The sequence below is a fragment of the Pseudophryne corroboree genome, unplaced genomic scaffold, assembly GCF_028390025.1.
Source record: "Pseudophryne corroboree isolate aPseCor3 unplaced genomic scaffold, aPseCor3.hap2 scaffold_1174, whole genome shotgun sequence".
Taxonomy (NCBI): domain Eukaryota; kingdom Metazoa; phylum Chordata; class Amphibia; order Anura; family Myobatrachidae; genus Pseudophryne; species Pseudophryne corroboree.
The window spans coordinates 20,927-93,015 of NW_026967799.1; the positions used below are offsets into that span (position 1 = coordinate 20,927).

The following is a 72,089-nucleotide window of genomic DNA, read 5'->3' on the forward strand; positions in this document are numbered from 1 at the left end:
GACTTGGCTTTGTGGACACTTTTCAGAGAACAAATTTGTTAGCATAAAAATAAAGCCAGAAAATGAAGAGCTGTTTAATCACTCAATTGGATTTTTTTGCCAGCATATTTCTTTTTCTCTGCAACCCACTGCTAAATTGTGCTTCCTAGCTGTTTTTATAAAATCACTGAATCAAATCTAACTCTGATTACATCAGAGAAGGCAAGGTACCCTACACCATAAGAGGGGATTTGAAATTTTGACTTGTCTACTTAAAGATCACCAAAATCTGATAACAAGGTCAATTACGTCCCTGGGTGGGATTGAACCACCAACCTTTTGGTTAGTAGCCGGACACACTAACCGATTGCGCCACAGAGACACTTTGCAAAAAGTACATACTGACAAAGACTAATAAGCATTCATCTAAAATGTTTCCTAGAAAAACTTTAAAAAGTCAATAATCTGGAGAGTTTTTGTAAGATGTTTCTTCCATCCACCAACGAAGAAACACATTGGTACTTTCCCATGATGAGTGAGTGCTTCAGGATCTCTTGCACTTACATGTGCAGCAGAGTACTGCAATGGAAGCATGCTGGGCCCATAACCCAGAGGTAGGCAGATTAAAACTATCCTCTGCTATATGCATTTTTTTTGTTAATTAAAGTAATCCAAAACTGGGATTGATATTTTTGCTCTTTTATTTTTCATTAAAGTACAATAACTTTTACCATTTTAATTTGTTTTAATAGTATATTGAAAGTATTGTTTTCTTTTAAAAATCCACTTAATTTTCTTTACCCTATTATTAAAATGGTAATTGACAAAAACAAACTACATTGTCAGCAGAAGAGCAATACAAAATGTACAAGTGATATATTAAAATCATCTTTCCAGCTTGAATTTCAATGATGCATTGGGGCAACGATTTTGTGAGAAACATTTTCACCCTTAAATAAAGATTTTCTTAATTCCTTACCTGTGTGCTAATTAGATATCACCTTGTTTTCACATTAAATAGACTTTTACATGAGAAAGCAGCAAGGATGCAGTGGCGTTAATGTTTCCTGGTGTCAACCTGTATTATTTCAGTAGACATTGAAATGAGGATGCATCTTGCTGCCTTTCCAATGAAGCAAGTTTAATTTAGTAATAGGTGAAAAACCATCCTTACAAAGGTGTTAATCAGAGACTTGGCTTTGTGGACACTTTTCAGAGAACAAATTTGTTAGCATAAAAATAAAGCCAGAAAATGAAGAGCTGTTTAATCACTCTATTGGATTTTTTTGCCAGCATATTTCTTTTTCTCTGCAACCCACTGCTAAATTGTGCTTCCTAGCTGTTTTTATAAAATCACTGAATCAAATCTAACTCTGATTACATCAGAGAAGGCCAGGTACCCTACACCATAAGAGGGGATTTGAAATTTTGACTTGTCTACTTAAAGATCACCAAAATCTGATAACAAGGTCAATTACGTCCCTGGGTGGGATTGAACCACCAACCTTTTGGTTAATAGCCATACACACTAACTGATTGCGCCACAGAGACACTTTGCAAAAGTCCATACTGACAAAGGCTAATAAGCATTCATCTAAAACGTTTCCTAGAAAAACTTTAAAAAGTCAATAATCTGGAGAGTTTTTGTAAGATGTTTCTTCCATCAACCAACGAAGAAACACATTGGTACTTTCCCATGATGAGTGAGTGCTTCAGGATCTATTGCACTTACATGTGCAGCAGAGTACAGCAATGGAAGCATGCTGAGCACATAACCCAGAGGTAGGCAGATTGAAACTATCCTCTGCTATATGCATTTGTTTTTGTTAATTAAAGTATTCCAAAACTGGGATTGATATGTTGGCTCTTTTATTTTTACTTACAGTACAATAACTTTTACCATTTTAATTTGTTTTAATAGTATATTGACAGTATTGTTTTCTTTCAAAAATCCACTTAATTTTCTTTACCCTATTATTAAAATGGTAATTGACAAAAACAAACTACATTGTCACCAGAAGAGCAATACAAAATGTACAAGTGATATATTAAAATCATATTTCCAGCTTGAATTTCAATGATGCATTGGGGCAACGATTTTGTGAGAAACATTTTCACCCTTAAATAAAGATTTTCTTAATTCCTTACCTGTGTGCTAATTAGATATCACCTTGTTTTCACATTAAACAGACTTCCACATGAGAAAGCAGCAAGGATGCAGTGGCGTTAATGTTTCCTGGTGTCAACCTGTATTATTTCAGTAGACATTGAAATGAGGATGCATCTTGCTGCCTTTCCAATGAAGCAAGTTTAATTTAGTAATAGGTTAAAAACCATCCTTACAAAGGTGTTAATCAGAGACTTGGCTTTGTGGACACTTTTCAGAGAACAAATTTGTTAGCATAAAAATAAAGCCAGAAAATTAAGAGCTGTTTAATCACTCAATTGGATTTTTTTTGCCAGCATATTTCTTTTTCTCTGCAACCCACTGCTAAATTGTGCTTCCTAGCTGATTTTATAAAATCACTGAATCAAATCTAACTCTGATTACATCAGAGAAGGCCAGGTACCCTACACCAGAACAGGGGGATTTGAAATTTTGACTTGTCTACTTAAAGATCACCAAAATCTGATAACAAGGTCAATTACGTCCCTGGGTGGGATTGAACCATCAACCTTTTGGTTAGTAGCCAGACTCACTAACCGATTGCGTCACAGAGACACTTTGCAAAAAGTACATACTGACAAAGGCTAATAAGCATACATCTAGAACGTTTCCTAGAAAAACTTTAAAAAGTCAATAATCTGGAGAGTTTTTGTAAGATGTTTCTTCCATCAACCAACGAAGAAACACATTGGTACTTTCCCATGATGAGTGAGTGCTTCAGGATCTCTTGCACTTACATGTGCAGCAGAGTACTGCAATGGAAGCATGCTGGGCCCATAACCCAGAGGTAGGCAGATTGAAACTATCCTTTGCTATATGCATTTTTTTTGTTAATTTAAGTAATCAAAACTGGGATTGATATTTTTGCTCTTTTATTTTTACTTAAAGTACAATAACTTTTACCATTTTAATTTGTTTTAATAGTATATTGACAGTATAGTTTTCTTTAAAAAATCCACTTAATTTTCTTTACCCTATTATTAAAAGGGTAATTGACAAAAACAAACTACATTGTCACCAGAAGAGCAATACAAAATGTACAAGTGATATATTAAAATCATCTTTCCAGCTTGAATTTCAATGATGCATTGGGGCAACAATTTTGTGAGAAACATCTTCACCCTTAAATAAAGATTTTCTTAATTCCTAACCTGTGTGCTAATTAGATATCACCTTGTTTTCACATTAAACAGACTTCTACATGAGAAAGCAGCAAGGATGCAGTGGCATTAATGTTTCCTGGTGTCAACCTGTATTATTTCAGTAGACATTGAAATGAGGATGCATCTTGCTGCCTTTCCAATGAAGCAAGTTTAATTTAGTAATAGGTGAAAAACCATCCCTACAAAGGTGTTAATCAGAGACTTGGCTTTGTGGACACTTTTCAAAGAACAAATTTGTTAGCATAAAATTAAAGCCAGAAAATGAAGAGCTGTTTAATCACTCAATTGATTTTTTCTGCCAGCATATTTCTTTTTCTCTGCAAACCACTGCTAAATTGTGCTTCCTATCTGTTTTTATAAAATCACTGAATCAAATCTAACTCTGATTACATCAGAGAAGGCCAGGTACCCTACACCAGAACAGGGGGATTTGAAATTTTGACTTGTCTACTTAAAGATCACCAAAATCTGATAACAAGGTCAATTACGTCCCTGGGTGGGATTGAACCACCAACCTTTTGGTTAATAGCCGTGCACACTAACTGATTGCGCCACAGAGACACTTTGCAAAAGTCCATACTGACAAAGGCTAATAAGCATTCATCTAAAATGTTTCCTAGAAAAACTTTAAAAAGTCAATAATCTGGAGAGTTTTTGTAAGATGTTTCTTCCATCAACCAACGAAGAAACACATTGGTACTTTCCCATGATGAGTGAGTGCTTCAGGATCTCTTGCACTTACATGTGCAGCAGAGTACAGCAATGGAAGCATGCTGGGCCCATAACCCAGCGGTAGGCAGATTGAAACTATCCTCTGCTATATGCATTTTTTTTTGTTAATTAAAGTAATCCAAAACTGGGATTGATATTTTGGCTCTTTTATTTTTACTTAAAGTACAATAACTTTTACCATTATAATTTGTTTTAATAGTATATTGACAGTATAGTTTTCTTTAAAAAAATCCACTTAATTTTCTTTACCCTATTATTAAAAGGGTAATTGACAAAAACAAACTACATTGTCACCAGAAGAGCAATACAAAATGTACAAGTGATATATTAAAATCATCTTTCCAGCTTGAATTTCAATTATGCATTGGGGCAACGATTTTGTGAGAAACATTTTCACCCTTAAATAAAGATTTTCTTAATTCCTTACCTGTGTGCTAATTAGATATCACCTTGTTTTCACATTAAACAGACTTCCACATGAGAAAGCAGCAAGGATGCAGTGGCGTTAATGTTTCCTGGTGTCAACCTGTATTATTTCAGTAGACATTGAAATGAGGATGCATCTTGCTGCCTTTCCAATGAAGCAAGTTTAATTTAGTAATAGGTGAAAAACCATCCTTACAAAGGTGTTAATCAGAGACTTGGCTTTGTGGACACTTTTCTGAGAACAAATTTGTTAGCATAAAAATAAAGCCAGAAAATGAAGAGCTGTTTAATCACTCAATTGGATTTTTTTGCCAGCATATTTCTTTTTCTCTGCAACCCACTGCTAAATTGTGCTTCCTAGCTGTTTTTATAAAATCACTGAATCAAATCTAACTCTGATTACATCAGAGAAGGCCAGGTACCCTACACCATAAGAGGGGGTTTGAAATTTTGACTTGTCTACTTAAAGATCACCAAAATCTGATAACAAGGTCAATTACGTCCCTGGGTGGGATTGAACCACCAACCTTTTGGTTAATAGCCATACACACTAACTGATTGCGCCACAGAGACACTTTGCAAAAGTACATACTGACAAAGGCTAATAAGCATTCATCTAAAACGTTTCCTAGAAAAACTTTAAAAAGTCAATAATCTGGAGAGTTTTTGTAAGATGTTTCTTCCATCCACCAACGAAGAAACACATTGGTACTTTCCCATGATGAGTGAGTGCTTCAGGATCTCTTGCACTTACATGTGCAGCAGAGTACTGCAATGGAAGCATGCTGGGCCCATAACCCAGAGGTAGGCAGATTAAAACTATCCTCTGCTATATGCATTTTTTTTGTTAATTAAAGTAATCCAAAACTGTGATTGATATTTTTGCTCTTTTATTTTTCATTAAAGTACAATAACTTTTACCATTTTAATTTGTTTTAATAGTATATTGAAAGTATTGTTTTCTTTAAAAAATCCACTTAATTTTCTTTACCCTATTATTAAAATGGTAATTGACAAAAACAAACTACATTGTCACCAGAAGAGCAATACAAAATGTACAAGTGATATATTAAAATCATCTTTCCAGCTTGAATTTCAATTATGCATTTGGGCAACGATTTTGTGAGAAACATCTTCACCCTTAAATAAAGATTTACTTAATTCCTTACCTGTGTGCTAATTAGATATCACCTTGTTTTCACAATAAACAGACTTCTACATGAGAAAGCAGCAAGGATGCAGTGGCGTTAATGTTTCCTGGTGTCAACCTGTATTATTTCAGTAGACATTGAAATGAGGATGCATCTTGCTGCCTTTCCAATGAAGCAAGTTTAATTTAGTAATAGGTGAAAAACCATCCCTACAAAGGTGTTAATCAGAGACTTGGCTTTGTGGACACTTTTCAGAGAACAAATTTGTTAGCATAAAAATAAAGCCAGAAAATGAAGAGCTGTTTAATCACTCAATTGGATTTTTTTTGCCAGCATATTTCTTTTTCTCTGCAACCCACTGCTAAATTGTGCTTCCTAGCTGTTTTTATTAAATCACTGAATCAAATCTAACTCTGATTACATCAGAAAAGGCCAGGTACCCTACACCATAACAGGGGGTTTGAAATTTTGACTTGTCTACTTAAAGATCACCAAAATCTGATAACAAGGTCAATTACGTCCCTGGGTGGGATTGAACCACCAACCTTTTGGTTAGTAGCCGGATACACTAACCGATTGCGCCACAGAGACACTTCGCTAAAAATACATTCTGACAAAGGCTAATAAGCATACATCTAGAACGTTTCCTAGAAAAACTTTAAAAAGTCAATAATCTGGAGAGTTTTTGTAAAATGTTTCTTCCATCAACCAACGAAGAAACACATTGGTACTTTCCCATGATGAGTGAGTGCTTCAGGATCTCTTGCACTTACATGTGCAGCAGAGTACTGCAATGGAAGCATGCTGGGCCCATAACCCAGAGGTAGGCAGATTGAAACTATCCTTTGCTATATGCATTTTTTTTTGTTAATTTAAGTAATCAAAACTGGGATTGATATTTTTGCTCTTTTATTTTTACTTGAAGTACAATAACTTTTACCATTTTAATTTGTTTGAATAGTATATTGACAGTATAGTTTTCTTTAAAAAATCCACTTAATTTTCTTTACCCTATTATTAAAAGGGTAATTGACAAAAACAAACTACATTGTCACCAGAAGAGCAATACAAAATGTACAAGTGATATATTAAAATCATCTTTCCAGCTTGAATTTCAATGATGCATTGGGGCAACGATTTTGTGAGAAACATCTTCACCCTTAAATAAAGATTTTCTTAATTCCTTACCTGTGTGCTAATTAGATATCACCTTGTTTTCACATTAAACAGACTTCCACATGAGAAAGCAGCAAGGATGCAGTGGCGTTAATGTTTCCTGGTGTCAACCTGTATTATTTCAGTAGAAATTGAAATGAGGATGCATCTTGCTGCCTTTCCAATGAAGCAAGTTTAATTTAGTAATAGGTGAAAAACCATCCCTACAAAGGTGTTAATCAGAGACTTGGCTTTGTGGACACTTTTCAGAGAACAAATTTGTTAGCATAAAAATAAAGCCAGAAAATGAAGAGCTGCTTCATCACTCAATTGGATTTTTTTTGCCAGCATATTTCTTTTTCTCTGCAACCCACTGCTAAATTGTGCTTCCTAGCTGTTTTTATAAAATCAATGAATCAAATCTAACTCTGATTACATCAGAGAAGGCCAGGTACCCTACACCATAACAGGGGGTTTGAAATTTTGACTTGTCTACTTAAAGATCACCAAAATCTGATAACAAGGTCAATTACATCCCTGGGTGGGATTGAACCATCAACCTTTTGGTTAGTAGCCAGACTCACTAACCGATTGCGCCACAGAGACACTTTGCAAAAAGTACATACTGACAAAGGCTAATAAGCATACATCTAGAACGTTTCCTAGAAAAACTTTAAAAAGTCAATAATCTGGAGAGTTTTTGTAAGATGTTTCTTCCATCAACCAACGAAGAAACACATTGGTACTTTCCCATGATGAGTGAGTGCTTCAGGATCTCTTGCACTTACATGTGCAGCAGAGTACTGCAATGGAAGCATGCTGGGCCCATAACCCAGAGGTAGGCAGATTGAAACTATCCTTTGCTATATGCATTTTTTTTGTTAATTTAAGTAATCAAAACTGGGATTGATATTTTTGCTCTTTTATTTTTACTTAAAGTACAATAACTTTTACCATTTTAATTTGTTTTAATAGTATATTGACAGTATAGTTTTCTTTAAAAAATCCACTTAATTTTCTTTACCCTATTATTAAAAGGGTAATTGACAAAAACAAACTACATTGTCACCAGAAGAGCAATACAAAATGTACAAGTGATATATTAAAATCATCTTTCCAGCTTGAATTTCAATGATGCATTGGGGCAACAATTTTGTGAGAAACATCTTCACCCTTAAATAAAGATTTTCTTAATTCCTAACCTGTGTGCTAATTAGATATCACCTTGTTTTCACATTAAACAGACTTCTACATGAGAAAGCAGCAAGGATGCAGTGGCGTTAATGTTTCCTGGTGTCAACCTGTATTATTTCAGTAGACATTGAAATGAGGAGGCATCTTGCTGCCTTTCCAATGAAGCAAGTTTAATTTAGTAATAGGTGAAAAACCATCCCTACAAAGGTGTTAATCAGAGACTTGGCTTTGTGGACACTTTTCAAAGAACAAATTTGTTAGCATAAAAATAAAGCCAGAAAATGAAGAGCTGTTTAATCACTCAATTGATTTTTTCTGCCAGCATATTTCTTTTTCTCTGCAAACCACTGCTAAATTGTGCTTCCTATCTGTTTTTATAAAATCACTGAATCAAATCTAACTCTGATTACATCAGAGAAGGCCAGGTACCCTACACCAGAACAGGGGGTTTGAAATTTTGACTTGTCTACTTAAAGATCACCAAAATCTGATAACAAGGTCAATTACGTCCCTGGGTGGGATTGAACCACCAACCTTTTGGTTTATAGCCGTACACACTAAATGATTGCGCCACAGAGACACTTTGCAAAAGTACATACTGACAAAGGCTAATAAGCATTCATCTAAAACGTTTCCTAGAAAAACTTTAAAAAGTCAATAATCTGGAGAGTTTTTGTAAGATGTTTCTTCCATCCACCAACGAAGAAACACATTGGTACTTTCCCATGATGAGTGAGTGCTTCAGGATCTCTTGCACTTACATGTGCAGCAGAGTACTGCAATGGAAGCATGCTGGGCCCATAACCCAGAGGTAGGCAGATTAAAACTATCCTCTGCTATATGCATTTTTTTTGTTAATTAAAGTAATCCAAAACTGTGATTGATATTTTTGCTCTTTTATTTTTCATTAAAGTACAATAACTTTTACCATTTTAATTTGTTTTAATAGTATATTGAAAGTATTGTTTTCTTTTAAAAATCCACTTAATTTTCTTTACCCTATTATTAAAATGGTAATTGACAAAAACAAACTACATTGTCACCAGAAGAGCAATACAAAATGTACAAGTGATATATTAAAATCATCTTTCCAGCTTGAATTTCAATGATGCATTGGGGCAACGATTTTGTGAGAAACATTTTCACCCTTAAATAAAGATTTTCTTAATTCCTTACCTGTGTGCTAATTAGATATCACCTTGTTTTCACATTAAACAGACTTCCACATGAGAAAGCAGCAAGGATGCAGTGGCGTTAATGTTTCCTGGTGTCAACCTGTATTATTTCAGTAGACATTGAAATGAGGATGCATCTTGCTGCCTTTCCAATGAAGCAAGTTTAATTTAGTAATAGGTGAAAAACCATCCTTACAAAGGTGTTAATCAGAGACTTGGCTTTGTGGACACTTTTCAGAGAACAAATTTGTTAGCATAAAAATAAAGCCAGAAAATGAAGAGCTGTTTAATCACTCAATTGGATTTTTTTTGCCAGCATATTTCTTTTTCTCTGCAACCCACTGCTAAATTGTGCTTCCTAGCTGTTTTTATAAAATCACTTAATCAAATCTAACTCTGATTACATCAGAGAAGGCCAGGTACCCTACACCATAAGAGTGGGTTTGAAATTTTGACTTGTCTACTTAAAGATCACCAAAATCTGATAGCAAGGTCAATTACGTCCCTGGGTGGGATTGAACCACCAACCTTTTGGTTAATAGCCATACACACTAACTGATTGCGCCACAGAGACACTTTGCAAAAGTACATACTGACAAAGGCTAATAAGCATTCATCTTAAACGTTTCCTAGAAAAACTTTAAAAAGTCAATAATCTGGAGAGTTTTTGTAAGATGTTTCTTCCATCAACCAACGAAGAAACACATTGGTACTTTCCCATGATGAGTGAGTGCTTCAGGATCTATTGCACTTACATGTGCAGCAGAGTACAGCAATGGAAGCATGCTGGGCACATAACCCAGAGGTAGGCAGATTGAAACTATCCTCTGCTATATGCATTTTTTTTTTAGATTTATTAAAGTAATCCAAAACTGGGATTGATATGTTGGCTCTTTTATTTTTACTTACAGTACAATAACTTTTACCATATTAATTTGTTTTAATAGTATATTAAAAGTATTGTTTTCTTTCAAAAATCCACTTAATTTTCTTTACCCTATTATTAAAATGGTAATTGACAAAAACAAACTACATTGTCACCAGAAGAGTAATACAAAATGTACAAGTGATATATTAAAATCATCTTTCCAGCTTGAATTTCAATGATGCATTGGGGCAACGATTTTGTGAGAAACATTTTCACCCTTAAATAAAGATTTTCTTAATTCCTTACCTGTGTGCTAATTAGATATCACCTTGTTTTCACATTAAACAGACTTCCACATGAGAAAGCCGCAAGGATGCAGTGGCGTTAATGTTTCCTGGTGTCAACCTGTATTATTTCAGTAGACATTGAAATGAGGATGCATCTTGCTGCCTTTCCAATGAAGCAAGTTTAATTTAGTAATAGGTGAAAAACCATCCTTACAAAGGTGTTAATCAGAGACTTGGCTTTGTGGACACTTTTCAGAGAACAAATTTGTTAGCATAAAAATAAAGCCAGAAAATGAAGAGCTGTTTAATCACTCAATTGGATTTTTTTTGCCAGCATATTTCTTTTTCTCTGCAACCCACTGCTAAATTGTGCTTCCTAGCTGTTTTTATAAAATCACTGAATCAAATATAACTCTGATTACATCAGAGAAGGCCAGGTACCCTACACCAGAACAGGGGGTTTGAAATTTTGACTTGTCTACTTAAAGATCACCAAAATCTGATAACAAGGTCAATTACGTCCCTGGGTGGGATTGAACCACCAACCTTTTGGTTAATAGACATGCACACTAACTGATTGCGCCACAGAGACACTTTGCAAAAGTCCATACTGACAAAGGCTAATAAGCATTCATATAAAACTTTTCCTAGAAAAACTTTAAAAAGTCAATAATCTGGAGAGTTTTTGTAAGATGTTTCTTCCATCAACCAACGAAGAAACACATTGGTACTTTCCCATGATGAGTGAGTGCTTCAGGATCTCTTGCACTTACATGTGCAGCAGAGTACTGCAATGGAAGCATGCTGGGCCCATAACCCAGAGGTAGGCAGATTGAAACTATCCTTTGCTATATGCATTTTTTTTTGTTAATTTAAGTAATCAAAACTGGGATTGATGTTTTTGCTCTTTTATTTTTACTTAAAGTACAATAACTTTTACCATTTTAATTTGTTTTAATAGTATATTGTAGAAAAGGGAATTGGTCCCTCCAAAGAAATGGGGAACCAAAGAGAAAAAGCCTCTTTGTGGGTGCACTCTTTCAAAAACAATATATATATATGTTATCTTTCAATATTTATTGTGTAAAAAATTATACTTTATTTCGACAATTAAAAATGATGTGTATAGAAAAAAGGGCAAAAATACCTATTGGTATACCCTATAGAACAGATAAATAAGGTACAAAGGTGATTATGTCTCATATAATAAGCTCCTCCAAAATAACAATGTATCTCAAAAGATTCTTTGTAATAGTTTGTAGCAACCCCTGTATATAGTGGTGTGTTTTAGAGTGAGGGCAATAATACCAAAACTCTTAACACGGGATGCGATTTAATAAAATCTGAAATGGAGGAGAGTTGATTAATTACATGCTAGGCGAAAATTTATATGCTGATAACTTAAGTTGGCAAAAAAGGATTATATAGCACTAATATGCTTATTACTGTACTTGTAAAGTATTACACAGTGATATTAAATGTTACACAATAAATGTCAGAAGTAACAAGTCCCACAGTAGGAAGCCGTAACTGACAATCGTTGAATTACCCGGCTAGGGTGAAACGTACGTCCGCTTCTCAAACACTCTGACGTCATTCTGACGTCTTTCCGGGAATCCCGTGTAACGTTCACGGACCCGGATTCGTAGGTAAAACTCCTTACACGCTTCTCAAGCAAGGATATCCACGGGGGCTACAACAGCAGGACCCTCTCTTAATCAGAGGTATTTCGGCGCGCACTCATTGCGGGACGGGAGTGGGTTTCTTCCTGCAATGACAATATTGTTATCAGGATAACCCCTCTCCGTTTCCCGACAACAGCAAGTAACGCCACTGTCTTTCTTCATACCCGCTCCGGCCGCTGACTCTCTCACCTCCCATTCACTGTGACACCTTTTTCACACATGGGAAGGCAGCAGAAGTCAGTGGATCAACGGCACGGGTACTTTCCAATACTCACCTTTATTATTACAAGGTCAATGTTAACCAATTAATATACCAGTTCTGGTTTTTTAGCATAATCATCCTTGCAGTGAAAATCAATATTTGTTACACCTGTTTTAGCAGACAGTATTCGTTGTACGCATTAGCGAGACAAATTGATACAAATATAGTATCTAATTCAACGATTGTCAGTTACGGCTTCCTACTGTGGGACTTGTTACTTCTGACATTTATTGTGTAACATTTAATATCACTGTGTAATACTTTACAAGTACAGTAATAAGCATATTAGTGCTATATAATCCTTTTTTGCCTACTTAAGTTATCAGCATATAAATTTTCGCCTAGCATGTAATTAATCAACTCTCCTCCATTTCAGATTTTATTAAATCGCATCCCGTGTTAAGAGTTTTGGTATTATTGCCCTCACTCTAAAACACACCACTATATACAGGGGTTGCTACAAACTATTACAAAGAATCTTTTGAGATACATTGTTATTTTGGAGGAGCTTATTATATGAGACATAATCACCTTTGTACCTTATTTATCTGTTCTATAGGGTATACCAATAGGTATTTTTGCCCTTTTTTCTATACACATCATTTTTAATTGTCGAAATAAAGTATAATTTTTTACACAATAAATATTGAAAGATAATATATATATATATATTGTTTTTGAAAGAGTGCACCCACAAAGAGGCTTTTTCTCTTTGGTTCCCCATTTCTTTGGAGGGACCAATTCCCTTTTCTACAAACATATTTAATACCTCTGGGGTCGCACCGCCAACATATATAGAAATCTCTTGTTTCATTGTAATAAATTCATGACACTCTGATACTGTTGGCTCAACATGATTTAATGAAATCAACTGTAGCAGTGCAGGCAAACTCAAACCCTCTGTTTTAATAGTATATTGACAATATAGTTTTCTTTAAAAAATCCACTTAATTTTCTTTACCCTATTATTAAAAGGGTAATTGACAAAAACAAACTACATTGTCACCAGAAGAGCAATACAAAATGTACAAGTGATCTTTCCAGCTTGAATTTCAATGATGCATTGGGGCAACGATTTTGTGAGAAACATCTTCACCCTTAAATAAAGATTTTCTTAATTCCTTACCTGTGTGCTAATTAGATATCACCTTGTTTTCACATTAAACAGACTTCTACATGAGAAAGCAGCAAGGATGCAGTGGCGTTAATGTTTCCTGGTGTCAACCTGTATTATTTCAGTAGACATTGAAATGAGGATGCATCTTGCTGCCTTTCCAATGAAGCAAGTTTAATTTAGTTATAGGTGAAAAACCATCCCTACAAAGGTGTTAATCAGAGACTTGGCTTTGTGGACACTTTTTAGAGAACAAATTTGTTAGCATAAAAATAAAGGCAGAAAATGAAGAGCTGTTTAATCACTCAATTGGATTTTTCTGCCAGCATATTTTTTTTCTCTGCAACCCATTGCTAAATTGTGCTTCCTAGCTGTTTTTTTATAAAATCACTGAATCAAATCTAACTCTGATTACATCAGAGAAGGCCAGGTACCCTACACCATAAGAGGGGGTTTGAAATTTTGACTTGTCTACTTAAATATCACCAAAACCTGATCACAAGGTCAATTATGTCCCTGGGTGGGATTGAACCACCAACCTTTTGGTTAGTAGCCAGACACACTAACCGATTGCGCCACAGAGACAATTTGCAAAAAGTACATACTGACAAAGGCTAATAAGCATTCATCTAGAACGTTTCCTAGAAAAACTTTAAAAAGTCAATAATCTGGAGAGTTTTTGTAAGAATTTTCTTAAATCAACCAACGAAGAAACACATTGGTACTTTCCCATGATGAGTGAGTGCTTCAGGATCTCTTGCCCTTACATGTGCAGCAGAGTACTGCAATGGAAGCATGCTGGGCCCATTAACCAGAGGTAGGCAGATTGAAACTATCCTCTGCTATATGCATTTTTTTTGTTAATTAAAGTAATCCAAAACTGGGATTGATATGTTAGCTATTTTATGTTTACTTAAAGTACAATAACTTTTACCATTTTAATTTGTTTTAATAGTATATTGACAGTATTGTTTTCTTTCAAAAAACCACTTAATTTTCTTTACCCTATTATTAAAATGGTAATTGACAAAAACAAACTACATTGTCAGCAGAAGAGCAATACAAAATGTACAAGTGATATATTAAAATCATCTTTCCAGCTTGAATTTCAATGATGCATTGGGGCAACGATTTTGTGAGAAACATCTTCACCCTTAAATAAAGATTTTCTTAATTCCTTACCTGTGTGCTAATTAGATATCACCTTGTTTTCACATTAAACAGACTTCCACATGAGAAAGCAGCAAGGATGCATTGGCGTTAATGTTTCCTGGTGTCAACCTGTATTATTTCAGTAGACATTGAAATGAGGATGCATCTTGCTGCCTTTCCAATGAAGCAAGTTTAATTTAGTAATAGGTGAAAAACCATCCTTACAAAGGTGTTCATCAGAGACTTGGCTTTGTGGACACTTTTCAGAGAACAAATTTGTTAGCATAAAAATAAAGCCAGAAAATGAAGAGCTGTTTAATCACTCAATTGGATTTTTTTGCCAGCATATTTCTTTTTCTCTGCAACCCACTGCTAAATTGTGCTTCCTAGCTGTTTTTATAAAATCACTGAATCAAATCTAACTCTGATTACATCAGAGAAGGCAAGGTACCCTACACCATAAGAGGGGATTTGAAATTTTGACTTGTCTTCTTAAAGATCACCAAAATCTGATAACAAGGTCAATTACGTCAATGGGTGGGATTGAACCACCAACCTTTTGGTTTATAGCCGTACACACTAACTGATTGCGCCACAGAGACACTTTGCAAAAGTCCATACTGACAAAGGCTAATAAGCATTCATCTAAAACGTTTCCTAGAAAAACTTTAAAAAGTCAATAATCTGGAGAGTTTTTGTAAGATGTTTCTTCCATCCACCAACGAAGAAACACATTGGTACTTTCCCATGATGAGTGAGTGCTTCAGGATCTCTTGCACTTACATGTGCAGCAGAGTACTGCAATGGAAGCATGCTGGGCCCCTAACCCAGAGGTAGGCAGATTGAAACTATCCTTTGCTATATGCATTTTTTTTTGTTAATTTAAGTAATCAAAACTGGGATTGATATTTTTGCTCTTTTATTTTTACTTAAAGTACAATAACTTTTACCATTTTAATTTGTTTTAATAGTATATTGACAATATAGTTTTCTTTAAAAAATCCACTTAATTTTCTTTACCCTATTATTAAAAGGGTAATTGACAAAAACAAACTACATTGTCACCAGAAGAGCAATACAAAATGTACAAGTGATCTTTCCAGCTTGAATTTCAATGAGGCATTGGGGCAACGATTTTGTGAGAAACATCTTCACCCTTAAATAAAGATTTTCTTAATTCCTTACCTGTGTGCTAATTAGATATCACCTTGTTTTCACATTAAACAGACTTCTACATGAGAAAGCAGCAAGGATGCAGTGGCGTTAATGTTTCCTGGTGTCAACCTGTATTATTTCAGTAGACATTGAAATGAGGATGCATCTTGCTGCCTTTCCAATGAAGCAAGTTTAATTTAGTTATAGGTGAAAAACCATCCCTACAAAGGTGTTAATCAGAGACTTGGCTTTGTGGACACTTTTTAGAGAACAAATTTGTTAGCATAAAAATAAAGGCAGAAAATGAAGAGCTGTTTAATCACTCAATTGGATTTTTCTGCCAGCATATTTTTTTTTTCTGCAACCCATTGCTAAATTGTGCTTCCTAGCTGTTTTTTATAAAATCACTGAATCAAATCTAACTCTGATTACATCAGAGAAGGCCAGGTACCCTACACCATAAGAGGGGGTTTGAAATTTTGACTTGTCTACTTAAATATCACCAAAACCTGATCACAAGGTCAATTATGTCCCTGGGTGGGATTGAACCACCAACATTTTGGTTAGTAGCCAGACACACTAACCGATTGCGCCACAGAGACAATTTGCAAAAAGTACATACTGACAAAGGCTAATAAGCATTCATCTAGAACGTTTCCTAGAAAAACTTTAAAAAGTCAATAATCTGGAGAGTTTTTGTAAGAATTTTCTTAAATCAACCAACGAAGAAACACATTGGTACTTTCCCATGATGAGTGAGTGCTTCAGGATCTCTTGCACTTACATGTGCAGCAGAGTACTGCAATTGAAGCATGCTGGGCCCATAACCCAGAGGTAGGCAGATTGAAACTATCCTTTGCTATATGCATTTTTTTTGTTAATTAAAGTAATCCAAAACTGGGATTGATATGTTAGCTATTTTATGTTTACTTAAAGTACAATAACTTTTACCATTTTAATTTGTTTTAATAGTTTATTGACAGTATTGTTTTCTTTCAAAAATCCACTTAATTTTCTTTACCCTATTATTAAAATGGTAATTGACAAAAACAAACTACATTGTCACCAGAAGAGCAATACAAAATGTACAAGTGATATATTAAAATCATCTTTCCAGCTTGAATTTCAATGATGCATTGGGGCAACGATTTTGTGAGAAACATCTTCACCCTTAAATAAAGATTTTCTTAATTCCTTACCTGTGTGCTAATTAGATATCACCATGTTTTCACATTAAACAGACTTCCACATGAGAAAGCAGCAAGGATGCATTGGCGTTAATGTTTCCTGGTGTCAACCTGTTTTATTTCAGTAGACATTGAAATGAGGATGCATCTTGCTGCCTTTCCAATGAAGCAAGTTTAATTTAGTAATAGGTGAAAAACCATCCTTACAAAGGTGTTCATCAGAGACTTGGCTTTGTGGACACTTTTCAGAGAACAAATTTGTTAGCATAAAAATAAAGCCAGAAAATGAAGAGCTGTTTAATCACTCAATTGGATTTTTTTGCCAGCATATTTCTTTTTCTCTGCAACCCACTGCTAAATTGTGCTTCCTAGCTGTTTTTATAAAATCACTGAATCAAATCTAACTCTGATTACATCAGAGAAGGCCAGGTACCCTACACCATAAGAGGGGATTTGAAATTTTGACTTGTCTACTTAAAGATCACCAAAATCTGATAACAAGGTCAATTACGTCAATGGGTGGGATTGAACCACCAACCTTTTGGTTTATAGCAGTACACACTAACTGATTGCGCCACAGAGACACTTTGCGAAAGTCCATACTGACAAAGGCTAATAAGCATTCATCTAAAACGTTTCCTAGAAAAACTTTAAAAAGTCAATAATCTGGAGAGTTTTTGTAAGATGTTTCTTCCATCCACCAACGAAGAAACACATTGGTACTTTCCCATGATGAGTGAGTGCTTCAGGATCTCTTGCACTTACATGTGCAGCAGAGTACTGCAATGGAAGCATGCTGGGCCCATAACCCAGAGGTAGGCAGATTAAAACTATCCTCTGCTATATGCATTTTTTTTGTTAATTAAAGTAATCCAAAACTGGGATTGATATTTTTGCTCTTTATTTTTCATTAAAGTACAATAACTTTTACCATTTTAATTTGTTTTAATAGTATATTGAAAGTATTGTTTTCTTTTAAAAATCCACTTAATTTTCTTTACCCTATCATTAAAATGGTAATTGACAAAAACAAACTACATTGTCACCAGAAGAGCAATACAAAATGTACAAGTGATATATTAAAATCATCTTTCCAGCTTGAATTTCAATGATGCATTGGGGGCAACGATTTTGTGAGAAACATTTTCACCCTTAAATAAAGATTTTCTTAATTCCTTACCTGTGTGCTAATTAGATATCACCTTGTTTTCACATTAAACAGACTTCTACATGAGAAAGCAGCAAGGATGCAGTGGCGTTAATGTTTCCTGGTGTCAACCTGTATTATTTCAGAAGACATTGAAATGAGGATGCATCTTGCTGCCTTTCCAATGAAGCAAGTTTAATTTAGTAATAGGTGAAAAACCATCCCTACAAAGGTGTTAATCAGAGACTTGGCTTTGTGGACACTTTTCAGAGAACAAATTTGTTAGCATAAAAATAAAGCCAGAAAATGAAGAGCTGTTTAATCACTCAATTGGATTTTTTTGCCAGCATATTTCTTTTTCTCTGCAACCCACTGCTAAATTGTGCTTCCTAGCTGTTTTTATAAAATCAATGAATCAAATCTAACTCTGATTACATCAGAGAAGGCCAGGTACCCTACACCATAAGAGGGGCTTTGAAATTTTGACTTGTCTACTTAAAGATCACCAAAATCTGATCACAAGGTCAATTACGTCCCTGGGTGGGATTGAACCACCAACCTTTTGGTTAGTAGCCAGACACACTAACCGATTGCGCCACAGAGACAATTTGCAAAAAGTACATACTGACAAAGGCTAATAAGCATTCATCTAGAACGTTTCATAGAAAAACTTTAAAAAGTCAATAATCTGGAGAGTTTTTGTAAGAATTTTCTTAAATCAACCAACGAAGAAACACATTGGTACTTTCCCATGATGAGTGAGTGCTTCAGGATCTCTTGCACTTACATGTGCAGCAGAGTACTGCAATGGAAGCATGCTGGGCCCATTACCCAGAGGTAGGCAGATTGAAACTATCCTCTGCTATATGCATTTTTTTTGTTAATTAAAGTAATCCAAAACTGGGATTGATATGTTAGCTATTTTATGTTTTACTTAAAGTACAATAACTTTTACCATTTTAATTTTTTTTAATAGTATATTGACAGTATTGTTTTCTTTCAAAAATCCACTTAATTTTCTTTACCCTATTATTAAAATGGTAATTGACAAAAAAAGCAAACTACATTGTCACCAGAAGAGCAATACAAAATGTACAAGTGATATATTAAAATCATCTTTCCAGCTTGAATTTCAATGATGCATTGGGGCAACGATTTTGTGAGAAACATCTTCACCCTTAAATAAAGATTTTCTTAATTCCTTACCTGTGTGCTAATTAGATATCACCTTGTTTTCACATTAAACAGACTTCCACATGAGAAAGCAGCAAGGATGCATTGGCGTTAATGTTTCCTGGTGTCAACCTGTATTATTTCAGTAGACATTGAAATGAGGATGCATCTTGCTGCCTTTCCAATGAAGCAAGTTTAATTTAGTAATAGGTGAAAAACCATCCTTACAAAGGTGTTCATCAGAGACTTGGCTTTGTGGACACTTTTCAGAGAACAAATTTGTTAGCATAAAAATAAAGCCAGAAAATGAAGAGCTGTTTAATCACTCAATTGGATTTTTTTGCCAGCATATTTCTTTTTCTCTGCAACCCACTGCTAAATTGTGCTTCCTAGCTGTTTTTATAAAATCACTTTATCAAATCTAACTCTGATTACATCAGAGAAGGCCAGGTACCCTACACCATAAGAGGGGATTTGAAATTTTGACTTGTCTACTTAAAGATCACCAAAATCTGATAACAAGGTCAATTACGTCCCTGGGTGGGATTGAACCACCAACCTTTTGGTTAGTAGCCGGACACACTAACCGATTGTGCCACAGAGACACTTTGCAAAAAGTACATACTGACAAAGACTAATAAGCATTCATCTAAAATGTTTCCTAGAAAAACTTTAAAAAGTCAATAATCTGGAGAGTTTTTGTAAGATGTTTCTTCCATCCACCAACGAAGAAACACATTGGTACTTTCCCATGATGAGTGAGTGCTTCAGGATCTCTTGCACTTACTTGTGCAGCAGAGTACTGCAATGGAAGCATGCTGGGCCCATAACCCAGAGGTAGGCAGATTAAAACTATCCTCTGCTATATGCATTTTTTTTGTTAATTAAAGTAATCCAAAACTGGGATTGATATTTTTGCTCTTTTATTTTTCATTAAAGTACAATAACTTTTACCATTTTAATTTGTTTTAATAGTATATTGAAAGTATTGTTTTCTTTTAAAAATCCACTTAATTTTCTTTACCCTATTATTAAAATGGTAATTGACAAAAACAAACTACATTGTCAGCAGAAGAGCAATACAAAATGTACAAGTGATATATTAAAATCATCTTTCCAGCTTGAATTTCAATGATGCATTGGGGCAACGATTTTGTGAGAAACATTTTCACCCTTAAATAAAGATTTTCTTAATTCCTTACCTGTGTGCTAATTAGATATCACCTTGTTTTCACATTAAACAGACTTTTACATGAGAAAGCAGCAAGGATGCAGTGGCGTTAATGTTTCCTGGTGTCAACCTGTATTATTTCAGTAGACATTGAAATGAGGATGCATCTTGCTGCCTTTCCAATGAAGCAAGTTTAATTTAGTAATAGGTGAAAAACCATCCTTACAAAGGTGTTAATCAGAGACTTGGCTTTGTGGACACTTTTCAGAGAACAAATTTGTTAGCATAAAAATAAAGCCAGAAAATGAAGAGCTGTTTAATCACTCAATTGGATTTTTTTGCCAGCATATTTCTTTTTCTCTGCAACCCACTGCTAAATTGTGCTTCCTAGCTGTTTTTATAAAATCACTGAATCAAATCTAACTCTGATTACATCAGAGAAGGCCAGGTACCCTACACCATAAGAGGGGGTTTGAAATTTTGACTTGTCTACTTAAAGATCACCAAAATCTGATAACAAGGTCAATTACGTCCCTGGGTGGGATTGAACCACCAACCTTTTGGTTAATAGCCATACACACTAACTGATTGCGCCACAGAGACACTTTGCAAAAGTGCATACTGACAAAGGCTAATAAGCATTCATCTAAAACGTTTCCTAGAAAAACTTTAAAAAGTCAATAATCTGGAGAGTTTTTGTAAGATGTTTCTTCCATCAACCAACGAAGAAACACATTGGTACTTTCCCATGATGAGTGAGTGCTTCAGGATCTATTGCACTTACATGTGCAGCAGAGTACAGCAATGGAAGCATGCTGAGCACATAACCCAGAGGTAGGCAGATTGAAACTATCCTCTGCTATATGCATTTGTTTTTGTTAATTAAAGTATTCCAAAACTGGGATTGATATGTTGGCTCTTTTATTTTTACTTACAGTACAATAACTTTTACCATTTTAATTTGTTTTAATAGTATATTGACAGTATTGTTTTCTTTCAAAAATCCACTTAATTTTCTTTACCCTATTATTAAAATGGTAATTGACAAAAACAAACTACATTGTCACCAGAAGAGCAATACAAAATGTACAAGTGATATATTAAAATCATATTTCCAGCTTGAATTTCAATGATGCATTGGGGCAACGATTTTGTGAGAAACATTTTCACCCTTAAATAAAGATTTTCTTAATTCCTTACCTGTGTGCTAATTAGATATCACCTTGTTTTCACATTAAACAGACTTCCACATGAGAAAGCAGCAAGGATGCAGTGGCGTTAATGTTTCCTGGTGTCAACCTGTATTATTTCAGTAGACATTGAAATGAGGATGCATCTTGCTGCCTTTCCAATGAAGCAAGTTTAATTAAGTAATAGGTTAAAAACCATCCTTACAAAGGTGTTAATCAGATACTTGGCTTTGTGGACACTTTTCAGAGAACAAATTTGTTAGCATAAAAATAAAGCCAGAAAATTAAGAGCTGTTTAATCACTCAATTGGATTTTTTTTGCCAGCATATTTCTTTTTCTCTGCAACCCACTGCTAAATTGTGCTTCCTAGCTGTTTTTATAAAATCACTGAATCAAATCTAACTCTGATTACATCAGAGAAGGCCAGGTACCCTACACCAGAACAGGGGGATTTGAAATTTTGACTTGTCTACTTAAAGATCACCAAAATCTGATAACAAGGTCAATTACGTCCCTCGGTGGGATTGAACCACCAACCTTTTGGTTAATAGCCGTGCACACTAACTGATTGCGCCACAGAGACACTTTGCAAAAGTCCATACTGACAAAGGCTAATAAGCATTCATCTAAAACGTTTCCTAGAAAAACTTTAAAAAGTCAATAATCTGGAGAGTTTTTGTAAGATGTTTCTTCCATCAACCAACGAAGAAACACATTGGTACTTTCCCATGATGAGTGAGTGCTTCAGGATCTCTTGCACTTACATGTGCAGCAGAGTACAGCAATGGAAGCATGCTGGGCCCTTAACCCAGCGGTAGGCAGATTGAAACTATCCTCTGCTATATGCATTTTTTTTTGTTAATTAAAGTAATCCAAAACTGGGATTGATATTTTGGCTCTTTTATTTTTACTTAAAGTACAATAACTTTTACCATTTTAATTTGTTTTAATAGTATATTGACAGTATTGTTTTCTTTTAAAAATCCACTTAATTTTCTTTACCCTATTATTAAAATGGTAATTGACAAAAACAAACTACATTGTCACCAGAAGAGCAATACAAAATGTACAAGTGATATATTAAAATCATCTTTCCAGCTTGAATTTCAATGATGCATTGGGGCAACGATTTTGTGAGAAACATCTTCACCCTTAAATAAAGATTTTCTTAATTCCTTACCTGTGTGCTAATTAGATATCACCTTGTTTTCACATTAAACAGACTTTTACATGAGAAAGCAGCAAGGATGCAGTGGCGTTAATGTTTCCTGGTGTCAACCTGTATTATTTCAGTAGACATTGAAATGAGGATGCATCTTGCTGCCTTTCCAATGAAGCAAGTTTAATTTAGTAATAGGTGAAAAACCATCCTTACAAAGGTGTTAATCAGAGACTTGGCTTTGTGGACACTTTTCAGAGAACAAATTTGTTAGCATAAAAATAAAGCCAGAAAATGAAGAGCTGTTTAATCGCTCAATTGGATTTTTTTGCCAGCATATTTCTTTTTCTCTGCAACCCACTGCTAAATTGTGCTTCCTAGCTGTTTTTATAAAATCACTGAATCAAATCTAACTCTGATTACATCAGAGAAGGCCAGGTACCCTACACCATAAGAGGGGGTTTGAAATTTTGACTTGTCTACTTAAAGATCACCAAAATCTGATAAGGTCAATTATGTCCCTGGGTGGGATTGAACCACCAACCTTTTGGTTAATAGCCATACACACTAACTGATTGCGCCACAGAGACACTTTGCAAAAGTACATACTGACAAAGGCTAATAAGCATTCATCTAAAATGTTTCCTAGAAAAACTTTAAAAAGTCAATAATCTGGAGAGTTTTTGTAAGATGTTTCTTCCATCAACCAACGAAGAAACACATTGGTACTTTCCCATGATGAGTGAGTGCTTCAGGATCTATTGCACTTACATGTGCAGCAGAGTACAGCAATGGAAGCATGCTGAGCACATAACCCAGAGGTAGGCAGATTGAAACTATCCTCTGCTATATGCATTTGTTTTTGTTAATTAAAGTATTCCAAAACTGGGATTGATATGTTGGCTCTTTTATTTTTACTTACAGTACAATAACTTTTACCATTTTAATTTGTTTTAATAGTATATTGACAGTATTGTTTTCTTTCAAAAATCCACTTAATTTTCTTTACCCTATTATTAAAATGGTAATTGACAAAAACAAACTACATTGTCACCAGAAGAGCAATACAAAATGTACAAGTGATATATTAAAATCATATTTCCAGCTTGAATTTCAATGATGCATTGGGGCAACGATTTTGTGAGAAACATTTTCACCCTTAAATAAAGATTTTCTTAATTCCTTACCTGTGTGCTAATTAGATATCACCTTGTTTTCACATTAAACAGACTTCCACATGAGAAAGCAGCAAGGATGCAGTGGCGTTAATGTTTCCTGGTGTCAACCTGTATTATTTCAGTAGACATTGAAATGAGGATGCATCTTGCTGCCTTTCCAATGAAGCAAGTTTAATTTAGTAATAGGTTAAAAACCATCCTTACAAAGGTGTTAATCAGAGACTTGGCTTTGTGGACACTTTTCAGAGAACAAATTTGTTAGCATAAAAATAAAGCCAGAAAATTAAGAGCTGTTTAATCACTCAATTGGATTTTTTTTGCCAGCATATTTCTTTTTCTCTGCAACCCACTGCTAAATTGTGCTTCCTAACTGATTTTATAAAATCACTGAATCAAATCTAACTCTGATTACATCAGAGAAGGCCAGGTACCCTACACCAGAACAGGGGGATTTGAAATTTTGACTTGTCTACTTAAAGATCACCAAAATCTGATAACAAGGTCAATTACGTCCCTGGGTGGGATTGAACCACCAACCTTTTGGTTAATAGCCATGCACACTAACTGATGGCGCCACAGAGACACTTTGCAAAAGTCCATACTGACAAAGGCTAATAAGCATTCATCTAAAACGTTTCCTAGAAAAACTTTAAAAAGTCAATAATCTGGAGAGTTTTTGTAAGATGTTTCTTCCATCAACCAACGAAGAAACACATTGGTACTTTCCCATGATGAGTGAGTGCTTCAGGATCTCTTGCACTTACATGTGCAGCAGAGTACTGCAATGGAAGCATGCTGGGCCCATAACCCAGAGGTAGGCAGATTGAAACTATCCTTTGCTATATGCATTTTTTTTTGTTAATTAAAGTAATCCAAAACTGGGATTGATATGTTAGCTATTTTATGTTTACTTAAAGTACAATAACTTTTACCATTTTAATTTGTTTTAATAGTTTATTGACAGTATTGTTTTCTTTCAAAAATCCACTTAATTTTCTTTACCCTATTATTAAAATGGTAATTGACAAAAACAAACTACATTGTCACCAGAAGAGCAATACAAAATGTACAAGTGATATATTAAAATCATCTTTCCAGCTTGAATTTCAATGATGCATTGGGGCAACGATTTTGTGAGAAACATCTTCACCCTTAAATAAAGATTTTCTTAATTCCTTACCTGTGTGCTAATTAGATATCACCATGTTTTCACATTAAACAGACTTCCACATGAGAAAGCAGCAAGGATGCATTGGCGTTAATGTTTCCTGGTGTCAACCTGTTTTATTTCAGTAGACATTGAAATGAGGATGCATCTTGCTGCCTTTCCAATGAAGCAAGTTTAATTTAGTAATAGGTGAAAAACCATCCTTACAAAGGTGTCCATCAGAGACTTGGCTTTGTGGACACTTTTCAGAGAACAAATTTGTTAGCATAAAAATAAAGCCAGAAAATGAAGAGCTGTTTAATCACTCAATTGGATTTTTTTGCCAGCATATTTCTTTTTCTCTGCAACCCACTGCTAAATTGTGCTTCCTAGCTGTTTTTATAAAATCACTGAATCAAATCTAACTCTGATTACATCAGAGAAGGCCAGGTACCCTACACCATAAGAGGGGATTTGAAATTTTGACTTGTCTACTTAAAGATCACCAAAATCTGATAACAAGGTCAATTACGTCAATGGGTGGGATTGAACCACCAACCTTTTGGTTTATAGCAGTACACACTAACTGATTGCGCCACAGAGACACTTTGCAAAAGTCCATACTGACAAAGGCTAATAAGCATTCATCTAAAACGTTTCCTAGAAAAACTTTAAAAAGTCAATAATCTGGAGAGTTTTTGTAAGAATTTTCTTAAATCAACCAACGAAGAAACACATTGGTACTTTCCCATGATGAGTGAGTGCTTCAGGATCTATTGCACTTACATGTGCAGCAGAGTACAGCAATGGAAGCATGCTGAGCACATAACCCAGAGGTAGGCAGATTGAAACTATCCTCTGCTATATGCATTTGTTTTTGTTAATTAAAGTATTCCAAAACTGGGATTGATATGTTGGCTCTTTTATTTTTACTTACAGTACAATAACTTTTACCATTTTAATTTGTTTTAATAGTATATTGACAGTATTGTTTTCTTTCAAAAATCCACTTAATTTTCTTTACCCTATTATTAAAATGGTAATTGACAAAAACAAACTACATTGTCACCAGAAGAGCAATACAAAATGTACAAGTGATATATTAAAATCATATTTCCAGCTTGAATTTCAATGATGCATTGGGGCAACGATTTTGTGAGAAACATTTTCACCCTTAAATAAAGATTTTCTTAATTCCTTACCTGTGTGCTAATTAGATATCACCTTGTTTTCACATTAAACAGACTTCCACATGAGAAAGCAGCAAGGATGCAGTGGCGTTAATGTTTCCTGGTGTCAACCTGTATTATTTCAGTAGACATTGAAATGAGGATGCATCTTGCTGCCTTTCCAATGAAGCAAGTTTAATTTAGTAATAGGTTAAAAACCATCCTTACAAAGGTGTTAATCAGAGACTTGGCTTTGTGGACACTTTTCAGAGAACAAATTTGTTAGCATAAAAATAAAGCCAGAAAATTAAGAGCTGTTTAATCACTCAATTGGATTTTTTTTGCCAGCATATTTCTTTTTCTCTGCAACCCACTGCTAAATTGTGCTTCCTAACTGATTTTATAAAATCACTGAATCAAATCTAACTCTGATTACATCAGAGAAGGCCAGGTACCCTACACCAGAACAGGGGGATTTGAAATTTTGACTTGTCTACTTAAAGATCACCAAAATCTGATAACAAGGTCAATTACGTCCCTGGGTGGGATTGAACCACCAACCTTTTGGTTAATAGCCATGCACACTAACTGATGGCGCCACAGAGACACTTTGCAAAAGTCCATACTGACAAAGGCTAATAAGCATTCATCTAAAACGTTTCCTAGAAAAACTTTAAAAAGTCAATAATCTGGAGAGTTTTTGTAAGATGTTTCTTCCATCAACCAACGAAGAAACACATTGGTACTTTCCCATGATGAGTGAGTGCTTCAGGATCTCTTGCACTTACATGTGCAGCAGAGTACTGCAATGGAAGCATGCTGGGCCCATAACCCAGAGGTAGGCAGATTGAAACTATCCTTTGCTATATGCATTTTTTTTGTTAATTAAAGTAATCCAAAACTGGGATTGATATGTTAGCTATTTTATGTTTACTTAAAGTACAATAACTTTTACCATTTTAATTTGTTTTAATAGTTTATTGACAGTATTGTTTTCTTTCAAAAATCCACTTAATTTTCTTTACCCTATTATTAAAATGGTAATTGACAAAAACAAACTACATTGTCACCAGAAGAGCAATACAAAATGTACAAGTGATATATTAAAATCATCTTTCCAGCTTGAATTTCAATGATGCATTGGGGCAACGATTTTGTGAGAAACATCTTCACCCTTAAATAAAGATTTTCTTAATTCCTTACCTGTGTGCTAATTAGATATCACCATGTTTTCACATTAAACAGACTTCCACATGAGAAAGCAGCAAGGATGCATTGGCGTTAATGTTTCCTGGTGTCAACCTGTTTTATTTCAGTAGACATTGAAATGAGGATGCATCTTGCTGCCTTTCCAATGAAGCAAGTTTAATTTAGTAATAGGTGAAAAACCATCCTTACAAAGGTGTTCATCAGAGACTTGGCTTTGTGGACACTTTTCAGAGAACAAATTTGTTAGCATAAAAATAAAGCCAGAAAATGAAGAGCTGTTTAATCACTCAATTGGATTTTTTTGCCAGCATATTTCTTTTTCTCTGCAACCCACTGCTAAATTGTGCTTCCTAGCTGTTTTTATAAAATCACTGAATCAAATCTAACTCTGATTACATCAGAGAAGGCCAGGTACCCTACACCATAAGAGGGGATTTGAAATTTTGACTTGTCTACTTAAAGATCACCAAAATCTGATAACAAGGTCAATTACGTCAATGGGTGGGATTGAACCACCAACCTTTTGGTTTATAGCAGTACACACTAACTGATTGCGCCACAGAGACACTTTGCAAAAGTCCATACTGACAAAGGCTAATAAGCATTCATCTAAAACATTTCCTAGAAAAACTTTAAAAAGTCAATAATCTGGAGAGTTTTTGTAAGATGTTTCTTCCATCCACCAACGAAGAAACACATTGGTACTTTCCCATGATGAGTGAGTGCTTCAGGATCTCTTGCACTTACATGTGCAGCAGAGTACTGCAATGGAAGCATGCTGGGCCCATAACCCAGAGGTAGGCAGATTAAAACTATCCTCTGCTATATGCATTTTTTTTGTTAATTAAAGTAATCCAAAACTGGGATTGATATATTTGCTCTTTATTTTTCATTAAAGTACAATAACTTTTACCATTTTAATTTGTTTTAATAGTATATTGAAAGTATTGTTTTCTTTTAAAAATCCACTTAATTTTCTTTACCCTATCATTAAAATGGTAATTGACAAAAACAAACTACATTGTCACCAGAAGAGCAATACAAAATGTACAAGTGATATATTAAAATCATCTTTCCAGCTTGAATTTCAATGATGCATTGGGGGCAACGATTTTGTGAGAAACATTTTCACCCTTAAATAAAGATTTTCTTAATTCCTTACCTGTGTGCTAATTAGATATCACCTTGTTTTCACATTAAACAGACTTCTACATGAGAAAGCAGCAAGGATGCAGTGGCGTTAATGTTTCCTGGTGTCAACCTGTATTATTTCAGAAGACATTGAAATGAGGATGCATCTTGCTGCCTTTCCAATGAAGCAAGTTTAATTTAGTAATAGGTGAAAAACCATCCCTACAAAGGTGTTAATCAGAGACTTGGCTTTGTGGACACTTTTCAGAGAACAAATTTGTTAGCATAAAAATAAAGCCAGAAAATGAAGAGCTGTTTAATCACTCAATTGGATTTTTTTTGCCAGCATATTTCTTTTTCTCTGCAACCCACTGCTAAATTGTGCTTCCTAGCTGTTTTTATAAAATCAATGAATCAAATCTAACTCTGATTACATCAGAGAAGGCCAGGTACCCTACACCATAAGAGGGGCTTTGAAATTTTGACTTGTCTACTTAAAGATCACCAAAATCTGATCACAAGGTCAATTACGTCCCTGGGTGGGATTGAACCACCAACCTTTTGGTTAGTAGCCAGACACACTAACCGATTGCGCCACAGAGACAATTTGCAAAAAGTACATACTGACAAAGGCTAATAAGCATTCATCTAGAACGTTTCATAGAAAAACTTTAAAAAGTCAATAATCTGGAGAGTTTTTGTAAGAATTTTCTTAAATCAACCAACGAAGAAACACATTGGTACTTTCCCATGATGAGTGAGTGCTTCAGGATCTCTTGCACTTACATGTGCAGCAGAGTACTGCAATGGAAGCATGCTGGGCCCATTACCCAGAGGTAGGCAGATTGAAACTATCCTCTGCTATATGCATTTTTTTTGTTAATTAAAGTAATCCAAAACTGGGATTGATATGTTAGCTATTTTATGTTTTACTTAAAGTACAATAACTTTTACCATTTTAATTTTTTTTAATAGTATATTGACAGTATTGTTTTCTTTCAAAAATCCACTTAATTTTCTTTACCCTATTATTAAAATGGTAATTGACAAAAACAAACTACATTGTCACCAGAAGAGCAATACAAAATGTACAAGTGATATATTAAAATCATCTTTCCAGCTTGAATTTCAATGATGCATTGGGGCAACGATTTTGTGAGAAACATCTTCACCCTTAAATAAAGATTTTCTTAATTCCTTACCTGTGTGCTAATTAGATATCACCTTGTTTTCACATTAAACAGACTTCCACATGAGAAAGCAGCAAGGATGCATTGGCGTTAATGTTTCCTGGTGTCAACCTGTATTATTTCAGTAGACATTGAAATGAGGATGCATCTTGCTGCCTTTCCAATGAAGCAAGTTTAATTTAGTAATAGGTGAAAAACCATCCTTACAAAGGTGTTCATCAGAGACTTGGCTTTGTGGACACTTTTCAGAGAACAAATTTGTTAGCATAAAAATAAAGCCAGAAAATGAAGAGCTGTTTAATCACTCAATTGGATTTTTTTGCCAGCATATTTCTTTTTCTCTGCAACCCACTGCTAAATTGTGCTTCCTAGCTGTTTTTATAAAATCACTTTATCAAATCTAACTCTGATTACATCAGAGAAGGCCAGGTACCCTACACCATAAGAGGGGATTTTAAATTTTGACTTGTCTACTTAAAGATCACCAAAATCTGATAACAAGGTCAATTACGTCCCTGGGTGGGATTGAACCACCAACCTTTTGGTTAGTAGCCGGACACACTAACCGATTGTGCCACAGAGACACTTTGCAAAAAGTACATACTGACAAAGACTAATAAGCATTCATCTAAAATGTTTCCTAGAAAAACTTTAAAAAGTCAATAATCTGGAGAGTTTTTGTAAGATGTTTCTTCCATCCACCAACGAAGAAACACATTGGTACTTTCCCATGATGAGTGAGTGCTTCAGGATCTCTTGCACTTACTTGTGCAGCAGAGTACTGCAATGGAAGCATGCTGGGCCCATAACCCAGAGGTAGGCAGATTAAAACTATCCTCTGCTATATGCATTTTTTTTGTTAATTAAAGTAATCCAAAACTGGGATTGATATTTTTGCTCTTTTATTTTTCATTAAAGTACAATAACTTTTACCATTTTAATTTGTTTTAATAGTATATTGAAAGTATTGTTTTCTTTTAAAAATCCACTTAATTTTCTTTACCCTATTATTAAAATGGTAATTGACAAAAACAAACTACATTGTCAGCAGAAGAGCAATACAAAATGTACAAGTGATATATTAAAATCATCTTTCCAGCTTGAATTTCAATGATGCATTGGGGCAACGATTTTGTGAGAAACATTTTCACCCTTAAATAAAGATTTTCTTAATTCCTTACCTGTGTGCTAATTAGATATCACCTTGTTTTCACATTAAATAGACTTTTACATGAGAAAGCAGCAAGGATGCAGTGGCGTTAATGTTTCCTGGTGTCAACCTGTATTATTTCAGTAGACATTGAAATGAGGATGCATCTTGCTGCCTTTCCAATGAAGCAAGTTTAATTTAGTAATAGGTGAAAAACCATCCTTACAAAGGTGTTAATCAGAGACTTGGCTTTGTGGACACTTTTCAGAGAACAAATTTGTTAGCATAAAAATAAAGCCAGAAAATGAAGAGCTGTTTAATCACTCAATTGGATTTTTTTGCCAGCATATTTCTTTTTCTCTGCAACCCACTGCTAAATTGTGCTTCCTAGCTGTTGTTATAAAATCACTGAATCAAATCTAACTCTGATTACATCAGAGAAGGCCAGGTACCCTACACCATAAGAGGGGGTTTGAAATTTTGACTTGTCTACTTAAAGATCACCAAAATCTGATAACAAGGTCAATTACGTCCTTGGGTGGGATTGAACCACCAACCTTTTGGTTAATAGCCATACACACTAACCGATTGCGCCACAGAGACACTTTGCAAAAGTGCATACTGACAAAGGCTAATAAGCATTCATCCAAAACGTTTCCTAGAAAAACTTTAAAAAGTCAATAATCTGGAGAGTTTTTGTAAGATGTTTCTTCCATCAACCAACGAAGAAACACATTGGTACTTTCCCATGATGAGTGAGTGCTTCAGGATCTCTTGCACTTACATGTGCAGCAGAGTACAGCAATGGAAGCATGCTGAGCACATAACCCAGAGGTAGGCAGATTGAAACTATCCTCTGCTATATGCATTTGTTTTTGTTAATTAAAGTATTCCAAAACTGGGATTGATATGTTGGCTCTTTTATTTTTACTTACAGTACAATAACTTTTACCATTTTAATTTGTTTTAATAGTATATTGACAGTATTGTTTTCTTTCAAAAATCCACTTAATTTTCTTTACCCTATTATTAAAATGGTAATTGACAAAAACAAACTACATTGTCACCAGAAGAGCAATACAAAATGTACAAGTGATATATTAAAATCATATTTCCAGCTTGAATTTCAATGATGCATTGGGGCAACGATTTTGTGAGAAACATTTTCACCCTTAAATAAAGATTTTCTTAATTCCTTACCTGTGTGCTAATTAGATATCACCTTGTTTTCACATTAAACAGACTTCCACATGAGAAAGCAGCAAGGATGCAGTGGCGTTAATGTTTCCTGGTGTCAACCTGTATTATTTCAGTAGACATTGAAATGAGGATGCATCTTGCTGCCTTTCCAATGAAGCAAGTTTAATTTAGTAATAGGTTAAAAACCATCCTTACAAAGGTGTTAATCAGATACTTGGCTTTGTGGACACTTTTCAGAGAACAAATTTGTTAGCATAAAAATAAAGCCAGAAAATTAAGAGCTGTTTAATCACTCAATTGGATTTTTTTTGCCAGCATATTTCTTTTTCTCTGCAACCCACTGCTAAATTGTGCTTCCTAGCTGTTTTTATAAAATCACTGAATCAAATCTAACTCTAATTACATCAGAGAAGGCCAGGTACCCTACACCAGAACAGGGGGATTTGAAATTTTGACTTGTCTACTTAAAGATCACCAAAATCTGACAACAAGGTCAATTACGTCCCTGGGTGGGATTGAACCACCAACCTTTTGGTTAATAGCCGTGCACACTAACTGATTGCGCCACAGAGACACTTTGCAAAAGTCCATACTGACAAAGGCTAATAAGCATTCATCTAAAACGTTTCCTAGAAAATCTTTAAAAAGTCAATAATCTGGAGAGTTTTTGTAAGATGTTTCTTCCATCAACCAACGAAGAAACACATTGGTACTTTCCCATGATGAGTGAGTGCTTCAGGATCTCTTGCACTTACATGTGCAGCAGAGTACAGCAATGGAAGCATGCTGGGCCCATAACCCAGCGGTAGGCAGATTGAAACTATCCTCTGCTATATGCATTTTTTTTTGTTAATTAAAGTAATCCAAAACTGGGATTGATATTTTGGCTCTTTTATTTTTACTTAAAGTACAATAACTTTTACCATTTTAATTTGTTTTAATAGTATATTGACAGTATTGTTTTCTTTTAAAAATCCACTTAATTTTCTTTACCCTATTATTAAAATGGTAATTGACAAAAACAAACTACATTGTCACCAGAAGAGCAATACAAAATGTACAAGTGATATATTAAAATCATCTTTCCAGCTTGAATTTCAATGATGCATTGGGGCAACGATTTTGTGAGAAACATCTTCACCCTTAAATAAAGATTTTCTTAATTCCTTACCTGTGTGCTAATTAGATATCACCTTGTTTTCACATTAAACAGACTTTTACATGAGAAAGCAGCAAGGATGCAGTGGCGTTAATGTTTCCTGGTGTCAACCTGTATTATTTCAGTAGACATTGAAATGAGGATGCATCTTGCTGCCTTTCCAATGAAGCAAGTTTAATTTAGTAATAGGTGAAAAACCATCCTTACAAAGGTGTTAATCAGAGACTTGGCTTTGTGGACACTTTTCAGAGAACAAATTTGTTAGCATAAAAATAAAGCCAGAAAATGAAGAGCTGTTTAATCGCTCAATTGGATTTTTTTGCCAGCATATTTCTTTTTCTCTGCAACCCACTGCTAAATTGTGCTTCCTAGCTGTTTTTATAAAATCACTGAATCAAATCTAACTCTGATTACATCAGAGAAGGCCAGGTACCCTACACCATAAGAGGGGGTTTGAAATTTTGACTTGTCTACTTAAAGATCACCAAAATCTGATAACAAGGTCAATTACGTCCCTGGGTGGGATTGAACCACCAACCTTTTGGTTAATAGCCATACACACTAACTGATTGCGCCACAGAGACACTTTGCAAAAGTACATACTGACAAAGGCTAATAAGCATTCATCTAAAACGTTTCCTAGAAAAACTTTAAAAAGTCAATAATCTGGAGAGTTTTTGTAAGATGTTTCTTCCATCAACCAACGAAGAAACACATTGGTACTTTCCCATGATGAGTGAGTGCTTCAGGATCTATTGCACTTACATGTGCAGCAGAGTACAGCAATGGAAGCATGCTGAGCACATAACCCAGAGGTAGGCAGATTGAAACTATCCTCTGCTATATGCATTTGTTTTTGTTAATTAAAGTATTCCAAAACTGGGATTGATATGTTGGCTCTTTTATTTTTACTTACAGTACAATAACTTTTACCATTTTAATTTGTTTTAATAGTATATTGACAGTATTGTTTTCTTTCAAAAATCCACTTAATTTTCTTTACCCTATTATTAAAATGGTAATTGACAAAAACAAACTACATTGTCACCAGAAGAGCAATACAAAATGTACAAGTGATATATTAAAATCATATTTCCAGCTTGAATTTCAATGATGCATTGGGGCAACGATTTTGTGAGAAACATTTTCACCCTTAAATAAAGATTTTCTTAATTCCTTACCTGTGTGCTAATTAGATATCACCTTGTTTTCACATTAAACAGACTTCCACATGAGAAAGCAGCAAGGATGCAGTGGCGTTAATGTTTCCTGGTGTCAACCTGTATTATTTCAGTAGACATTGAAATGAGGATGCATCTTGCTGCCTTTCCAATGAAGCAAGTTTAATTTAGTAATAGGTTAAAAACCATCCTTACAAAGGTGTTAATCAGAGACTTGGCTTTGTGGACACTTTTCAGAGAACAAATTTGTTAGCATAAAAATAAAGCCAGAAAATTAAGAGCTGTTTAATCACTCAATTGGATTTTTTTTGCCAGCATATTTCTTTTTCTCTGCAACCCACTGCTAAATTGTGCTTCCTAACTGATTTTATAAAATCACTGAATCAAATCTAACTCTGATTACATCAGAGAAGGCCAGGTACCCTACACCAGAACAGGGGGATTTGAAATTTTGACTTGTCTACTTAAAGATCACCAAAATCTGATAACAAGGTCAATTACGTCCCTGGGTGGGATTGAACCACCAACCTTTTGGTTAATAGCCATGCACACTAACTGATGGCGCCACAGAGACACTTTGCAAAAGTCCATACTGACAAAGGCTAATAAGCATTCATCTAAAACGTTTCCTAGAAAAACTTTAAAAAGTCAATAATCTGGAGAGTTTTTGTAAGATGTTTCTTCCATCAACCAACGAAGAAACACATTGGTACTTTCCCATGATGAGTGAGTGCTTCAGGATCTCTTGCACTTACATGTGCAGCAGAGTACAGCAATGGAAGCATGCTGGGCCCATAACCCAGCGGTAGGCAGATTGAAACTATCCTCTGCTATATGCATTTTTTTTTGTTAATTAAAGTAATCCAAAACTGGGATTGATATTTTGGCTCTTTTATTTTTACTTAAAGTACAATAACTTTTACCATTTTAATTTGTTTTAATAGTATATTGACAGTATTGTTTTCTTTTAAAAATCCACTTAATTTTCTTTACCCTATTATTAAAATGGTAATTGACAAAAACAAACTACATTGTCACCAGAAGAGCAATACAAAATATACAAGTGATATATTAAAATCATCTTTCCAGCTTGAATTTCAATGATGCATTGGGGCAACAATTTTGTGAGAAACATCTTCACCCTTAAATAAAGATTTTCTTAATTCCTTACCTGTGTGCTAATTAGATATCACCTTGTTTTCACATTAAACAGACTTCCACATGAGAAAGCAGCAAGGATACAGTGGCATTAATGTTTCCTGGTGTCAACCTGTATTATTTCAGTAGACATTGAAATGAGGATGCATCTTGCTGCCTTTCCAATGGAGCAAGTTTAATTTAGTAATAGGTGAAAAACCATCCCTACAAAGGTGTTAATCAGAGACTTGGCTTTGTGGACACTTTTCAGAGAACAAATTTGTTAGCATAAAAATAAAGCCAGAAAATGAAGAGCTGTTTAATCACTCAATTGGATTTTTTTTGCCAGCATATTTCTTTTTCTCTGCAACCCACTGCTAAATTGTGCTTCCTAGCTGTTTTTATTAAATCACTGAATCAAATCTAACTCTGATTACATCAGAAAAGGCCAGGTACCCTACACCATAACAAGGGGTTTGAAATTTTGACTTGTCTACTTAAAGATCACCAAAATCTGATAACAAGGTCAATTACGTCCCTGGGTGGGATTGAACCACCAACCTTTTAGCTAGTAGCCGGATACACTAACCGATTGCGCCACAGAGATACTTCACAAAAAGTACATACTGACAAAGGCTAATAAGCATACATCTAGAACGTTTCCTAGAAAAACTTTAAAAAGTCAATAATCTGGAGAGTTTTTGTAAGATGTTTCTTCCATCAACAAATGAAGAAACACATTGGTACTTTCCCATGATGACTGAGTGCTTCAGGATCTCTTGCACTTACATGTGCAGCAGAGTACTGCAATGGAAGCATGCTGGGCCCATAACCCAGAGGTAGGCAGATTGAAACTATCCTTTGCTATATGCATTTTTTTTTGTTAATTTAAGTAATCAAAACTGGGATTGATATTTTTGCTCTTTTATTTTTACTTAAAGTACAATAACTTTTACCATTTTAATTTGTTTTAATAGTAAATTGACAGTATAGTTTTCTTTAAAAAATCCACTTAATTTTCTTTACCCTATTATTAAAAGGGTAATTGACAAAAACAAACTACATTGTCACCAGAAGAGCAATACAAAATGTACAAGTGATATATTAAAATCATCTTTCCAGCTTGAATTTCAATGATGCATTGGGGCAACGATTTTGTGAGAAACATCTTCACCCTTAAATAAAGATTTTCTTAATTCCTTACCTGTGTGCTAATTAGATATCACCTTGTTTTCACATTAAACAGACTTCTACATGAGAAAGCAGCAAGGATGCAGTGGCGTTAATGTTTCCTGGTGTCAACCTGTATTATTTCAGTAGACATTGAAATGAGGATGCATCTTGCTGCCTTTCCAATGAAGCAAGTTTAATTTAGCAATAGGTGAAAAACCATCCCTACAAAGGTGTTAATCAGAGACTTGGCTTTGTGGACACTTTTCAGAGAACAAATTTGTTAGCATAAAAATAAAGCCAGAAAATGAAGAGCTGTTTAATCACTCAATTTGATTTTTTTTGCCAGCATATTTCTTTTTCTCTGCAACCGACTGCTAAATTGTGCTTCCTAGCTGTTTTTATAAAATCAATGAATCAAATCTAACTCTGATTACATCAGAGAAGGCCAGGTACCCTACACCATAAGAGGGGGTTTGAAATTTTTACTTGTCTACTTAAAGATCACCAAAATCTGATAACAAGGTCAATTACGTCCCTGGGTGGGATTGAACCACCAACCTTTTGGTTAGTAGCCGGACTCACTAACCGATTGCGCCACAGAGACACTTTGCAAAAAGTACATACTGACAAAGGCTAATAAGCATACATCTAGAACGTTTCCTAGAAAAACTTTAAAAAGTCAATAATCTGGAGAGTTTTTGTAAGATGTTTCTTCCATCAACCAACGAAGAAACACATTGGTACTTTCCCATGATGACTGAGTGCTTCAGGATCTCTTGCACTTACATGTGCAGCAAAGTACTGCAATGGAAGCATGCTGGGCCCATAACCCAGAGGTAGGCAGATTGAAACTATCCTTTGCTATATACATTTTTTTTTTGTTAATTTAAGTAATCAAAACTGGGATTGATATTTTTGTTCTTTTATTTTTACTTAAAGTACAATAACTTTTACCATTATAATTTGTTTTAATAGTATATTGACAGTATAGTTTTCTTTAAAAAATCCACTTAATTTTCTTTACCCTATTATTAAAAGGGTAATTGACAAAAACAAACTACATTGTCACCAGAAGAGCAATACAAAATGTACAAGTGATATATTAAAATCATCTTTCCAGCTTGAATTTCAATGATGCATTGGGGCAACGATTTTGTGAGAAACATTTTCACCCTTAAATAAAGATTTTCTTAATTCCTTACCTGTGTGCTAATTAGATATCACCTTGTTTTCACATTAAACAGACTTCCACATGAGAAAGCAGCAAGGATGCAGTGGCGTTAATGTTTCCTGGTGTCAACCTGTATTATTTCAGTAGACATTGAAATGAGGATGCATCTTGCTGCCTTTCCAATGAAGCAAGTTTAATTTAGTAATAGGTTAAAAACCATCCTTACAAAGGTGTTAATCAGATACTTGGCTTTGTGGACACTTTTCAGAGAACAAATTTGTTAGCATAAAAATAAAGCCAGAAAATTAAGAGCTGTTTAATCACTCAATTGGATTTTTTTTGCCAGCATATTTCTTTTTCTCTGCAACCCACTGCTAAATTGTGCTTCCTAGCTGTTTTTATAAAATCACTGAATCAAATCTAACTCTGATTACATCAGAGAAGGCCAGGTACCCTACACCAGAACAGGGGGATTTGAAATTTTGACTTGTCTACTTAAAGGTCACCAAAATCTGATAACAAGGTCAATTACGTCCCTGGGTGGGATTGAACCACCAACCTTTTGGTTAATAGCCGTGCACACTAACTGATTGCGCCACAGAGACACTTTGCAAAAGTCCATACTGACAAAGGCTAATAAGCATTCATCTAAAACGTTTCCTAGAAAAACTTTAAAAAGTCAATAATCTGGAGAGTTTTTGTAAGATGTTTCTTCCATCAACCAACGAAGAAACACATTGGTACTTTCCCATGATGAGTGAGTGCTTCAGGATCTCTTGCACTTACATGTGCAGCAGAGTACAGCAATGGAAGCATGCTGGGCCCATAACCCAGCGGTAGGCAGATTGAAACTATCCTCTGCTATATGCATTTGTTTTTGTTAATTAAAGTAATCCAAAACTGGGATTGATATTTTGGCTCTTTTATTTTTACTTAAAGTACAATAACTTTTACCATTTTAATTTGTTTTAATAGTATATTGACAGTATTGTTTTCTTTTAAAAATCCACTTAATTTTCTTTACCCTATTATTAAAATGGTAATTGACAAAAACAAACTACATTGTCACCAGAAGAGCAATACAAAATGTACAAGTGATATATTAAAATCATCTTTCCAGCTTGAATTTCAATGATGCATTGGGGCAACGATTTTGTGAGAAACATCTTCACCCTTAAATAAAGATTTTCTTAATTCCTTACCTGTGTGCTAATTAGATATCACCTTGTTTTCACATTAAACAGACTTTTACATGAGAAAGCAGCAAGGATGCAGTGGCGTTAATGTTTCCTGGTGTCAACCTGTATTATTTCAGTAGACATTGAAATGAGGATGCATCTTGCTGCCTTTCCAATGAAGCAAGTTTAATTTAGTAATAGGTGAAAAACCATCCTTACAAAGGTGTTAATCAGAGACTTGGCTTTGTGGACACTTTTCAGAGAACAAATTTGTTAGCATAAAAATAAAGCCAGAAAATGAAGAGCTGTTTAATCGCTCAATTGGATTTTTTTGCCAGCATATTTCTTTTTCTCTGCAACCCACTGCTAAATTGTGCTTCCTAGCTGTTTTTTATAAAATCACTGAATCAAATCTAACTCTGATTACATCAGAGAAGGCCAGGTACCCTACACCATAAGAGGGGGTTTGAAATTTTGACTTGTCTACTTAAAGATCACCAAAATCTGATAACAAGGTCAATTACGTCCCTGGGTGGGATTGAACCACCAACCTTTTGGTTAATAGCCATACACACTAACTGATTGCGCCACAGAGACACTTTGCAAAAGTACATACTGACAAAGGCTAATAAGCATTCATCTAAAACGTTTCCTAGAAAAACTTTAAAAAGTCAATAATCTGGAGAGTTTTTGTAAGATGTTTCTTCCATCAACCAACGAAGAAACACATTGGTACTTTCCCATGATGAGTGAGTGCTTCAGGATCTATTGCACTTACATGTGCAGCAGAGTACAGCAATGGAAGCATGCTGAGCACATAACCCAGAGGTAGGCAGATTGAAACTATCCTCTGCTATATGCATTTGTTTTTGTTAATTAAAGTATTCCAAAACTGGGATTGATATGTTGGCTCTTTTATTTTTACTTACAGTACAATAACTTTTACCATTTTAATTTGTTTTAATAGTATATTGACAGTATTGTTTTCTTTCAAAAATCCACTTAATTTTCTTTACCCTATTATTAAAATGGTAATTGACAAAAACAAACTAGATTGTCACCAGAAGAGCAATACAAAATGTACAAGTGATATATTAAAATCATATTTCCAGCTTGAATTTCAATGATGCATTGGGGCAACGATTTTGTGAGAAACATTTTCACCCTTAAATAAAGATTTTCTTAATTCCTTACCTGTGTGCTAATTAGATATCACCTTGTTTTCACATTAAACAGACTTCCACATGAGAAAGCAGCAAGGATGCAGTGGCGTTAATGTTTCCTGGTGTCAACCTGTATTATTTCAGTAGACATTGAAATGAGGATGCATCTTGCTGCCTTTCCAATGAAGCAAGTTTAATTTAGTAATAGGTTAAAAACCATCCTTACAAAGGTGTTAATCAGAGACTTGGCTTTGTGGACACTTTTCAGAGAACAAATTTGTTAGCATAAAAATAAAGCCAGAAAATTAAGAGCTGTTTAATCACTCAATTGGATTTTTTTTGCCAGCATATTTCTTTTTCTCTGCAACCCACTGCTAAATTGTGCTTCCTAACTGATTTTATAAAATCACTGAATCAAATCTAACTCTGATTACATCAGAGAAGGCCAGGTACCCTACACCAGAACAGGGGGATTTGAAATTTTGACTTGTCTACTTAAAGATCACCAAAATCTGATAACAAGGTCAATTACGTCCCTGGGTGGGATTGAACCACCAACCTTTTGGTTAATAGCCGTGAACACTAACTGATTGCGCCACAGAGACACTTTGCAAAAGTCCATACTGACAAAGGCTAATAAGCATTCATCTAAAACGTTTCCTAGAAAAACTTTAAAAAGTCAATAATCTGGAGAGTTTTTGTAAGATGTTTCTTCCATCAACCAACGAAGAAACACATTGGTACTTTCCCATGATGAGTGAGTGCTTCAGGATCTCTTGCACTTACATGTGCAGCAGAGTACAGCAATGGAAGCATGCTGGGCCCATAACCCAGCGGTAGGCAGATTGAAACTATCCTCTGCTATATGCATTTGTTTTTGTTAATTAAAGTAATCCAAAACTGGGATTGATATTTTGGCTCTTTTATTTTTACTTAAAGTACAATAACTTTTACCATTTTAATTTGTTTTAATAGTATATTGACAGTATTGTTTTCTTTTAAAAATCCACTTAATTTTCTTTACCCTATTATTAAAATGGTAATTGACAAAAACAAACTACATTGTCACCAGAAGAGCAATACAAAATGTACAAGTGATATATTAAAATCATCTTTCCAGCTTGAATTTCAATGATGCATTGGGGCAACGATTTTGTGAGAAACATCTTCACCCTTAAATAAAGATTTTCTTAATTCCTTACCTGTGTGCTAATTAGATATCACCTTGTTTTCACATTAAACAGACTTTTACATGAGAAAGCAGCAAGGATGCAGTGGCGTTAATGTTTCCTGGTGTCAACCTGTATTATTTCAGTAGACATTGAAATGAGGATGCATCTTGCTGCCTTTCCAATGAAGCAAGTTTAATTTAGTAATAGGTGAAAAACCATCCTTACAAAGGTGTTAATCAGAGACTTGGCTTTGTGGACACTTTTCAGAGAACAAATTTGTTAGCATAAAAATAAAGCCAGAAAATGAAGAGCTGTTTAATCGCTCAATTGGATTTTTTTGCCAGCATATTTCTTTTTCTCTGCAACCCACTGCTAAATTGTGCTTCCTAGCTGTTTTTTATAAAATCACTGAATCAAATCTAACTCTGATTACATCAGAGAAGGCCAGGTACCCTACACCATAAGAGGGGGTTTGAAATTTTGACTTGTCTACTTAAAGATCACCAAAATCTGATAACAAGGTCAATTACGTCCCTGGGTGGGATTGAACCACCAACCTTTTGGTTAATAGCCATACACACTAACTGATTGCGCCACAGAGACACTTTGCAAAAGTACATACTGACAAAGGCTAATAAGCATTCATCTAAAACGTTTCCTAGAAAAACTTTAAAAAGTCAATAATCTGGAGAGTTTTTGTAAGATGTTTCTTCCATCAACCAACGAAGAAACACATTGGTACTTTCCCATGATGAGTGAGTGCTTCAGGATCTATTGCACTTACATGTGCAGCAGAGTACAGCAATGGAAGCATGCTGAGCACATAACCCAGAGGTAGGCAGATTGAAACTATCCTCTGCTATATGCATTTGTTTTTGTTAATTAAAGTATTCCAAAACTGGGATTGATATGTTGGCTCTTTTATTTTTACTTACAGTACAATAACTTTTACCATTTTAATTTGTTTTAATAGTATATTGACAGTATTGTTTTCTTTCAAAAATCCACTTAATTTTCTTTACCCTATTATTAAAATGGTAATTGACAAAAACAAACTAGATTGTCACCAGAAGAGCAATACAAAATGTACAAGTGATATATTAAAATCATATTTCCAGCTTGAATTTCAATGATGCATTGGGGCAACGATTTTGTGAGAAACATTTTCACCCTTAAATAAAGATTTTCTTAATTCCTTACCTGTGTGCTAATTAGATATCACCTTGTTTTCACATTAAACAGACTTCCACATGAGAAAGCAGCAAGGATGCAGTGGCGTTAATGTTTCCTGGTGTCAACCTGTATTATTTCAGTAGACATTGAAATGAGGATGCATCTTGCTGCCTTTCCAATGAAGCAAGTTTAATTTAGTAATAGGTTAAAAACCATCCTTACAAAGGTGTTAATCAGAGACTTGGCTTTGTGGACACTTTTCAGAGAACAAATTTGTTAGCATAAAAATAAAGCCAGAAAATTAAGAGCTGTTTAATCACTCAATTGGATTTTTTTTGCCAGCATATTTCTTTTTCTCTGCAACCCACTGCTAAATTGTGCTTCCTAACTGATTTTATAAAATCACTGAATCAAATCTAACTCTGATTACATCAGAGAAGGCCAGGTACCCTACACCAGAACAGGGGGATTTGAAATTTTGACTTGTCTACTTAAAGATCACCAAAATCTGATAACAAGGTCAATTACGTCCCTGGGTGGGATTGAACCACCAACCTTTTGGTTAATAGCCGTGCACACTAACTGATTGCGCCACAGAGACACTTTGCAAAAGTCCATACTGACAAAGGCTAATAAGCATTCATCTAAAACGTTTCCTAGAAAAACTTTAAAAAGTCAATAATCTGGAGAGTTTTTGTAAGATGTTTCTTCCATCAACCAACGAAGAAACACATTGGTACTTTCCCATGATGAGTGAGTGCTTCAGGATCTCTTGCACTTACATGTGCAGCAGAGTACAGCAATGGAAGCATGCTGGGCCCATAACCCAGCGCTAGGCAGATTGAAACTATCCTCTGCTATATGCATTTTTTTTTTGTTAATTAAAGTAATCCAAAACTGGGATTGATATTTTGGCTCTTTTATTTTTACTTAAAGTACAATAACTTTTACCATTTTAATTTGTTTTAATAGTATATTGACAGTATTGTTTTCTTTTAAAAATCCACTTAATTTTCTTTACCCTATTATTAAAATGGTAATTGACAAAAACAAACTACATTGTCACCAGAAGAGCAATACAAAATATACAAGTGATATATTAAAATCATCTTTCCAGCTTGAATTTCAATGATGCATTGGGGCAACAATTTTGTGAGAAACATCTTCACCCTTAAATAAAGATTTTCTTAATTCCTTACCTGTGTGCTAATTAGATATCACCTTGTTTTCACATTAAACAGACTTCCACATGAGAAAGCAGCAAGGATACAGTGGCATTAATGTTTCCTGGTGTCAACCTGTATTATTTCAGTAGACATTGAAATGAGGATGCATCTTGCTGCCTTTCCAATGAAGCAAGTTTAATTTAGTAATAGGTGAAAAACCATCCCTACAAAGGTGTTAATCAGAGACTTGGCTTTGTGGACACTTTTCAGAGAACAAATTTGTTAGCATAAAAATAAAGCCAGAAAATGAAGAGCTGTTTAATCACTCAATTGGATTTTTTTTGCCAGCATATTTCTTTTTCTCTGCAACCCACTGCTAAATTGTGCTTCCTAGCTGTTTTTATTAAATCACTGAATCAAATCTAACTCTGATTACATCAGAAAAGGCCAGGTACCCTACACCATAACAAGGGGTTTGAAATTTTGACTTGTCTACTTAAAGATCACCAAAATCTGAAAACAAGGTCAATTACGTCCCTGGGTGGGATTGAACCACCAACCTTTTAGCTAGTAGCCGGATACACTAACCGATTGCGCCACAGAGATACTTCACAAAAAGTACATACTGACAAAGGCTAATAAGCATACATCTAGAACGTTTCCTAGAAAAACTTTAAAAAGTCAATAATCTGGAGAGTTTTTGTAAGATGTTTCTTCCATCAACCAACGAAGAAACACATTGGTACTTTCCCATGATGACTGAGTGCTTCAGGATCTCTTGCACTTACATGTGCAGCAAAGTACAGCAATGGAAGCATGCTGGGCCCATAACCCAGAGGTAGGCAGATTGAAACTATCCTTTGCTATATACATTTTTTTTTGTTAATTTAAGTAATCAAAACTGGGATTGATATTTTTGTTCTTTTATTTTTACTTAAAGTACAATAACTTTTACCATTTTAATTTGTTTTAATAGTATATTGAAAGTATTGTTTTCTTTTAAAAATCCACTTAATTTTCTTTACCCTATTATTAAAATGGTAATTGACAAAAACAAACTACATTGTCACCAGAAGAGCAATACAAAATGTACAAGTGATATATTAAAATCATCTTTCCAGCTTGAATTTCAATGATGCATTGGGGCAACGATTTTGTGAGAAACATTTTCACCCTTAAATAAAGATTTTCTTAATTCCTTACCTGTGTGCTAATTAGATATCACCTTGTTTTCACATTAAACAGACTTCCACATGAGAAAGCAGCAAGGATGCAGTGGCGTTAATGTTTCCTGGTGTCAACCTGTATTATTTCAGTAGACATTGAAATGAGGATGCATCTTGCTGCCTTTCCAATGAAGCAAGTTTAATTTAGTAATAGGTGAAAAACCATCCTTACAAAGGTGTTAATCAGAGACTTGGCTTTGTGGACACTTTTCAGAGAACAAATTTGTTAGCATAAAAATAAAGCCAGAAAATGAAGAGCTGTTTAATCACTCAATTGGATTTTTTTTGCCAGCATATTTCTTTTTCTCTGCAACCCACTGCTAAATTGTGCTTCCTAGCTGTTTTTATAAAATCACTTAATCAAATCTAACTCTGATTACATCAGAGAAGGCCAGGTACCCTACACCATAAGAGTGGGTTTGAAATTTTGACTTGTCTACTTAAAGATCACCAAAATCTGATAGCAAGGTCAATTACGTCCCTGGGTGGGATTGAACCACCAACCTTTTGGTTAATAGCCATACACACTAACTGATTGCGCCACAGAGACACTTTGCAAAAGTCCATACTGACAAAGGCTAATAAGCATTCATCTAAAACGTTTCCTAGAAAAACTTTAAAAAGTCAATAATCTGGAGAGTTTTTGTAAGATGTTTCTTCCATCAACCAACGAAGAAACACATTGGTACTTTCCCATGATGAGTGAGTGCTTCAGGATCTATTGCACTTACATGTGCAGCAGAGTACAGCAATGGAAGCATGCTGGGCACATAACCCAGAGGTAGGCAGATTGAAACTATCCTCTGCTATATGCATTTTTTTTTTTAAATTTATTAAAGTAATCCAAAACTGGGATTGATATGTTGGCTCTTTTATTTTTACTTACAGTACAATAACTTTTACCATATTAATTTGTTTTAATAGTATATTAAAAGTATTGTTTTCTTTCAAAAATCCACTTAATTTTCTTTACCCTATTATTAAAATGGTAATTGACAAAAACAAACTACATTGTCACCAGAAGAGTAATACAAAATGTACAAGTGATATATTAAAATCATCTTTCCAGCTTGAATTTCAATGATGCATTGGGGCAACGATTTTGTGAGAAACATTTTCACCCTTAAATAAAGATTTTCTTAATTCCTTACCTGTGTGCTAATTAGATATCACCTTGTTTTCACATTAAACAGACTTCCACATGAGAAAGCAGCAAGGATGCAGTGGCGTTAATGTTTCCTGGTGTCAACCTGTATTATTTCAGTAGACATTGAAATGAGGATGCATCTTGCTGCCTTTCCAATGAAGCAAGTTTAATTTAGTAATAGGTTAAAAACCATCTTTACAAAGGTGTTAATCAGAGACTTGGCTTTGTGGACACTTTTCAGAGAACAAATTTGTTAGCATAAAAATAAAGCCAGAAAATGAAGAGCTGTTTAATCACTCAATTGGATTTTTTTTGCCAGCATATTTCTTTTTCTCTGCAACCCACTGCTAAATTGTGCTTCCTAGCTGTTTTTATAAAATCACTGAATCAAATCTAACTCTGATTACATCAGAGAAGGCCAGGTACCCTACACCAGAACAGGGGGTTTGAAATTTTGACTTGTCTACTTAAAGATCACCAAAATCTGATAACAAGGTCAATTACGTCCCTGGGTGGGATTGAACCACCAACCTTTTGGTTAATAGACATGCACACTAACTGATTGCGCCACAGAGACACTTTGCAAAAGTCCATACTGACAAAGGCTAATAAGCATTCATATAAAACTTTTCCTAGAAAAACTTTAAAAAGTCAATAATCTGGAGAGTTTTTGTAAGATGTTTCTTCCATCAACCAACGAAGAAACACATTGGTACTTTCCCATGATGAGTGAGTGCTTCAGGATCTCTTGCACTTACATGTGCAGCAGAGTACTGCAATGGAAGCATGCTGGGCCCATAACCCAGAGGTAGGCAGATTGAAACTATCCTTTGCTATATGCATTTTTTTTTGTTAATTTAAGTAATCAAAACTGGGATTGATGTTTTTGCTCTTTTATTTTTACTTAAAGTACAATAACTTTTACCATTTTAATTTGTTTTAATAGTATATTGTAGAAAAGGGAATTGGTCCCTCCAAAGAAATGGGGAACCAAAGAGAAAAAGCCTCTTTGTGGGTGCACTCTTTCAAAAACAATATATATATATGTTATCTTTCAATATTTATTGTGTAAAAAATTATACTTTATTTCGACAATTAAAAATGATGTGTATAGAAAAAAGGGCAAAAATACCTATTGGTATACCCTATAGAACAGATAAATAAGGTACAAAGGTGATTATGTCTCATATAATAAGCTCCTCCAAAATAACAATGTATCTCAAAAGATTCTTTGTAATAGTTTGTAGCAACCCCTGTATATAGTGGTGTGTTTTAGAGTGAGGGCAATAATACCAAAACTCTTAACACGGGATGCGATTTAATAAAATCTGAAATGGAGGAGAGTTGATTAATTACATGCTAGGCGAAAATTTATATGCTGATAACTTAAGTAGGCAAAAAAGGATTATATAGCACTAATATGCTTATTACTGTACTTGTAAAGTATTACACAGTGATATTAAATGTTACACAATAAATGTCAGAAGTAACAAGTCCCACAGTAGGAAGCCGTAACTGACAATCGTTGAATTACCCGGCTAGGGTGAAACGTACGTCCGCTTCTCAAACACTCTGACGTCATTCTGACGTCTTTCCGGGAATCCCGTGTAACGTTCACGGACCCGGATTCGTAGGCAAAACTCCTTACACGCTTCTCAAGCAAGGATATCCACGGGGGCTACAACAGCAGGACCCTCTCTTAATCAGAGGTATTTCGGCGCGCACTCATTGCGGGACGGGAGTGGGTTTCTTCCTGCAATGACAATATTGTTATCAGGATAACCCCTCTCCGTTTCCCGACAACAGCAAGTAACGCCACTGTCTTCCTTCATACCCGCTCCGGCCGCTGACTCTCTCACCTCCCATTCACTGTGACACCTTTTTCACACATGGGAAGGCAGCAGAAGTCAGTGGATCAACGGCACGGGTACTTTCCAATACTCACCTTTATTATTACAAGGTCAATGTTAACCAATTAATATACCAGTTCTGGTTTTTTAGCATAATCATCCTTGCAGTGAAAATCAATATTTGTTACACCTGATTTAGCAGACAGTATTCGTTGTACGCATTAGCGAGACAAATTGATACAAATATAGTATCTAATTCAACGATTGTCAGTTACGGCTTCCTACTGTGGGACTTGTTACTTCTGACATTTATTGTGTAACATTTAATATCACTGTGTAATACTTTACAAGTACAGTAATAAGCATATTAGTGCTATATAATCCTTTTTTGCCTACTTAAGTTATCAGCATATAAATTTTCGCCTAGCATGTAATTAATCCACTCTCCTCCATTTCAGATTTTATTAAATCGCATCCCGTGTTAAGAGTTTTGGTATTATTGCCCTCACTCTAAAACACACCACTATATACAGGGGTTGCTACAAACTATTACAAAGAATCTTTTGAGATACATTGTTATTTTGGAGGAGCTTATTATATGAGACATAATCACCTTTGTACCTTATTTATCTGTTCTATAGGGTATACCAATAGGTATTTTTGCCCTTTTTTCTATACACATCATTTTTAATTGTCGAAATAAAGTATAATTTTTTACACAATAAATATTGAAAGATAATATATATATATATTGTTTTTGAAAGAGTGCACCCACAAAGAGGCTTTTTCTCTTTGGTTCCCCATTTCTTTGGAGGGACCAATTCCCTTTTCTACAAACATATTTAATACCTCTGGGGTCGCACCGCCAACATATATAGAAATCTCTTGTTTCATTGTAATAAATTCATGACACTCTGATACTGTTGGCTCAACATGATTTAATGAAATCAACTGTAGCAGTGCAGGCAAACTCAAACCCTCTGTTTTAATAGTATATTGACAATATAGTTTTCTTTAAAAAATCCACTTAATTTTCTTTACCCTATTATTAAAAGGGTAATTGACAAAAACAAACTACATTGTCACCAGAAGAGCAATACAAAATGTACAAGTGATCTTTCCAGCTTGAATTTCAATGATGCATTGGGGCAACGATTTTGTGAGAAACATCTTCACCCTTAAATAAAGATTTTCTTAATTCCTTACCTGTGTGCTAATTAGATATCACCTTGTTTTCACATTAAACAGACTTCTACATGAGAAAGCAGCAAGGATGCAGTGGCGTTAATGTTTCCTGGTGTCAACCTGTATTATTTCAGTAGACATTGAAATGAGGATGCATCTTGCTGCCTTTCCAATGAAGCAAGTTTAATTTAGTTATAGGTGAAAAACCATCCCTACAAAGGTGTTAATCAGAGACTTGGCTTTGTGGACACTTTTTAGAGAACAAATTTGTTAGCATAAAAATAAAGGTAGAAAATGAAGAGCTGTTTAATCACTCAATTGGATTTTTCTGCCAGCATATTTTTTTTCTCTGCAACCCATTGCTAAATTGTGCTTCCTAGCTGTTTTTTTATAAAATCACTGAATCAAATCTAACTCTGATTACATCAGAGAAGGCCAGGTACCCTACACCATAAGAGGGGGTTTGAAATTTTGACTTGTCTACTTAAATATCACCAAAACCTGATCACAAGGTCAATTATGTCCCTGGGTGGGATTGAACCACCAACCTTTTGGTTAGTAGCCAGACACACTAACCGATTGCGCCACAGAGACAATTTGCAAAAAGTCCATACTGACAAAGGCTAATAAGCATTCATCTAGAACGTTTCCTAGAAAAACTTTAAAAAGTCAATAATCTGGAGAGTTTTTGTAAGAATTTTCTTAAATCAACCAACGAAGAAACACATTGGTACTTTCCCATGATGAGTGAGTGCTTCAGGATCTCTTGCCCTTACATGTGCAGCAGAGTACTGCAATGGAAGCATGCTGGGCCCATTAACCAGAGGTAGGCAGATTGAAACTATCCTCTGCTATATGCATTTTTTTTGTTAATTAAAGTAATCCAAAACTGGGATTGATATGTTAGCTATTTTATGTTTACTTAAAGTACAATAACTTTTACCATTTTAATTTGTTTTAATAGTATATTGACAGTATTGTTTTCTTTCAAAAATCCACTTAATTTTCTTTACCCTATTATTAAAATGGTAATTGACAAAAACAAACTACATTGTCAGCAGAAGAGCAATACAAAATGTACAAGTGATATATTAAAATCATCTTTCCAGCTTGAATTTCAATGATGCATTGGGGCAACGATTTTGTGAGAAACATCTTCACCCTTAAATAAAGATTTTCTTAATTCCTTACCTGTGTGCTAATTAGATATCACCTTGTTTTCACATTAAACAGACTTCCACATGAGAAAGCAGCAAGGATGCATTGGCGTTAATGTTTCCTGGTGTCAACCTGTATTATTTCAGTAGACATTGAAATGAGGATGCATCTTGCTGCCTTTCCAATGAAGCAAGTTTAATTTAGTAATAGGTGAAAAACCATCCTTACAAAGGTGTTCATCAGAGACTTGGCTTTGTGGACACTTTTCAGAGAACAAATTTGTTAGCATAAAAATAAAGCCAGAAAATGAAGAGCTGTTTAATCACTCAATTGGATTTTTTTGCCAGCATATTTCTTTTTCTCTGCAACCCACTGCTAAATTGTGCTTCCTAGCTGTTTTTATAAAATCACTGAATCAAATCTAACTCTGATTACATCAGAGAAGGCAAGGTACCCTACACCATAAGAGGGGATTTGAAATTTTGACTTGTCTACTTAAAGATCACCAAAATCTGATAACAAGGTCAATTACGTCAATGGGTGGGATTGAACCACCAACCTTTTGGTTTATAGCCGTACACACTAACTGATTGCGCCACAGAGACACTTTGCAAAAGTCCATACTGACAAAGGCTAATAAGCATTCATCTAAAACGTTTCCTAGAAAAACTTTAAAAAGTCAATAATCTGGAGAGTTTTTGTAAGATGTTTCTTCCATCCACCAACGAAGAAACACATTGGTACTTTCCCATGATGAGTGAGTGCTTCAGGATCTCTTGCACTTACATGTGCAGCAGAGTACTGCAATGGAAGCATGCTGGGCCCATAACCCAGAGGTAGGCAGATTAAAACTTTCCTCTGCTATATGCATTTTTTTTGTTAATTAAAGTAATCCAAAACTGGGATTGATATTTTTGCTCTTTATTTTTCATTAAAGTACAATAACTTTTACCATTTTAATTTGTTTTAATAGTATATTGAAAGTATTGTTTTCTTTTAAAAATCCACTTAATTTTCTTTACCCTATTATTAAAATGGTAATTGACAAAAACAAACTACATTGTCACCAGAAGAGCAATACAAAATGTACAAGTGATATATTAAAATCATCTTTCCAGCTTGAATTTCAATGATGCATTGGGGGCAACGATTTTGTGAGAAACATTTTCACCCTTAAATAAAGATTTTCTTAATTCCTTACCTGTGTGCTAATTAGATATCACCTTGTTTTCACATTAAACAGACTTCCACATGAGAAAGCAGCAAGGATGCAGTGGCGTTAATGTTTCCTGGTGTCAACCTGTATTATTTCAGTAGACATTGAAATGAGGATGCATCTTGCTGCCTTTCCAATGAAGCAAGTTTAATTTAGTAATAGGTGAAAAACCATCCCTACAAAGGTGTTAATCAGAGACTTGGCTTTGTGGACACTTTTCAGAGAACAAATTTGTTAGCATAAAAATAAAGCCAGAAAATGAAGAGCTGTTTAATCACTCAATTGGATTTTTTTTGCCAGCATATTTCTTTTTCTCTGCAACCCACTGCTAAATTGTGCTTCCTAGCTGTTTTTATAAAATCAATGAATCAAATCTAACTCTGATTACATCAGAGAAGGCCAGGTACCCTACACTATAACAGGGGGTTTGAAATTTTGACTTGTCTACTTAAAGATCACCAAAATCTGATAACAAGGTCAATTACGTCCCTGGGTGGGATTGAACCACCAACCTTTTGGTTAGTAACCGGACACACTAACCGATTGCGCCACAGAGACACTTTGCAAAAAAGTACATACTGACAAAGGCTAATAAGCATACATCTAGAACGTTTCCTAGAAAAACTTTAGAAAGTCAATAATCTGGAGAGTTTTTGTAAAATGTTTCTTCCATCAACCAACGAAGAAACACATTGGTACTTTCCCATGATGAGTGAGTGCTTCAGGATCTCTTGCACTTACATGTGCAGCAGAGTACTGCAATGGAAGCATGCTGGGCCCATAACCCAGAGGTAGGCAGATTGAAACTATCCTTTGCTATATGCATTTTTTTTTTGTTAATTTAAGTAATCAAAACTGGGATTGATATTTTTGCTCTTTTATTTTTACTTAAAGTACAATAACTTTTACCATTTTAATTTGTTTTAATAGTATATTGACAATATAGTTTTCTTTAAAAAATCCACTTAATTTTCTTTACCCTATTATTAAAAGGGTAATTGACAAAAACAAACTACATTGTCACCAGAAGAGCAATACAAAATGTACAAGTGATCTTTCCAGCTTGAATTTCAATGAGGCATTGGGGCAACGATTTTGTGAGAAACATCTTCACCCTTAAATAAAGATTTTCTTAATTCCTTACCTGTGTGCTAATTAGATATCACCTTGTTTTCACATTAAACAGACTTCTACATGAGAAAGCAGCAAGGATGCAGTGGCGTTAATGTTTCCTGGTGTCAACCTGTATTATTTCAGTAGACATTGAAATGAGGATGCATCTTGCTGCCTTTCCAATGAAGCAAGTTTAATTTAGTTATAGGTGAAAAACCATCCCTACAAAGGTGTTAATCAGAGACTTGGCTTTGTGGACACTTTTTAGAGAACAAATTTGTTAGCATAAAAATAAAGGCAGAAAATGAAGAGCTGTTTAATCACTCAATTGGATTTTTCTGCCAGCATATTTTTTTTCTCTGCAACCCATTGCTAAATTGTGCTTCCTAGCTGTTTTTTATAAAATCACTGAATCAAATCTAACTCTGATTACATCAGAGAAGGCCAGGTACCCTACACCATAAGAGGGGGTTTGAAATTTTGACTTGTCTACTTAAATATCACCAAAACCTGATCACAAGGTCAATTATGTCCCTGGGTGGGATTGAACCACCAACATTTTGGTTAGTAGCCAGACACACTAACCGATTGCGCCACAGAGACAATTTGCAAAAAGTACATACTGACAAAGGCTAATAAGCATTCATCTAGAACGTTTCCTAGAAAAACTTTAAAAAGTCAATAATCTGGAGAGTTTTTGTAAGAATTTTCTTAAATCAACCAACGAAGAAACACATTGGTACTTTCCCATGATGAGTGAGTGCTTCAGGATCTCTTGCACTTACATGTGCAGCAGAGTACTGCAATTGAAGCATGCTGGGCCCATAACCCAGAGGTAGGCAGATTGAAACTATCCTTTGCTATATGCTTTTTTTTTGTTAAATAAAGTAATCCAAAACTGGGATTGATATGTTAGCTATTTTATGTTTACTTAAAGTACAATAACTTTTACCATTTTAATTTGTTTTAATAGTTTATTGACAGTATTGTTTTCTTTCAAAAATCCACTTAATTTTCTTTACCCTATTATTAAAATGGTAATTGACAAAAACAAACTACATTGTCACCAGAAGAGCAATACAAAATGTACAAGTGATATATTAAAATCATCTTTCCAGCTTGAATTTCAATGATGCATTGGGGCAACGATTTTGTGAGAAACATCTTCACCCTTAAATAAAGATTTTCTTAATTCCTTACCTGTGTGCTAATTAGATATCACCATGTTTTCACATTAAACAGACTTCCACATGAGAAAGCAGCAAGGATGCATTGGCGTTAATGTTTCCTGGTGTCAACCTGTTTTATTTCAGTAGACATTGAAATGAGGATGCATCTTGCTGCCTTTCCAATGAAGCAAGTTTAATTTAGTAATAGGTGAAAAACCATCCTTACAAAGGTGTTCATCAGAGACTTGGCTTTGTGGACACTTTTCAGAGAACAAATTTGTTAGCATAAAAATAAAGCCAGAAAATGAAGAGCTGTTTAATCACTCAATTGGATTTTTTTGCCAGCATATTTCTTTTTCTCTGCAACCCACTGCTAAATTGTGCTTCCTAGCTGTTTTTATAAAATCACTGAATCAAATCTAACTCTGATTACATCAGAGAAGGCCAGGTACCCTACACCATAAGAGGGGATTTGAAATTTTGACTTGTCTACTTAAAGATCACCAAAATCTGATAACAAGGTCAATTACGACAAAGGGTGGGATTGAACCACCAACCTTTTGGTTTATAGCAGTACACACTAACTGATTGCGCCACAGAGACACTTTGCGAAAGTCCATACTGACAAAGGCTAATAAGCATTCATCTAAAACGTTTCCTAGAAAAACTTTAAAAAGTCAATAATCTGGAGAGTTTTTGTAAGATGTTTCTTCCGTCCACCAACGAAGAAACACATTGGTACTTTCCCATGATGAGTGAGTGCTTCAGGATCTCTTGCACTTACATGTGCAGCAGAGTACTGCAATGGAAGCATGCTGGGCCCATAACCCAGAGGTAGGCAGATTAAAACTATCCTCTGCTATATGCATTTTTTTTGTTAATTAAAGTAATCCAAAACTGGGATTGATATTTTTGCTCTTTATTTTTCATTAAAGTACAATAACTTTTACCATTTTAATTTGTTTTAATAGTATATTGAAAGTATTGTTTTCTTTTAAAAATCCACTTAATTTTCTTTACCCTATCATTAAAATGGTAATTGACAAAAACAAACTACATTGTCACCAGAAGAGCAATACAAAATGTACAAGTGATATATTAAAATCATCTTTCCAGCTTGAATTTCAATGATGCATTGGGGGCAACGATTTTGTGAGAAACATTTTCACCCTTAAATAAAGATTTTCTTAATTCCTTACCTGTGTGCTAATTAGATATCACCTTGTTTTCACATTAAACAGACTTCTACATGAGAAAGCAGCAAGGATGCAGTGGCGTTAATGTTTCCTGGTGTCAACCTGTATTATTTCAGAAGACATTGAAATGAGGATGCATCTTGCTGCCTTTCCAATGAAGCAAGTTTAATTTAGTAATAGGTGAAAAACCATCCCTACAAAGGTGTTAATCAGAGACTTGGCTTTGTGGACACTTTTCAGAGAACAAATTTGTTAGCATAAAAATAAAGCCAGAAAATGAAGAGCTGTTTAATCACTCAATTGGATTTTTTTTGCCAGCATATTTCTTTTTCTCTGCAACCCACTGCTAAATTGTGCTTCCTAGCTGTTTTTATAAAATCAATGAATCAAATCTAACTCTGATTACATCAGAGAAGGCCAGGTACCCTACACCATAAGAGGGGATTTGAAATTTTGACTTGTCTACTTAAAGATCACCAAAATCTGATCACAAGGTCAATTACGTCCCTGGGTGGGATTGAACCACCAACCTTTTGGTTAGTAGCCGGACACACTAACCGATTGCGCCACAGAGACACTTTGCAAAAAAGTACATACTGACAAAGGCTAATAAGCATACATCTAGATTGTTTCCTAGAAAAACTTTAAAAAGTCAATAATCTGGAGAGTTTTTGTAAGATGTTTCTTCCATCAACCAACGAAGAAACACATTGGTACTTTCCCATGATGAGTGAGTGCTTCAGGATCTCTTGCACTTACATGTGCAGCAGAGTACTGCAATTGAAGCATGCTGGGCCCATAACCCAGAGGTAGGCAGATTGAAACTATCCTTTGCTATATGCATTTTTTTTGTTAATTTAAGTAATCAAAACTGGGATTGATATTTTTGCTCTTTTATTTTTACTTAAAGTACAATAACTTTTACCATTTTAATTTGTTTTAATAGTATATTGACAGTATAGTTTTCTTTAAAAAATCCACTTAATTTTCTTTACCCTATTATTAAAAGGGTAATTGACAAAAACAAACTACATTGTCACCAGAAGAGCAATACAAAATGTACAAGTGATATATTAAAATCATCTTTCCAGCTTGAATTTCAATGATGCATTGGGGCAACGATTTTGTGAGAAACATCTTCACCCTTAAATAAAGATTTTCTTAATTCCTTACCTGTGTGCTAATTAGATATTACCTTGTTTTCACATTAAACAGACTTCTACATGAGAAAGCAGCAAGGATGCAGTGGTGTTAATGTTTCCTGGTGTCAACCTGTATTATTTCAGTAGACATTGAAATGAGGATGCATCTTGCTGCCTTTCCAATGAAGCAAGTTTAATTTAGTTATAGGTGAAAAACCATCCCTACAAAGGTGTTAATCAGAGACTTGGCTTTGTGGACACTTTTTAGAGAACAAATTTGTTAGCATAAAAATAAAGGCAGAAAATGAAGAGCTGTTTAATCACTCAATTGGATTTTTCTGCCATCATATTTTTTTTCTCTGCAACCCATTGCTAAATTGTGCTTCCTCGCTGTTTTTTATAAAATCACTGAATCAAATCTAACTCTGATTACATCAGAAAAGGCCAGGTACCCTACACCATAAGAGGGGGTTTGAAATTTTGACTTGTCTACTTAAATATCACCAAAACCTGATCACAAGGTCAATTATGTCCCTGGGTGGGATTAAACCACCAACCTTTTGGTTAGTAGCCAGACACACTAACCGATTGCGCCACAGAGACAATTTGCAAAAAGTACATACTGACAAAGGCTAATAAGCATTCATCTAGAACGTTTCATAGAAAAACTTTAAAAAGTCAATAATCTGGAGAGTTTTTGTAAGAATTTTCTTAAATCAACCAACGAAGAAACACATTGGTACTTTCCCATGATGAGTGAGTGCTTCAGGATCTCTTGCACTTACATGTGCAGCAGAGTACTGCAATGGAAGCATGCTGGGCCCATTACCCAGAGGTAGGCAGATTGAAACTATCCTCTGCTATATGCATTTTTTTTGTTAATTAAAGTAATCCAAAACTGGGATTGATATGTTAGCTATTTTATGTTTTACTTAAAGTACAATAACTTTTACCATTTTAATTTTTTTTAATAGTATATTGACAGTATTGTTTTCTTTCAAAAATCCACTTAATTTTCTTTACCCTATTATTAAAATGGTAATTGACAAAAACAAACTACATTGTCACCAGAAGAGCAATACAAAATGTACAAGTGATATATTAAAATCATCTTTCCAGCTGGAATTTCAATGATGCATTGGGGCAACGATTTTGTGAGAAACATCTTCACCCTTAAATAAAGATTTTCTTAATTCCTTACCTGTGTGCTAATTAGATATCACCTTGTTTTCACATTAAACAGACTTCCACATGAGAAAGCAGCAAGGATGCATTGGCGTTAATGTTTCCTGGTGTCAACCTGTATTATTTCAGTAGACATTGAAATGAGGATGCATCTTGCTGCCTTTCCAATGAAGCAAGTTTAATTTAGTAATAGGTGAAAAACCATCCTTACAAAGGTGTTCATCAGAGACTTGGCTTTGTGGACACTTTTCAGAGAACAAATTTGTTAGCATAAAAATAAAGCCAGAAAATGAAGAGCTGTTTAATCACTCAATTGGATTTTTTTGCCAGCATATTTCTTTTTCTCTGCAACCCACTGCTAAATTGTGCTTCCTAGCTGTTTTTATAAAATCACTTTATCAAATCTAACTCTGATTACATCAGAGAAGGCAAGGTACCCTACACCATAAGAGGGGATTTGAAATTTTGACTTGTCTACTTAAAGATCACCAAAATCTGATAACAAGGTCAATTACGTCCCTGGGTGGGATTGAACCACCAACCTTTTGGTTAGTAGCCGGACACACTAACCGATTGTGCCACAGAGACACTTTGCAAAAAGTACATACTGACAAAGACTAATAAGCATTCATCTAAAATGTTTCCTAGAAAAACTTTAAAAAGTCAATAATCTGGAGAGTTTTTGTAAGATGTTTCTTCCATCCACCAACGAAGAAACACATTGGTACTTTCCCATGATGAGTGAGTGCTTCAGGATCTCTTGCACTTACTTGTGCAGCAGAGTACTGCAATGGAAGCATGCTGGGCCCATAACCCAGAGGTAGGCAGATTAAAACTATCCTCTGCTATATGCATTTTTTTTGTTAATTAAAGTAATCCAAAACTGGGATTGATATTTTTGCTCTTTTATTTTTCATTAAAGTACAATAACTTTTACCATTTTAATTTGTTTTAATAGTATATTGAAAGTATTGTTTTCTTTTAAAAATCCACTTAATTTTCTTTACCCTATTATTAAAATGGTAATTGACAAAAACAAACTACATTGTCAGCAGAAGAGCAATACAAAATGTACAAGTGATATATTAAAATCATCTTTCCAGCTTGAATTTCAATGATGCATTGGGGCAACGATTTTGTGAGAAACATTTTCACCCTTAAATAAAGATTTTCTTAATTCCTTACCTGTGTGCTAATTAGATATCACCTTGTTTTCACATTAAATAGACTTTTACATGAGAAAGCAGCAAGGATGCAGTGGCGTTAATGTTTCCTGGTGTCAACCTGTATTATTTCAGTAGACATTGAAATGAGGATGCATCTTGCTGCCTTTCCAATGAAGCAAGTTTAATTTAGTAATAGGTGAAAAACCATCCTTACAAAGGTGTTAATCAGAGACTTGGCTTTGTGGACACTTTTCAGAGAACAAATTTGTTAGCATAAAAATAAAGCCAGAAAATGAAGAGCTGTTTAATCACTCAATTGGATTTTTTTGCCAGCATATTTCTTTTTCTCTGCAACCCACTGCTAAATTGTGCTTCCTAGCTGTTGTTATAAAATCACTGAATCAAATCTAACTCTGATTACATCAGAGAAGGCCAGGTACCCTACACCATAAGAGGGGGTTTGAAATTTTGACTTGTCTACTTAAAGATCACCAAAATCTGATAACAAGGTCAATTACGTCCTTGGGTGGGATTGAACCACCAACCTTTTGGTTAATAGCCATACACACTAACTGATTGCGCCACAGAGACACTTTGCAAAAGTGCATACTGACAAAGGCTAATAAGCATTCATCTAAAACGTTTCCTAGAAAAACTTTAAAAAGTCAATAATCTGGAGAGTTTTTGTAAGATGTTTCTTCCATCAACCAACGAAGAAACACATTGGTACTTTCCCATGATGAGTGAGTGCTTCAGGATCTATTGCACTTACATGTGCAGCAGAGTACAGCAATGGAAGCATGCTGAGCACATAACCCAGAGGTAGGCAGATTGAAACTATCCTCTGCTATATGCATTTGTTTTTGTTAATTAAAGTATTCCAAAACTGGGATTGATATGTTGGCTCTTTTATTTTTACTTACAGTACAATAACTTTTACCATTTTAATTTGTTTTAATAGTATATTGACAGTATTGTTTTCTTTCAAAAATCCACTTAATTTTCTTTACCCTATTATTAAAATGGTAATTGACAAAAACAAACTACATTGTCACCAGAAGAGCAATACAAAATGTACAAGTGATATATTAAAATCATATTTCCAGCTTGAATTTCAATGATGCATTGGGGCAACGATTTTGTGAGAAACATTTTCACCCTTAAATAAAGATTTTCTTAATTCCTTACCTGTGTGCTAATTAGATATCACCTTGTTTTCACATTAAACAGACTTCCACATGAGAAAGCAGCAAGGATGCAGTGGCGTTAATGTTTCCTGGTGTCAACCAGTATTATTTCAGTAGACATTGAAATGAGGATGCATCTTGCTGCCTTTCCAATGAAGCAAGTTTAATTTAGTAATAGGTTAAAAACCATCCTTACAAAGGTGTTAATCAGATACTTGGCTTTGTGGACACTTTTCAGAGAACAAATTTGTTAGCATAAAAATAAAGCCAGAAAATTAAGAGCTGTTTAATCACTCAATTGGATTTTTTTTGCCAGCATATTTCTTTTTCTCTGTAACCCACTGCTAAATTGTGCTTCCTAGCTGTTTTTATAAAATCACTGAATCAAATCTAACTCTAATTACATCAGAGAAGGCCAGGTACCCTACACCAGAACAGGGGGATTTGAAATTTTGACTTGTCTACTTAAAGATCACCAAAATCTGACAACAAGGTCAATTACGTCCCTGGGTGGGATTGAACCACCAACCTTTTGGTTAATAGCCGTGCACACTAACTGATTGCGCCACAGAGACACTTTGCAAAAGTCCATACTGACAAAGGCTAATAAGCATTCATCTAAAACGTTTCCTAGAAAATCTTTAAAAAGTCAATAATCTGGAGAGTTTTTGTAAGATGTTTCTTCCATCAACCAACGAAGAAACACATTGGTACTTTCCCATGATGAGTGAGTGCTTCAGGATCTCTTGCACTTACATGTGCAGCAGAGTACAGCAATGGAAGCATGCTGGGCCCATAACCCAGCGGTAGGCAGATTGAAACTATCCTCTGCTATATGCATTTTTTTTTGTTAATTAAAGTAATCCAAAACTGGGATTGATATTTTGGCTCTTTTATTTTTACTTAAAGTACAATAACTTTTACCATTTTAATTTGTTTTAATAGTATATTGACAGTATTGTTTTCTTTTAAAAATCCACTTAATTTTCTTTACCCTATTATTAAAATGGTAATTGACAAAAACAAACTACATTGTCACCAGAAGAGCAATACAAAATGTACAAGTGATATATTAAAATCATCTTTCCAGCTTGAATTTCAATGATGCATTGGGGCAACGATTTTGTGAGAAACATCTTCACCCTTAAATAAAGATTTTCTTAATTCCTTACCTGTGTGCTAATTAGATATCACCTTGTTTTCACATTAAACAGACTTTTACATGAGAAAGCAGCAAGGATGCAGTGGCGTTAATGTTTCCTGGTGTCAACCTGTATTATTTCAGTAGACATTGAAATGAGGATGCATCTTGCTGCCTTTCCAATGAAGCAAGTTTAATTTAGTAATAGGTGAAAAACCATCCTTACAAAGGTGTTAATCAGAGACTTGGCTTTGTGGACACTTTTCAGAGAACAAATTTGTTAGCATAAAAATAAAGCCAGAAAATGAAGAGCTGTTTAATCGCTCAATTGGATTTTTTTGCCAGCATATTTCTTTTTCTCTGCAACCCACTGCTAAATTGTGCTTCCTAGCTGTTTTTATAAAATCACTGAATCAAATCTAACTCTGATTACATCAGAGAAGGCCAGGTACCCTACACCATAAGAGGGGGTTTGAAATTTTGACTTGTCTACTTAAAGATCACCAAAATCTGATAACAAGGTCAATTACGTCCCTGGGTGGGATTGAACCACCAACCTTTTGGTTAATAGCCATACACACTAACTGATTGCGCCACAGAGACACTTTGCAAAAGTACATACTGACAAAGGCTAATAAGCATTCATCTAAAACGTTTCCTAGAAAAACTTTAAAAAGTCAATAATCTGGAGAGTTTTTGTAAGATGTTTCTTCCATCAACCAACGAAGAAACACATTGGTACTTTCCCATGATGAGTGAGTGCTTCAGGATCTATTGCACTTACATGTGCAGCAGAGTACAGCAATGGAAGCATGCTGAGCACATAACCCAGAGGTAGGCAGATTGAAACTATCCTCTGCTATATGCATTTGTTTTTGTTAATTAAAGTATTCCAAAACTGGGATTGATATGTTGGCTCTTTTATTTTTACTTACAGTACAATAACTTTTACCATTTTAATTTGTTTTAATAGTATATTGACAGTATTGTTTTCTTTCAAAAATCCACTTAATTTTCTTTACCCTATTATTAAAATGGTAATTGACAAAAACAAACTACATTGTCACCAGAAGAGCAATACAAAATGTACAAGTGATATATTAAAATCATATTTCCAGCTTGAATTTCAATGATGCATTGGGGCAACGATTTTGTGAGAAACATTTTCACCCTTAAATAAAGATTTTCTTAATTCCTTACCTGTGTGCTAATTAGATATCACCTTGTTTTCACATTAAACAGACTTCCACATGAGAAAGCAGCAAGGATGCAGTGGCGTTAATGTTTCCTGGTGTCAACCTGTATTATTTCAGTAGACATTGAAATGAGGATGCATCTTGCTGCCTTTCCAATGAAGCAAGTTTAATTTAGTAATAGGTTAAAAACCATCCTTACAAAGGTGTTAATCAGAGACTTGGCTTTGTGGACACTTTTCAGAGAACAAATTTGTTAGCATAAAAATAAAGCCAGAAAATTAAGAGCTGTTTAATCACTCAATTGGATTTTTTTTGCCAGCATATTTCTTTTTCTCTGCAACCCACTGCTAAATTGTGCTTCCTAACTGATTTTATAAAATCACTGAATCAAATCTAACTCTGATTACATCAGAGAAGGCCAGGTACCCTACACCAGAACAGGGGCATTTGAAATTTTGACTTGTCTACTTAAAGATCACCAAAATCTGATAACAAGGTCAATTACGTCCCTGGGTGGGATTGAACCACCAACCTTTTGGTTAATAGCCATGCACACTAACTGATGGCGCCACAGAGACACTTTGCAAAAGTCCATACTGACAAAGGCTAATAAGCATTCATCTAAAACGTTTCCTAGAAAAACTTTAAAAAGTCAATAATCTGGAGAGTTTTTGTAAGATGTTTCTTCCATCAACCAACGAAGAAACACATTGGTACTTTCCCATGATGAGTGAGTGCTTCAGGATCTCTTGCACTTACATGTGCAGCAGAGTACAGCAATGGAAGCATGCTGGGCCCATAACCCAGCGGTAGGCAGATTGAAACTATCCTCTGCTATATGCATTTTTTTTTTGTTAATTAAAGTAATCCAAAACTGGGATTGATATTTTGGCTCTTTTATTTTTACTTAAAGTACAATAACTTTTACCATTTTAATTTGTTTTAATAGTATATTGACAGTATTGTTTTCTTTTAAAAATCCACTTAATTTTCTTTACCCTATTATTAAAATGGTAATTGACAAAAACAAACTACATTGTCACCAGAAGAGCAATACAAAATATACAAGTGATATATTAAAATCATCTTTCCAGCTTGAATTTCAATGATGCATTGGGGCAACAATTTTGTGAGAAACATCTTCACCCTTAAATAAAGATTTTCTTAATTCCTTACCTGTGTGCTAATTAGATATCACCTTGTTTTCACATTAAACAGACTTCCACATGAGAAAGCAGCAAGGATACAGTGGCATTAATGTTTCCTGGTGTCAACCTGTATTATTTCAGTAGACATTGAAATGAGGATGCATCTTGCTGCCTTTCCAATGGAGCAAGTTTAATTTAGTAATAGGTGAAAAACCATCCCTACAAAGGTGTTAATCAGAGACTTGGCTTTGTGGACACTTTTCAGAGAACAAATTTGTTAGCATAAAAATAAAGCCAGAAAATGAAGAGCTGTTTAATCACTCAATTGGATTTTTTTTGCCAGCATATTTCTTTTTCTCTGCAACCCACTGCTAAATTGTGCTTCCTAGCTGTTTTTATTAAATCACTGAATCAAATCTAACTCTGATTACATCAGAAAAGGCCAGGTACCCTACACCATAACAAGGGGTTTGAAATTTTGACTTGTCTACTTAAAGATCACCAAAATCTGATAACAAGGTCAATTACGTCCCTGGGTGGGATTGAACCACCAACCTTTTAGCTAGTAGCCGGATACACTAACCGATTGCGCCACAGAGATACTTCACAAAAAGTACATACTGACAAAGGCTAATAAGCATACATCTAGAACGTTTCCTAGAAAAACTTTAAAAAGTCAATAATCTGGAGAGTTTTTGTAAGATGTTTCTTCCATCAACCAACGAAGAAACACATTGGTACTTTCCCATGATGACTGAGTGCTTCAGGATCTCTTGCACTTACATGTGCAGCAAAGTACTGCAATGGAAGCATGCTGGGCCCATAACCCAGAGGTAGGCAGATTGAAACTATCCTTTGCTATATACATTTTTTTTTGTTAATTTAAGTAATCAAAACTGGGATTGATATTTTTGTTCTTTTATTTTTACTTAAAGTACAATAACTTTTACCATTATAATTTGTTTTAATAGTATATTGACAGTATAGTTTTCTTTAAAAAATCCACTTAATTTTCTTTACCCTATTATTAAAAGGGTAATTGACAAAAACAAACTACATTGTCACCAGAAGAGCAATACAAAATGTACAAGTGATATATTAAAATCATCTTTCCAGCTTGAATTTCAATGATGCATTGGGGCAACGATTTTGTGAGAAACATTTTCACCCTTAAATAAAGATTTTCTTAATTCCTTACCTGTGTGCTAATTAGATATCACCTTGTTTTCACATTAAACAGACTTCCACATGAGAAAGCAGCAAGGATGCAGTGGCGTTAATGTTTCCTGGTGTCAACCTGTATTATTTCAGTAGACATTGAAATGAGGATGCATCTTGCTGCCTTTCCAATGAAGCAAGTTTAATTTAGTAATAGGTTAAAAACCATCCTTACAAAGGTGTTAATCAGATACTTGGCTTTGTGGACACTTTTCAGAGAACAAATTTGTTAGCATAAAAATAAAGCCAGAAAATTAAGAGCTGTTTAATCACTCAATTGGATTTTTTTTGCCAGCATATTTCTTTTTCTCTGCAACCCACTGCTAAATTGTGCTTCCTAGCTGTTTTTATAAAATCACTGAATCAAATCTAACTCTGATTACATCAGAGAAGGCCAGGTACCCTACACCAGAACAGGGGGATTTGAAATTTTGACTTGTCTACTTAAAGATCACCAAAATCTGATAACAAGGTCAATTACGTCCCTGGGTGGGATTGAACCACCAACCTTTTGGTTAATAGCCGTGCACACTAACTGATTGCGCCACAGAGACACTTTGCAAAAGTCCATACTGACAAAGGCTAATAAGCATTCATCTAAAACGTTTCCTAGAAAAACTTTAAAAAGTCAATAATCTGGAGAGTTTTTGTAAGATGTTTCTTCCATCAACCAACGAAGAAACACATTGGTACTTTCCCATGATGAGTGAGTGCTTCAGGATCTCTTGCACTTACATGTGCAGCAGAGTACAGCAATGGAAGCATGCTGGGCCCATAACCCAGCGGTAGGCAGATTGAAACTATCCTCTGCTATATGCATTTGTTTTTGTTAATTAAAGTAATCCAAAACTGGGATTGATATTTTGGCTCTTTTATTTTTACTTAAAGTACAATAACTTTTACCATTTTAATTTGTTTTAATAGTATATTGACAGTATTGTTTTCTTTTAAAAATCCACTTAATTTTCTTTACCCTATTATTAAAATGGTAATTGACAAAAACAAACTACATTGTCACCAGAAGAGCAATACAAAATGTACAAGTGATATATTAAAATCATCTTTCCAGCTTGAATTTCAATGATGCATTGGGGCAACGATTTTGTGAGAAACATCTTCACCCTTAAATAAAGATTTTCTTAATTCCTTACCTGTGTGCTAATTAGATATCACCTTGTTTTCACATTAAACAGACTTTTACATGAGAAAGCAGCAAGGATGCAGTGGCGTTAATGTTTCCTGGTGTCAACCTGTATTATTTCAGTAGACATTGAAATGAGGATGCATCTTGCTGCCTTTCCAATGAAGCAAGTTTAATTTAGTAATAGGTGAAAAACCATCCTTACAAAGGAGTTAATCAGAGACTTGGCTTTGTGGACACTTTTCAGAGAACAAATTTGTTAGCATAAAAATAAAGCCAGAAAATGAAGAGCTGTTTAATCGCTCAATTGGATTTTTTTGCCAGCATATTTCTTTTTCTCTGCAACCCACTGCTAAATTGTGCTTCCTAGCTGTTTTTTATAAAATCACTGAATCAAATCTAACTCTGATTACATCAGAGAAGGCCAGGTACCCTACACCATAAGAGGGGGTTTGAAATTTTGACTTGTCTACTTAAAGATCACCAAAATCTGATAACAAGGTCAATTACGTCCCTGGGTGGGATTGAACCACCAACCTTTTGGTTAATAGCCATACACACTAACTGATTGCGCCACAGAGACACTTTGCAAAAGTGCATACTGACAAAGGCTAATAAGCATTCATCTAAAACGTTTCCTAGAAAAACTTTAAAAAGTCAATAATCTGGAGAGTTTTTGTAAGATGTTTCTTCCATCAACCAACGAAGAAACACATTGGTACTTTCCCATGATGAGTGAGTGCTTCAGGATCTATTGCACTTACATGTGCAACAGAGTACAGCAATGGAAGCATGCTGAGCACATAACCCAGAGGTAGGCAGATTGAAACTATCCTCTGCTATATGCATTTGTTTTTGTTAATTAAAGTATTCCAAAACTGGGATTGATATGTTGGCTCTTTTATTTTTACTTACAGTACAATAACTTTTACCATTTTAATTTGTTTTAATAGTATATTGACAGTATTGTTTTCTTTCAAAAATCCACTTAATTTTCTTTACCCTATTATTAAAATGGTAATTGACAAAAACAAACTAGATTGTCACCAGAAGAGCAATACAAAATGTACAAGTGATATATTAAAATCATATTTCCAGCTTGAATTTCAATGATGCATTGGGGCAACGATTTTGTGAGAAACATTTTCACCCTTAAATAAAGATTTTCTTAATTCCTTACCTGTGTGTTAATTAGATATCACCTTGTTTTCACATTAAACAGACTTCCACATGAGAAAGCAGCAAGGATGCAGTGGCGTTAATGTTTCCTGGTGTCAACCTGTATTATTTCAGTAGACATTGAAATGAGGATGCATCTTGCTGCCTTTCCAATGAAGCAAGTTTAATTTAGTAATAGGTTAAAAACCATCCTTACAAAGGTGTTAATCAGAGACTTGGCTTTGTGGACACTTTTCAGAGAACAAATTTGTTAGCATAAAAATAAAGCCAGAAAATTAAGAGCTGTTTAATCACTCAATTGGATTTTTTTTGCCAGCATATTTCTTTTTCTCTGCAACCCACTGCTAAATTGTGCTTCCTAACTGATTTTATAAAATCACTGAATCAAATCTAACTCTGATTACATCAGAGAAGGCCAGGTACCCTACACCAGAACAGGGGGATTTGAAATTTTGACTTGTCTACTTAAAGATCACCAAAATCTGATAACAAGGTCAATTACGTCCCTGGGTGGGATTGAACCACCAACCTTTTGGTTAATAGCCGTGCACACTAACTGATTGCGCCACAGAGACACTTTGCAAAAGTCCATACTGACAAAGGCTAATAAGCATTCATCTAAAACGTTTCCTAGAAAAACTTTAAAAAGTCAATAATCTGGAGAGTTTTTGTAAGATGTTTCTTCCATCAACCAACGAAGAAACACATTGGTACTTTCCCATGATGAGTGAGTGCTTCAGGATCTCTTGCACTTACATGTGCAGCAGAGTACAGCAATGGAAGCATGCTGGGCCCATAACCCAGCGGTAGGCAGATTGAAACTATCCTCTGCTATATGCATTTTTTTTTTGTTAATTAAAGTAATCCAAAACTGGGATTGATATTTTGGCTCTTTTATTTTTACTTAAAGTACAATAACTTTTACCATTTTAATTTGTTTTAATAGTATATTGACAGTATTGTTTTCTTTTAAAAATCCACTTAATTTTCTTTACCCTATTATTAAAATGGTAATTGACAAAAACAAACTACATTGTCACCAGAAGAGCAATACAAAATATACAAGTGATATATTAAAATCATCTTTCCAGCTTGAATTTCAATGATGCATTGGGGCAACAATTTTGTGAGAAACATCTTCACCCTTAAATAAAGATTTTCTTAATTCCTTACCTGTGTGCTAATTAGATATCACCTTGTTTTCACATTAAACAGACTTCCACATGAGAAAGCAGCAAGGATACAGTGGCATTAATGTTTCCTGGTGTCAACCTGTATTATTTCAGTAGACATTGAAATGAGGATGCATCTTGCTGCCTTTCCAATGAAGCAAGTTTAATTTAGTAATAGGTGAAAAACCATCCCTACAAAGGTGTTAATCAGAGACTTGGCTTTGTGGACACTTTTCAGAGAACAAATTTGTTAGCATAAAAATAAAGCCAGAAAATGAAGAGCTGTTTAATCACTCAATTGGATTTTTTTTGCCAGCATATTTCTTTTTCTCTGCAACCCACTGCTAAATTGTGCTTCCTAGCTGTTTTTATTAAATCACTGAATCAAATCTAACTCTGATTACATCAGAAAAGGCCAGGTACCCTACACCATAACAAGGGGTTTGAAATTTTGACTTGTCTACTTAAAGATCACCAAAATCTGATAACAAGGTCAATTACGTCCCTGGGTGGGATTGAACCACCAACCTTTTAGCTAGTAGCCGGATACACTAACCGATTGCGCCACAGAGATACTTCACAAAAAGTACATACTGACAAAGGCTAATAAGCATACATCTAGAACGTTTCCTAGAAAAACTTTAAAAAGTCAATAATCTGGAGAGTTTTTGTAAGATGTTTCTTCCATCAACCAAAGAAGAAACACATTGGTACTTTCCCATGATGACTGAGTGCTTCAGGATCTCTTGCACTTACATGTGCAGCAGAGTACTGCAATGGAAGCATGCTGGGCCCATAACCCAGAGGTAGGCAGATTGAAACTATCCTTTGCTATATGCATTTTTTTTTGTTAATTTAAGTAATCAAAACTGGGATTGATATTTTTGCTCTTTTATTTTTACTTAAAGTACAATAACTTTTACCATTTTAATTTGTTTTAATAGTAAATTGACAGTATAGTTTTCTTTAAAAAATCCACTTAATTTTCTTTACCCTATTATTAAAAGGGTAATTGACAAAAACAAACTACATTGTCACCAGAAGAGCAATACAAAATGTACAAGTGATATATTAAAATCATCTTTCCAGCTTGAATTTCAATGATGCATTGGGGCAACGATTTTGTGAGAAACATCTTCACCCTTAAATAAAGATTTTCTTAATTCCTTACCTGTGTGCTAATTAGATATCACCTTGTTTTCACATTAAACAGACTTCTACATGAGAAAGCAGCAAGGATGCTGTGGCGTTAATGTTTCCTGGTGTCAACCTGTATTATTTCAGTAGACATTGAAATGAGGATGCATCTTGCTGCCTTTCCAATGAAGCAAGTTTAATTTAGCAATAGGTGAAAAACCATCCCTACAAAGGTGTTAATCAGAGACTTGGCTTTGTGGACACTTTTCAGAGAACAAATTTGTTAGCATAAAAATAAAGCCAGAAAATGAAGAGCTGTTTAATCACTCAATTTGATTTTTTTTTGCCAGCATATTTCTTTTTCTCTGCAACCGACTGCTAAATTGTGCTTCCTAGCTGTTTTTATAAAATCAATGAATCAAATCTAACTCTGATTACATCAGAGAAGGCCAGGTACCCTACACCATAAGAGGGGGTTTGAAATTTTGACTTGTCTACTTAAAGATCACCAAAATCTGATAACAAGGTCAATTACGTCCCTGGGTGGGATTGAACCACCAACCTTTTGGTTAGTAGCCGGACTCACTAACCGATTGCGCCACAGAGACACTTTGCAAAAAGTACATACTGACAAAGGCTAATAAGCATACATCTAGAACGTTTCCTAGAAAAACTTTAAAAAGTCAATAATCTGGAGAGTTTTTGTAAGATGTTTCTTCCATCAACCAACGAAGAAACACATTGGTACTTTCCCATGATGACTGAGTGCTTCAGGATCTCTTGCACTTACATGTGCAGCAAAGTACTGCAATGGAAGCATGCTGGGCCCATAACCCAGAGGTAGGCAGATTGAAACTATCCTTTGCTATATACATTTTTTTTTTGTTAATTTAAGTAATCAAAACTGGGATTGATATTTTTGTTCTTTTATTTTTACTTAAAGTACAATAACTTTTACCATTATAATTTGTTTTAATAGTATATTGACAGTATAGTTTTCTTTAAAAAATCCACTTAATTTTCTTTACCCTATTATTAAAAGGGTAATTGACAAAAACAAACTACATTGTCACCAGAAGAGCAATACAAAATGTACAAGTGATATATTAAAATCATCTTTCCAGCTTGAATTTCAATGATGCATTGGGGCAACGATTTTGTGAGAAACATTTTCACCCTTAAATAAAGATTTTCTTAATTCCTTACCTGTGTGCTAATTAGATATCACCTTGTTTTCACATTAAACAGACTTCCACATGAGAAAGCAGCAAGGATGCAGTGGCGTTAATGTTTCCTGGTGTCAACCTGTATTATTTCAGTAGACATTGAAATGAGGATGCATCTTGCTGCCTTTCCAATGAAGCAAGTTTAATTTAGTAATAGGTGAAAAACCATCCTTACAAAGGTGTTAATCAGAGACTTGGCTTTGTGGACACTTTTCAGAGAACAAATTTGTTAGCATAAAAATAAAGCCAGAAAATGAAGAGCTGTTTAATCACTCAATTGGATTTTTTTGCCAGCATATTTCTTTTTCTCTGCAACCCACTGCTAAATTGTGCTTCCTAGCTGTTTTTATAAAATCACTGAATCAAATCTAACTCTGATTACATCAGAGAAGGCCAGGTACCCTACACCATAAGAGGGGGTTTGAAATTTTGACTTGTCTACTTAAAGATCACCAAAATCTGATAACAAGGTCAATTACGTCCCTGGGTGGGATTGAACCACCAACCTTTTGGTTAATAGCCATACACACTAACTGATTGCGCCACAGAGACATTTTGCAAAAGTACATACTGACAAAGGCTAATAAGCATTCATCTAAAACTTTTCCTAGAAAAACTTTAAAAAGTCAATAATCTGGAGAGTTTTTGTAAGATGTTTCTTCCATCAACCAACGAAGAAACACATTGGTACTTTCCCATGATGAGTGAGTGCTTTAGGATCTATTGCACTTACATGTGCAGCAGAGTACAGCAATGGAAGCATGCTGGGCACATAACCCAGAGGTAGGCAGATTGAAACTATCCTCTGCTATATGCATTTTTTTTTGTTAATTTTAGTAATCAAAACTGGGATTGATATTTTTGCTTTTTTATTTTTACTTAAAGTACAATAACTTTTACCATTTTAATTTGTTTTAATAGTATATTGACAGTATAGTTTTCTTTAAAAAATCCACTTAATTTTCTTTACCCTATTATTAAAAGGGTAATTGACAAAAACAAACTACATTGTCACCAGAAGAGCAATACAAAATGTACAAGTGATATATTAAAATCATCTTTCCAGCTTGAATTTCAATGATGCATTGGGGCAACGATTTTGTGAGAAACATCTTCACCCTTAAATAAAGATTTTCTTAATTCCTTACCTGTGTGCTAATTAGATATCACCTTGTTTTCACATTAAACAGACTTCTACATGAGAAAGCAGCAAGGATGCAGTGGCGTTAATGTTTCCTGGTGTCAACCTGTATTATTTCAGTAGACATTGAAATGAGGATGCATCTTGCTGCCTTTCCAATGAAGCAAGTTTAATTTAGTAATAGGTGAAAAACCATCCCTACAAAGGTGTTAATCAGAGACTTGGCTTTGTGGACACTTTTCAGAGAACAAATTTGTTAGCATAAAAATAAAGCCAGAAAATGAAGAGCTGTTTAATCACTCAATTGGATTTTTTTTGCCAGCATATTTCTTTATCTCTGCAACCCACTGCTAAATTGTGCTTCCTAGCTGTTTTTATAAAATCAATGAATCAAATCTAACTCTGATTACATCAGAGAAGGCCAGGTACCCTACACCATAACGGGGGGTTTGAAATTTTGACTTGTCTACTTAAAGATCACCAAAATCTGATAACAAGGTCAATTACGTCCCTGGGTGGGATTGAACCACCAACCTTTTGATTAGTAGCCGGACACACTAACCGATTGCGCCACAGAGACACTTTGCAAAAAGTACATACTGACAAAGGCTAATAAGCATACATCCAGAACGTTTCCTAGAAAAACTTTAAAAAGTCAATAATCTGGAGAGTTTTTGTAAGATGTTTCTTCCATCAACCAACGAAGAAAC

General features: G+C 34.7%; 10 non-coding genes across 10 annotated transcripts; all 10 read right to left on the minus strand.

Moving 5' to 3' along the window:
* Positions 1 to 13,869: 13,869 nt before the first annotated feature.
* On the minus strand, positions 13,870 to 13,943 carry TRNAS-ACU (transfer RNA serine (anticodon ACU)). The gene has a single exon. It is a non-coding gene; the product is annotated as a tRNA-Ser (tRNA).
* Positions 13,944 to 16,193: 2,250 nt separating this feature from the next.
* Positions 16,194 to 16,267, minus strand: TRNAS-ACU (transfer RNA serine (anticodon ACU)). The gene has a single exon. It is a non-coding gene; the product is annotated as a tRNA-Ser (tRNA).
* A 2,263-nt stretch (positions 16,268 to 18,530) lies between these two features.
* TRNAS-ACU (transfer RNA serine (anticodon ACU)) lies at positions 18,531 to 18,604 on the minus strand. The gene has a single exon. It is a non-coding gene; the product is annotated as a tRNA-Ser (tRNA).
* A 1,099-nt stretch (positions 18,605 to 19,703) lies between these two features.
* TRNAS-ACU (transfer RNA serine (anticodon ACU)) lies at positions 19,704 to 19,777 on the minus strand. The gene has a single exon. It is a non-coding gene; the product is annotated as a tRNA-Ser (tRNA).
* Positions 19,778 to 29,057: 9,280 nt separating this feature from the next.
* Positions 29,058 to 29,131, minus strand: TRNAS-ACU (transfer RNA serine (anticodon ACU)). Its single transcript has one exon. It is a non-coding gene; the product is annotated as a tRNA-Ser (tRNA).
* Positions 29,132 to 30,227: 1,096 nt separating this feature from the next.
* On the minus strand, positions 30,228 to 30,301 carry TRNAS-ACU (transfer RNA serine (anticodon ACU)). Its single transcript has one exon. It is a non-coding gene; the product is annotated as a tRNA-Ser (tRNA).
* A 19,367-nt stretch (positions 30,302 to 49,668) lies between these two features.
* TRNAS-ACU (transfer RNA serine (anticodon ACU)) lies at positions 49,669 to 49,742 on the minus strand. Its single transcript has one exon. It is a non-coding gene; the product is annotated as a tRNA-Ser (tRNA).
* Positions 49,743 to 53,164: 3,422 nt separating this feature from the next.
* On the minus strand, positions 53,165 to 53,238 carry TRNAS-ACU (transfer RNA serine (anticodon ACU)). Its single transcript has one exon. It is a non-coding gene; the product is annotated as a tRNA-Ser (tRNA).
* Positions 53,239 to 56,671: 3,433 nt separating this feature from the next.
* TRNAS-ACU (transfer RNA serine (anticodon ACU)) lies at positions 56,672 to 56,745 on the minus strand. Its single transcript has one exon. It is a non-coding gene; the product is annotated as a tRNA-Ser (tRNA).
* Positions 56,746 to 57,841: 1,096 nt separating this feature from the next.
* On the minus strand, positions 57,842 to 57,915 carry TRNAS-ACU (transfer RNA serine (anticodon ACU)). The gene has a single exon. It is a non-coding gene; the product is annotated as a tRNA-Ser (tRNA).
* Positions 57,916 to 72,089: the final 14,174 nt, after the last annotated feature.